Source organism: Leptodactylus fuscus, chromosome 7 (assembly GCF_031893055.1).
Source record: "Leptodactylus fuscus isolate aLepFus1 chromosome 7, aLepFus1.hap2, whole genome shotgun sequence".
NCBI lineage: Eukaryota > Metazoa > Chordata > Amphibia > Anura > Leptodactylidae > Leptodactylus > Leptodactylus fuscus.
The window spans coordinates 16320380-16392468 of NC_134271.1; the positions used below are offsets into that span (position 1 = coordinate 16320380).

The 72089-nt window shown below is 45.4% G+C and overlaps 2 protein-coding genes across 2 annotated transcripts; one reads left to right on the forward strand and one right to left on the reverse strand.

Moving 5' to 3' along the window:
- Positions 1–17962: 17962 nt before the first annotated feature.
- On the reverse strand, positions 17963–50833 carry TTC17 (tetratricopeptide repeat domain 17). The gene is made up of 25 exons (XM_075281136.1): positions 50594–50833; positions 43868–43957; positions 43613–43782; positions 43227–43338; positions 40641–40772; positions 40169–40278; positions 38354–38519; positions 38093–38232; positions 37840–38000; positions 36965–37077; positions 36242–36379; positions 35479–35591; positions 34567–34735; positions 34378–34455; positions 33244–33468; positions 32787–32979; positions 22771–22899; positions 21452–21696; positions 21179–21341; positions 19794–19914; positions 19556–19715; positions 19398–19481; positions 18978–19097; positions 18599–18742; positions 17963–18171 (listed from the first exon to the last, which is right to left on the reverse strand). Exons 1-25 carry the CDS (start codon positions 50831–50833, stop codon positions 18040–18042), a joined length of 3648 nt encoding a protein of 1215 aa, XP_075137237.1. The 3' UTR covers positions 17963–18039.
- A 7574-nt stretch (positions 50834–58407) lies between these two features.
- On the forward strand, positions 58408–67583 carry API5 (apoptosis inhibitor 5). Its single transcript, XM_075281137.1, has 14 exons — positions 58408–58551; positions 61291–61452; positions 62240–62333; positions 62751–62816; positions 63182–63333; positions 63862–64068; positions 64207–64311; positions 64464–64553; positions 65027–65208; positions 65294–65387; positions 65602–65658; positions 65873–65949; positions 66249–66385; positions 66940–67583. The coding sequence occupies exons 1-14, from the start codon at positions 58483–58485 to the stop codon at positions 67017–67019; spliced, it is 1572 nt and encodes a 523-aa protein (XP_075137238.1). The 5' UTR covers positions 58408–58482; the 3' UTR covers positions 67020–67583.
- The last annotated feature ends 4506 nt before the right edge of the window (positions 67584–72089 follow it).

A 72089-nucleotide genomic window follows, 5' to 3' on the forward strand; every position in this document is an offset into this window, starting at 1 on the left:
CTGATCCTGAGTTACATCCTGTATTATATACCCCAGAGCTGCGCTCACTATTCTGCTGGTACAGTCACTGTGTATATACATTACATTACTTATCCTGTACTGATCCTGAGTTACATCCTGTATTATACCCCAGAGCTGCGCTCACTATTCTGCTGGTGCAGTCACTGTGTACATACATTACATTACTTATCCTGTATTATACTCCAGAGCTGCGCTCACTATTCTGCTGGTACTGTCACTGTGTACATACATTACATTACTTATCCTGTATTATACTCCAGAGCTGCGCTCACTATTCCGCTGGTGCAGTCACTGTGTACATACATTACATTACTGATCCTGAGTTACATCCTGTATTATACTCCAGAGCTGCTCTCACTATTCCGCTGGTACAGTCACTGTGTACATACATTACATTACTTATCCTGTATTATACTCCAGAGCTGCACTCACTATTCTGCTGGTACAGTCACTGTGTACATACATTACTTATCCTGTACCGATCCTGAGTTACATCCTGTATTATACTCCAGAGCTGCGCTCACTATTCTGCTGGTGCAGTCACTGTGTACATACATTACATTACTTATCCTGTATTATACTCCAGAGCTGCGCTCACTATTCTGCTGGTGTAGTCACTGTGTACATACATTACATTACTTATCCTGTATTATACTCCAGAGCTGCGCTCACTATTCTGCTGGTACAGTCACTGTGTATATACATGACATTACTTATCTTGTACTGATCCTGAGTTACATCCTGTATTATACTCCAGAGCTGCGCTCACTATTCTGCTGGTGTAGTCACTGTGTACATACATTACATTACTTATCCTGTATTATACCCCAGAGCTGCACTCACTATTCTGCTGGTGCACTCACTGTGTACATACATTACATTACTTATCCTGTACTGATCCTGAGTTACATCCTGTGTTATACTCCAGAGCTGCGCTCACTATTCTGCTGGTACAGTCACTGTGTACATACATTACATTACTTATCCTATATTATACTCCAGAGCTGCGCTCACTATTCTGCTGGTGCAGTCACTGTGTACATACATTACATTACTTATCCTATATTATACTCCAGAGCTGTGCTCACTATTCTGCTGGTACAGTCACTGTGTACATACATTACATTACTTATCCTGTATTATACTCCAGAGCTGCGCTCACTATTCTGCTGGTACAGTCACTGTGTACATACATTACATTACTTATCCTATATTATACTCCAGAGCTGCGCTCACTATTCTTGCCTTGCAGTTCTTTACATTTATTTACCAACATGCCGCACTTAGAGGAATTATTAAACTGAGAAAAAGTAAAAGTATTTGCATGTAATGATTCATTTCTGTTATATTGGGACGATTGTCCATTAGGAATATTAATGCTGACCCCACTCTTGGGACTGGTCGTCCACCACCAGGACTGCTCTGCTTTGTTAATGGTGCCACCTACTGGCCCTTTGCAGAATAGCACTGGGTTAATATCCAACCTCAAGGGACATCTCAATGAATCCGCCTTACCTGGATGAAAAGTGTCAACAGACTAAGCTAGAAACCTATGGAAAAGGAAGAGAAAGCAGAAGAGTGATTGACGTCTTCCTGCGCCAAGAGGTTCTTGGGCAGCTGAGAATTCATAGAGTGACTAGTGCAGGGATCAGCAAACCTCACCACGCCAACTGCTCTGTAACTACAACTCCCAGCATGCTTTATTCCATTATAGGGGTTCATCGAGTGAGTATGCATGCTGGAAGTTGTAGTTTCACAACAGCTGACCCCTGCCCTAGGATATCAAATCTGTATTTATTACAAGCAGGAACAAATTGGATAGAGATGTGTTCACACGTGGCAGATTTATTGCAGAATCTTCTGTGCAGATCTCGTTCAATGGGGCTCATAGAAATCCGTGTAATTGGCTCCCAAATGCTGTGTGTGTATGCGAGACCACACGTGGCAAAAAGTGGATGATATTTTAGTAAACATCAGCCATACATTGCGGAGGGTATAAGAAAAACGGCATTTTCGAAAATTTGCGCATTTTAATTTTGCCCCCCCCCCCAAGCAGAAGCCTATACACATAAAAAGCGGTTACCTGGACTATGGACTGTAATGGGGTCCGTGTGGTGAGAGAAAAGTCCTGTAAGCAGCGCTTTTCTCTCTGCATGTTTTGTGCAGAAACCACACGGACCCCATTATAGTCTATGGGGTCCGCGGGGTTCCTTAGGCAACCAATTTTTTTTATGTGTATACGTTTCTATTCAGGGGGTCCCCAATCGGAAACCCCAACGCAGATATGAATCGGGCCTCCGTCCTCATTCTGTGCCAGCGCTGGCCAGTCCGGAAGTGAAGCGACACAAGTGGCCAATCACTGGCCTCAATGGTCACATGTTGGGCACCAGCAACATCACCAATACCAAAATGTGAGACCAGTGATTGGGCAATCCAACCCCAAAACGGAGGACTGGGAGTAGGAACCCACCCCCTTAACATTCTTCACAGCGGAGGGTTTGTTACAGTTATACCCAGTATTGAAAATCCGCAGGTATAATGAACAGGTCAGGATCCGATTATATGAGATGTCAGTCATGGCTGTGGCTGTAATGTGCTGCGTTTCAGCATCGTATCATACATTTCACCTGGACTGATACACTGTAACAAACAATCAGCAGAGGACATAGATGTGCAATTGTGTATCGAGGTGTTCATCTTACAGACACAATGTAACAATCCTCTGTGTATGTGTAAAATAACAAGGTTTCCATTCACTGACTGCAGGAAGAGATTTTGAAATTTGACACAAAGGCTTTTGTTACGTTGCAGAATTTCTTATTACACAATATTAAAGCTTTATTTATACATAGTGGTCGTTGCGTCCATCACAATAAGTAACTCTGCTTGCTGGGCAGTGTCTGATATAGGCTTGGTAGCTGCCGAGTGATACATATGGGGGAGGGGGGGAGGTATATAACGTCACCATGTCAGTGCTGCTGCAGAATAGCAGAGCTGAGGATGTCAATTAATGAACTTGTGCGAGTTTCCCGGCACCTTCAGTTCTCCTCCATGACATCATGGGACCCAGTGGACTGCTGAGTCCTGAAATTGTGCCTCATACCACAAGGTGTGACCTATATCATGACACTGGAGTCCAATTTTTTTATAACGTTGCGACCACTGAGGTCTATCACAGGCTTCAGCGGTCCTCGGGGACCATGATGTCATAGAGGAGAACAGGAGATGCACAAGGGAGCCCTGGAGACATGATGGAAGGCGAGTATCAGCGCTTATTATGTTGATCTCCAATTATTATAGGACAGACCTCCTATTTTTGGAAAATTCATATTGAGCCTGGCTTGTTACAAACCGTTTCGCTCATATCGAGACTTCATATTGATTCAGTGGGAGCTGATCTAAGGACAGGTCATTGATATCAGATCAGTAGGGGTGCCAAGTGTCAAACCCCCACCAATCTGATATTCATGACCTATGGCGGAGATAAATCATCATTTATGGCTCTGAAGTACATTTCTTCATATACCTTTCCCGCTTCCTGATACAGAATCCCAAATCTCCTGCACTGTTTAATAATTTTTTTATCTGCTAGTAGCCACCACTAGGGGGAGCTCACAACATATGATCTTATAATGGAGCTCCCTCTAATGGTGGCTGCTGGCAGACACAATGTTATCATTTACCTTGGAGCAGTGTATCAGGATAAGGTGCCCTGACCCCTGTAAGGACACATTATATAATGAATGGGCTCAGAATGATGGCGTCCATTACACTTTATATCATTGGGTGAGGCGAGTTTACACGGTAGGTAAGTCACATGACTATGTATTGCATCACACCTATAGATTATAACATACAGCCCAACTGGGAAATAGTAGTGAAAAGACCTGGACATAATATCCGACATCAATGTGTGAACACGACCTAAGGACCAGATATTAGTCACCTTGGAGCGCCATAAACTTCATACACACTACAAGATTTTAATGACCGCCAGATGGTGTGACGAGGAGAAGGAACGTCAATGTATCTTCTCATAGAGAATGGTAACAAAGTATCACTATGAGGTCACATGACCCATTATTAGGATTACTGCATCGTGAAGGGACGACCATCAGACCATACACTGTATAAGGGTAAGATACTCATATATAGAGTTATAAAGGGTATAGTTACTATATAAGGGGTGCAATTGCTACCGGGCACTGGGGGCTCTCAGAATAAGAAGACCGCAGTAAGAGATTACAAGTTACACCTCTGTGACCTGGAGTGGGATCCTGTATATTAGGGAAATGCTGTATTATATAGGTCTCTAATACTCCCATTACCACCTTCCAAGGGGTTCATTTGGGTAGAAAATCAAGGAAGGTTCAGACTATAGGGTTGTTGTGCAGTCATCACAACAGCGCCCCCTATACACAGAATGCAGGCTGCCACAAATGGTGCCTGTATTCTGCCCACTCTATTAGGAGTGAACCAAGTCTGTACATTGACACGTGATGTCTAGGAGGTTCTGTACTACATAGCCATAGGGACCTGGTATATACTGCCATATGGTGTGTCCATATACAGATTATCCTTATCACAAATGCTCCTGTGCAGAGGCTTAACTAGAAGCTCCGGGGTCCTTATACAAAATTACTTACCATGTGCGGTGTTTTATTTCATAGAGAGGCCTTTGGGCCCCCTCACACCCCAGGGCCCAATTGCAATTGTTACCGCTGCACCCTGTATAGGTTTGCTCCTGAATACCCCCATAATATGGCATCCAGAGGAGCGCGATACAATTCTGAGGCGTACAAAACAGTAGTCTATAGGAAGTGTATTACAGTGGGTGTATTGAGCCATTATATACTAGTGTGTATGGGGTCTTATCCATATCCCTCCCACTATAAGGAGCTCATTCATTAGACAATTGCTAGTAGTCCAATTCCCTTTCAGAAGGTTTAGCTATTTTGTAGTGTGACAGTATGTGTCAGTCTACATACACTCATATACAGATCCCCGGACAGATTTGACCCTATTAAGCGTTATATACTTATGGATATCTTTACCAATCCTTGCCCCATGTGTAAGCCCACAGGGAGTCATTTTCATACATCGCTCCAGACTCTGTAGCTTCATTCTGCTCCCTCTTATTCATGTGCAGCTCCCAGTCTCTTGCCCTTGGTCTCAGGACAACTACTCCATTATAGATATGTATATTTTATATGTACGCCTGGACCCTTTACCAGTCCTTGCCCCCTGTGTAAGCCCATAGGGACATGAAGAAGTCACTTTCATACATCGCTCCAGACACTGCAGCTTCATTCTGCTCCTCCTGTACATGTGCAGCCCCCTTACCCCAGGTCTCTGGACTTCTCCTCTGTGATATATATGTACCCCAAGGACCCTTTACCATTCCTTGCCCCATGTGTGACCCCATAGGGACAGAAAGAAATCACTTTCATATATTGCTTTAACCCCTGCAGCTTCATTCTGCTCCCCATGTGCCTGTAGAGCCCCCAAACCCTTGCCTTAGGTCTCAGGACATCTCCTCCATGATGTGTATGTACCCCAAGGATCCTTTACCATTCCTTGCCCCATGTGTGACCCCATAGGGACAGATATAAATCACTTCCATACATTTCTTTAACCCCTGCAGCTACATTCTGCTCCCCATGTGCCTGTACAGCCTCCAATCCCTTGCCCCAGGTCTCAGGACATCTCCTCCATGATTCATGTCTTACATCTAGTTTTGCAGAGTGTCTGCATTGAGCCCTTGTCTACTCCTCACTCCAGTCTACAGAGAGACACAGACGCCATCTAGTGGCCGTGAAGCGTCACTGCCGACAGCAAGGAAATTGCAGCCATTTCTTTTTTTTTCTGTCTAGCTCCTACCCCCTTAAAGAGAAAATCCACAGAGCACCTGTTGATAAATCACGCCTCCATTTACATTGGGCTTCCTAAAACTGAATGCTGACTATCTGTACACCGGGATGAATGGGATTTAGGATACAACAGCCCTAAAAGCAGAGGGGAGCATGCATGAGGAGTAAAGCAAGGATCCCCCCTCCTAAAGAGGAGCCCTGCTGGGGTAGGGGGACTTGTAGAGTCTGTGGATGAAGTGCAATGACTTAGTATTAACAGGGGAGGGCATCTGGGGTGATGGAGATGGTCAGGGGGGAGGGGAGTGGAACCCCCTGGTCTGGTGAAAGTGATGCAGCAAGAAGCTGGCAGCACTACAGAGAGGGGCATGGAGCCAGCCCTGCACCCCTCACATGCCAGCCAATGTCAACACAAGCACTGCATGCAATGGCAAAGTTTGCAGGACAAGGCAGGACCCCCGAGCAACCCCCCCCCCCCCCCCCCCGTGCAGCCCCCTGTGCAGCCCCCTGTGCTTACCTTGCTGCACTTTGTGCCAGTCCGTCCTTGCAGCGCCTCGGAGCCCTGAGATTTGTGGTGGTGGCAGCAGGGTGGGCTGCTGGAGAGGGGCTTTAACAGGGAGGAAGGCGGGGTTAGGGGACATCTGTGCACACGGGAGTGGAGGGAGAAATCACAGGGATAAAAGTAAAGATTGCACCGAACCTGCTGCCAGTAATGAGGGGCTGTCTGCAAGATGGGGGGGGGGGGGGGATGTGTACACATGGAGAGTTACACTAAGTCAGCCACAGCGCCCCCTAGGAGAGGATTATCAGAGAGCTATTAATAGAGCGCCGGGCACCTTATGTCACCCAAGGATCCTCTACAGCTACATATAGATGTATAGGGACCTATAGATATATACAGGACCTGCACTATGGACAGAACAAGGGAGCAAATAGAGACATGCTGGGAGTTGTAGTCAGTGCTGGCAAGAGAGAATCCTCAGAAGTCTGTCTGTCTATCTGTCTGTCAATCTATCTGTCTATCTATCTGTCTGTCTGTCAATCTGTCTGTCTGTCGATCAGGATAAGAGCATCTTGTGAGTCTGGTCAATGCTGGGAGTTGTAGTCAGTGCTGGCACTAAAGATCCTCTATAGATGTATACACATAGAAGTCTATCTAATATCTATCTATCTATCTATCTATCTATCAGGATAAGAGAAGCTTATGAGTCTGGTCGATGCTGGGAGTTGTAGTTACTAAATAATTGAAGACCCCAGATTTGATCAGACCTTCATCATTAGAGACTGCACCATAGATTAGAGCGCCCTCTGTCAATGGGCAATGTTACTGCAGTTCCCATTATACCTCTCCATCTCCTATACTTACTCATTACTGCCCCCTTGGTCTGTCATTGTTACCCCCTTACTCTACCATTTCTGCCCCTTCCCTGTAGTCTCCAGTCCCCGGGCTGTGCCCCCTTCTGCTCCAGTCTGTCTCCTACCTTGACTGTCTCCCGGCAGTGACTGCTCTGTCTCTGGTATATTTGCAACTCCTTCTTGCCCTCTGTTGCTTTTTTTTTTTTTTTTTTTTTGCCCTGTCTCTGTCTCCTTTTTCAGCAGTCTTTCTCTGTGTTGCCCTTTGACTGTCTCTTTTTCAGATCTCTTTTTTCCCTCTCTGTCGTGATTGCAGGTCTCTCCCCCTTTGACTGTCTCTTTTTCACACCTCTCTCTCTTTTTTTCTCCCTCTCTACCATGCCCGCCATGTCTGTGTTGCACTTGCAGCTATTTGCCCTCTGCTACTCCGTTTTGTCTAAGCCCTGTCTCTAGCAGTCTCTTGCCCCTTTGACTGTCTCTTTTGCACACCTCTCCCTCTCTCCCATGCCCGCCATGTCTCTGTTGCACTTGCAGCTCTCTGCTCTCTGCAGCCTTCCTTTCTGCCTGCGCCCTGTCTCTGTCTCCTTTTCCAGCAGTCTCTGGCAGTCTCTCCCCTGGCTGGGGCTGTCTCTCCTCCACCAGTGTGCTATTGACCTGCATTGACGTCATTGCGTCATTAGGTCTCCCTTAGAAACACTGACTTTCAAAAATAGTATCAAATTAATTCAGGAGGCAGAAAGAATCTGCGGAGTGGATCCTGGGCTGGAACGGAGCGCGCTCTGCAGCTGCAGCCCCTGCATCGCCTGCACCCTGCACACAGACCCCCCGGACCCCCCCAGTCTGCAGCAGCCTGACCTCCTGCTACAGGCTGCACCCCTCTTCCCTTGGGGCCTGCACCCCCTCTCCCGCTGGGCGCACCCCCTCCTCTCTCCTCCCTCCTCTCTCCCTCTCCATCTCTCCCCATCTCCTCTCCTGTTCTATAAATAACATCTACTTTAGTGGCGCTCGGATCTTTTGTGTTGCGTTTTCTGTTTTTGGGATGTATGATACATTGGAGCAAGCTCAGTAGATATTGATCAATTGATAGCTGGGGGGCAGCGTGTGCAAGCGTGGTATAGAGTGTATTGCACCAGACTAAGTGGGTTCATCTAAGGTAAAGCAGCCTATGCATTGCCCACTGCTCGTTCTAGCACCTGCAGACTATTGCACCCGGCGCCCCCTCCCCATGTCATCCTTGGCTGCACCCCCATAACGACATAGACACAAGTCATCCTAGTTTATTGCAACTTCTTCCTCCCGTTGCAGCCCCCTCCCAGGTTCATTGACAAGAAACACAAAGCTCAAGTCATTAATAATTTGCACATTCATAAATAGGGGCACGTTGCGGTGGGCCGGGGGCGATGAGCTGCCCCCTACTGCAGGGCCGGGAGACTTGTACATTCTGTGGATTATTTCTGGGAGATATGAAGTCTCAGATCTATTTATAGAAGGCAGGGCGGACCCCCAGCTTTTTTCTAAATGAATCCAGGCGGGGAGGGGGGCCGAGGGGATGAGATAAGATCGTGATATGCGGTGATACATGTGATCAGAAATCTCAATGCGCTCAGCCCGGCGTCTGTGAATTAGATTTGGAGGAGGATTTGGTGTTACCTGGATTGAGTGTATGGAGCCATTCCCAGATGGAATAGTTGTTATTGCGTTTATGTTATAGATGTAGCAGAGCTGAAGGTGTTATTTAACTCTTCGCGCCCCCGTTGTAATATATGAAGTTCACCTGCAGTCCTATGTAAATAACACATCATGATAGCGAACTAAATAGAACAGCGCAAACTCGGCTCTGCTACATCCACCACCATAGGGAGAGCGCCATATGTGCCGTATGATCAGAGGATTTCGCACGCACCTTACGTAAATTCCACCGTGAGCAAATGATCAGATCAAGTTGCTGGGACTTGTAGTTTCAACATTGTATTTGCGTATCTGCTTTGTTATCTGTTTTGTGCCCTAAAAAACTCCCCCTTCCAAGTATGATACAGACCCTCTATTGATTTTGGTGGGAGCTATGTAATTCCTCACTTACCCTGTGGGGGCACTGCAGGAAAAGTAAACAGTTGCTTCATGGTGTCTCCATAGGTTACAGCTCATCTTTGCAATGGGACACACTATGATCTGCGTACGTTCACTGGTTCTTTCTAACTTAAAGGGATTCGTCAAAGTGGGCACCCCTTTAAGGAACAAGACATTGTGTCCTGGACCCAAAGAAAGGAGTGAAGTCCTGTTATGTCTCCAGACACCAGATCAGGCTCTATAACAGGAGCTGTCCATGGTACGAAGAGGATTTCAGCACCATGGACAGCAGCTATGCAGGTTCCTGGGCCTGACAATGCTATGGACAGCACCATGTTATAGTTTCTATAGGGGCGCACTTATATATTAGAGGGAGACCTAGAATAAAGCGGCCCAGGAGTAAATGTATATTCACCAAGCAAGAATGTCTCTATAGGGCTCAACACATGGACCTGGGCTACCCAGCCAGGTAATGTATACCGTAGCCGAAATTCTATATTCCTGGGGTATAATACAGGATATAACTCAGGATAAGTAATGTAATGTATGTATACAGTGACTGTACCAGCAGAATAGTGAGCGTAGCTCTGGAGTATAATACAGGATAAGTAATGTAATGTATGTACACAGTGACTGCACCAGCAGAATAGTGAGCGCAGCTCTGGAGTATAATACAGGATGTAACTCAGGATCATTACAAGAAAAGTAATGTAATGTATGTACACAGTGACTGCACCAGCAGAATAGTGAGTGCAGCTCTGGAGTATAATACAGGATGTAACTCAGGATCATTACAAGAAAAGTAATGTAATGTATGTACACAGTGACTGCACCAGCAGAATAGAGAGCGCAGCTCTGGAGTATAATACAGGATAAGTAATGTAATGTATGTACACAGTGACTGCACCAGCAGAATAGTGAGCGCAGCTCTGGAGTATAATACAGGATAAGTAATGTAATGTATGTACACAGTGACTGTACCAGCAGAATAGTGAGCGTAGCTCTGGAGTATAATACAGGATGTAACTCAGGATCATTACAAGATAAGTAATGTAATGTATGTACACAGTGACTGTACCAGCAGAATAGTGAGCGCAGCTCTGGAGTATAATACAGGATAAGTAATGTAATGTATGTACACAGTGACTGTACCAGCAGAATAGTGAGCGCAGCTCTGGAGTATAATACAGGATAAGTAATGTAATGTATGTACACAGTGACTGCACCAGCAGAATAGTGAGCGCAGCTCTGGATATAATACAGGATAAGTAATGTATGTACACAGTGACTGCACCAGCAGAATAGTGAGCGCAGCTCTGGATATAATACAGGATGTAACTCAGGATCAGTACAGGATAAATAATGTGATGTATGTACACAGTGACTGCACTAGCAGAATAGTGAGCGCAGCTCTGGAGTATAATACAGGATGTAACTCAGGATCAGTACAGGATAAGTAATGTAATGTATGTACACAGTGACTGCACCAGCAGAATAGTGAGCGCAGCTCTGGAGTATAATACAGGATGTAACTCCGGGTCAGTACAGGATAAGTAATGTAATGTATGTACACAGTGACTGCACCAGCAGAATAGTGAGTGCAGCTCTGGAGTATAATACAGGATAAGTAATGTAATGTATGTACACAGTGACTGCACCAGCAGAATAGTGAGCGCAGCTCTGGAGTATAATACAGGATGTAACTCAGGATCAGTACAGGATAAGTAATGTAATGTATGTACACAGTGACTGCACCAGCAGAATAGTGAGCACAGCTCTGGAGTATAATACAGGATGTAACTCAGGATCAGTACAGGATAAGTAATGTAATGTATGTACACAGTGACTGTACCAGCAGAATAGTGAGCGCAGCTCTGGAGTATAATACAGGATAAGTAATGTAATGTACGTACACAGTGACTGTACCAGCAGAATAGTGAGCACAGCTCTGGAGTATAATACAGGATGTAACTCAGGATCAGTACAGGATAAGTAATGTAATGTACGTACACAGTGACTGTACCAGCAGAATAGTGAGCACAGCTCTGGAGTATAATACAGGATGTAACTCAGGATCAGTACAGGATAAGTAATGTAATGTATGTACACAGTGACTGTACCAGCAGAATAGTGAGCGCAGCTCTGGAGTATAATACAGGATGTAACTCAGGATCAGTACAGGATAAGTAATGTAATGTATGTACGGTGACTGTATCAGCAGAATAGTGAGCGCAGCTCTGGAGTATAATACAGGATATAACTCAGGATCAGTACAGGATAAGTAATGAGTGTGTAAATCCTAAATCTCATAGACCAATTACACTTATTTTCCCTCACGTGACTTGATATAGTATATATCCCACTTGCCGTATCTCCCTAGTCTAATACGACTAATAATAATAACAACCTTCTATGAATTTCATCACTGTGCCGCCATGTTATTTTGGTGTAGTACTACATATATACTGTACACACATCTATACGGTCCTGAGTTTATAGGATTTCACACACAAATGAGCTGTCACCACGGAAAATCCTTCCAGCCAGGTTTTCCACCTGCAGGTATATCCAGACACCAGGTTATTTTTAAGAAGGTTCAGTCACGTGAGGCTAAAAATAGCCTCGAGCCCGCGTTCCCATTGTCACCATTAGGAAGAGCCGGTGGAAAAACAAACATAGGAAAACTCCACCAAACATCCCTCAGTCTCATTGACTTCTGCTAAACAAGGACAAGCAATTTCCGAAGAGTTGAAAGAGCCGGGGGAGGGGCGGCCGGGAGACGTCTGGGTCAACATCCCAACAGATGATCAACACCAACTTGCCAGTAAATATTATGATCGCGGCGCTCCACGCCGAATGATACGGGAACGCGACAGCGCCAGCGACTTGGATATTCTAATCACAATTAATAACAGCGTTGGTCACCGGCGCGCTCCTCTGATGTTTTCACCCGTGATGCCGCCCTCACCCGCACGATAAGAGATGGCAGCGAGAAAACAAATATTTTTAAGGGACACGTGAATGGAGTTGGCAGAGAGGAGACGGGAGGACATCTGAGGACGCTGTTTTCATCCCATTACAATACAACCATAATAGTCGTCTTTGGGGTCAACAAAATATTGAAGGTTGGGGGGGTGGAATAATAAAATTAAAAAAATCGCCAAATTTATCCCCGGACTCAACATGGATTCTCCAATTTCAAAATGGCTGACCCTATTATAGTCTAGGGGGGGCGCAGGTAACCACTATTTTAGTGGTCCGGCTCTACTGGTGGACCCGTATGACGGCGCAGGTGTCACCAAATTTTTAATACCATTCAGATTGTAGATTTTATATTCTATTTCCTGTCCATGATCATGGGGGCGGCCATCTTGTCTGAGCTTCTCCTCAGCTCTGTTAACAGCACTTAGTGATCTGCTTTACAGCACAGTCATGGCCATAGGCGGCAATAGTCTGCAGCCAGCTCTGTGACGTCTATGGGAGAGTTTTCTGGACACGGTCTATGCAGGGAGGGGAAGGAGCTAAGCTGTGACATCATCTATTGTCAGTAGTGAGGTAATGATGGCTCAGTGGTGTTATCTATAGAGGTGTTATCTTCTATTGTGATCCTATCTGTGATGTAAATGAGGTGACTGCTGAGGAGAAAACTCTGACAGAATTGGCAAGAGTCAATTATTAGGCTTAGTGACCAGAGTGAAAATTGCAGGTACTTGGAAAATTTGAAAAAATACATAAAAATTTTACATAAAAACTTGATTTATAAGTCATTTTGTGGTGACACATTCCCTCTAAGACTGTGGTGAGACAGCAAATTTTGCACCACGTATTGCACGCCAGTTTTCCTCCATCCCACCACCTCCTAATTCTGGATTCACCCCCGACGCACGGTCTCCAGCATCTTTAGGCCCATGTGAGAGTTGTCACTAATGGAGGACACCTACTATAGTGGGGTTAACCCCTAAAACCTCAGTAATGTAGAGTATACACAATCGGGGGTCTATGGGGATGAAGGGCGCGCGTGGATCTAAATCCATGGCATGTCAACCACCCCGTCCAGTGCTGAGCACCTGGGACACAGACCCTAAAAGTCAGCCCCCTGCCTCAACCCACGTCGTGTACCACCAACCAACCACCAGACCGATCCAGAGGAGGCCCGGGACCATTATATAGGAGACTGCCCTATATACAATGTAAATCTTTGCATTCACCTAATACCACAATCCACCGTCTCGCCTATAAACAGTCTCCCTAAATCCTATAATATCACTGTACGAGGCTGTAGGGGTCGGTGCACGAACTCGGACTCCCAAGTCCCCGGGTAACCTGCGCTGGTGGCGGCCATTTCTCGTCAGCCTTTACTTAACTAGTCCGTTCACCTCACACAATGTGAAAGCTATTTATAACCACATGAAATGCAAACACGGAGAGGGTATCCCACCAGTGAGAATTACCGAGAAGCTGAAATTACCTGGGACGTGTCTGCCCCCTTCAGGACATTCAGGGGAACTGCAGCCAGTGTGGAGCAGGAAAAAAAAAAAATGGAAAAAACACCTGAAATGGCAGCAGCACGAGAACGATCACTGATCAGTCAATGGGTTTGTAGAGGTGTAAGAGTGGGGGGACGGCGTCGTGTTGGTGTATGGCCCGCTGCAAAAATATACAAAAATATGCAAGAATATAAACCCGCCTGACACCAATTGTGCAAATATTTGACTCCAGAATATCAGGGCGGAATCTTACTAGGTACCATAGCGCTCTTGTCAAAGTCAATGACCAAATTGTCCCCTTTGGAGACATCTTGCAAAGAAAGAATATGGAGGAAGGAATCTGCGGCAGATGTATGGCCAAATTTGCTATAGCCAAAGTAACATGACCTGGAGGATGTGGTCACCCAACCATCCCATCCAAAAGGGCAATACCCCCAAGCGGTGGGTACAATGGTCAAGACTGTCCATCAGACTTGGCTCCATGGTGGTAGGGTTCAACATGGAAGGCGTCCGCCATTTGATTTCCCCCAAATTGGTCAACATAAGCCAACTTGACTATCATGGACATCACCTATAGTACAGTTTGGCCGTCGGGCTGCCGGAGGGCGACCCATGACCCCGTCACATGGTGATGAAACTACGAAAAACTTGGGTTCCGTCGAACCTCAAAACTTTGATAACTAAACATTCTGATCTTTCTTGGGCTCCACTGTGACGTCTGGTCCCAATCACAGGTCTCATCGATGACCCGGAGTCCATAACTGGCTCCAGAAACAGCTCCACCCCTGTTCACAGGTTGTGTCTGGTATTGCAGCTCAACGCTAAGTGAATGGGACCTACGTATGTATTTGGGGAATGTGATCAGAGATGCTAGAAGTATTCCAGACTCGGCCCATTGAAGAACAACCCAGACTGTAATGCCTATTAACAGAGAACGCTCCCGTACACATATATACTGTGCGGCTGCAGGTGTAGTGGGCCTTGGATTACGCACACAGCAACACGCGAGGAGGATTCTTCTGTTTTGTTATTTTCATCAGTGACGCAGGAGAATATAACCTTGAGATGTGTCGGGGGTTCAGTGAGGAAGTGATCGCAGCTGGAAAAAACGCAGGTAAATGTTGGTTAAAACTGCCATTGTTCTGAGGGAGTGCGGCCACCGACAGATGAGAACTTTAGACGCACAAACCTGAGGTCTTATGAAATGACAGAGAACGTTAATACAACATACCATCATATAGTATGCATATAGAGCAATGGCGCCTCCTGCTGGAGCATGTGATCATAACCCTTAACCCAGGGATAGCCCAAAACTCTGCACCTGTATGTATGTATATAGTTTATACACCAGCAGAATAGTGAGCGCAGCTCTGGAGTATAATACAGGATGTAACTCAGGATCAGTACAGGATAAGTAATGTAATGTATGTACACAGTGACTGTACCAGCAGAATACTGAGCGCAGCTCTGGAGTATAATACAGGATAAGTAATGTAATGTATGTACACAGTGACTGTACCAGCAGAATAGTGAGCGCAGCTCTGGAGTATAATACAGGATAAGTAATGTAATGTATGTACACAGTGACTGTACCAGCAGAATAGTGAGCGCAGCTCTGGAGTATAATACAGGATAAGTAATGTAATGTATGTACACAGTGACTGTACCAGCAGAATAGTGAGCGCAGCTCTGGAGTATAATACAGGATAAGTAATGTAATTTATGTACACAGTGACTGCACCAGCAGAATAGTGAGCGCAGGTCTGGAGTATAATACAGGATGTAACTCAGGATCAGTACAGGATAAGTAATGTAATGTATGTACACAGTGACTGCACCAGCAGAATAGTGAGCGCAGCTCTGGAGTATTCACATGTCACACATTGTTATAATCACATACAAAAAGAAATCCGACTCTGTTATCATCAGAGGAATTTTATTTGGATATGTATGTGCCCTGTACAGGAATCGCTGCCAAAATCCCGATGTATTCAGCATGTGATATGGCAGTACGAGTTTTCCTCCTGTTCGGTTACAGGTTCGGCTCAGGCGGTCGGAGGGCGCCGGACACTTGATTGGAAAATTTTTAATTTATCGCTAAACAATTTTTGAATAGGTGAATATATATATATATTGAACTAAAATAGATGGAAATGTTGGGGGTCAATCACAGCCATTAACAGGGAACGGATCATCTGTCTCTCTCTGGACCTTCGGTTTGGAAAGCGTTTAATGTTTCATAAATATATGGGGTCACCTAGAGGGACCCCCCTCTAAATCTAAGATGTACCAAAGGCAATCCCATAGACTTGAATGGGGCCATAATACACACATAACAGGACCCCCCACCTCCTTGTCAGTCCCATAGAGGGAGTGTGCACTACTGCGTCATTCACAGGAGCCCTCCATGTTATCAATGGGGGTCCCGTCATCGACACCCCTGGCAACCATGGTTCTTATGGGATATCCCTTTAACGCTCTGCCTAGGTTGGCACTTGGCAGATGGAATATCCCTTTAAAGCTCTGCCTAGGTCGGCACTTGGCAGATGGAATATCCCTTTAAAGCTCTGCCTAGGTTGGCACTTGGCAGTCCATCAGTAAAAACCTCAAGCTTTGTAATATTTTATATACCTATTTTTGCCTTACTTCTATGTGGCGTAGAAAAATCTATTCAAGTTGTTGCACGGAAACAGTCAACAAGTAGGATGACTGCTGCCATGTCTTCTTATTACAGGTTTTTAATGGGTCAGCTTCTCTTATTAGCACCTAACATAATATCCCCTTAGTTCGGTCAATGGGGTTTTTATCTATAAAAAAAAAATTAAAAAAAAAAAAAAATTTAAAGGAGAAATTCATTTAATCTCCCCCTCCGTCTTCTTCGATTTAAGAAAGTCAATGGAGCATTTGGGCGAAGTGAAAAAACTTTGGCTCCTTTCTCTGTGCAAAGAGCAGACAAAGAAAGTCGTAGCCCCGCCCTTTAACAAAGCTCTACCCACTATCCACTCATGGAGAAAACACGACATAACGATAATGCTTCAACTTAACACCAAAGCGGCCAGAGGATTCTTAATGCCGTTCTACGTTCTTAGGTTTAATGCCCCTTTAATGCGACCGTGATACTCTTTACATTATGTGTGACGTGTACAATTTTAAGCTACTTTCTTATAAAAACAGCGCCACCCCTGTTTACAGTTTGTATCTGGTATTGCAACTCACCCTTACTGATGTGAATAGGGCTGAGCTGTAACACCGCACACCCTGTACACAAGCGCAGCTTTGTAGTTCTATTGTTTTAAAATTTTAGACCACCCCTTTAAGACGTCATTTAAAGGAACACTTAACCTAGAAATAGCAAATAAAAACGGAAAACCGAACAAACTGGTCTATTTATCAGTATGTCTCGGCTTCTGAAAGCTCCACAGACAGACTTGGCACATGCTGGTTTTCTCCATGTTTCGGTGTTACAAGTGGGTGGGGCTTAATTAAAGTGACAGGTCATAATTTTGATCAGTTGCCGTCAATGTTGCAAATCCTGTATATTATGTCTTGGAACAAGAAGGAGGGGGTAAATCAATGTCCCCAGTGTGTTTCTTACCATGGTTTTAGGATGACGCTGGTCTGGAGACCCTTAAAACTAGTCTCAAGTGGATATGTCATAACCTTACCTAAGATGTCAGACTGTATTAGACACCCACCCGCCGGAGTATACGATGATGGGGGAGATAAGTGGAAGCGGTAGTGTCCGGCAACCGCTTATCTCAGGGAATTGTGGAATATCCCTTTAAATGGATACATTAAATAAAACGTCCATTCTGGCACGCCCCTTTAAAGTGCAGTGCTATTGGGCGCCCTCACCCTGCATTACCCCAGAGTAACATAGGTATAGGATTTTCTACATGGTATCATTGAACTACGAGATATTACGCTGTCGCGACGCCGTTTTAGGGTTGAATTGGGAAAAAAAATGTAAAAAATAAATAAAATAAATTTAGAAATTATTCAAATCCAAATTGATGACAATAAAAAAATTAAGTATCATTATTAAGTCCACGCAAAATCTCGCCACAATGTCAGACATACTGGAGGTTTCCCGTATAGAGTCATCTGGATGCACCGCTGTCCCCGCCCCTTTATGCCCCGCCCCCGAGGAGACCCCCTCTACCCGTCAGTTTCTTCCGTCGGCCCAGATTTTTTTGATAAGATAACCATTTAGAAGAAAAAAATTATAATAGGTGAGAAGAGGATTAGGGGCTACGTCGCCCCTTCTTCATTAGCAGGTGGCATTGAATGGCGCGGATTCTGTCCTTGGCGGGGGCAAATTCTGGTTGGAGTTCCAACGTGGACTCGTACCATCGCATCGCCTTCTCGTATTCCTCCTACGGACACAGAGACATGGGGTTAGGTGATGGAGAGGGTTCTGGAAAGAAGTGTCAAAGCTTAAGGGATCGGGGGAAACATGGTGGCTCGGGGGCTAGCACTGCACCATTGCAGCGCTGGAGACCTGGGTTCGAATCCTGCCAAGGACAACATCTGCAAGGAGTTTGTATGTTCTCCCCGTGTTTGCGTGGATTTCCTCCCATACTCCAAAGACATACCGGTATTCCCCTATAGGGAGTCAGTACGTCACCCGCACCATAGACGTCCATGGTCTACATAGAAGTCAACGGCCATCTACAAAGGAATATTTTGGCCCAATGGTTGTCCTGACCCCATCCCCGAATTAGGGGACAACACAGCAAACCTCACAGCACACCAACATAGAGAAAGACCAAAGCTAACCCCGAGGTTGCGGTTTAGTCTCACCATTGCTACGTATACATTCGCCAGTGTGAAATGGTTCACCACAAAGTGTGGGGCTATTTCCACCGCCATGGTAGCCACGATGATGGCGTCGTTCCATAACTTGGCATTGTGGAAGATGTTCGCTAAACTGATGAGTGGTACATCCTGCAAAGACAAGAAGGACATTTTTAGGCAATTTTATAATGGCGTCCATTCCAGAGACCCCATAGCGATGGTTTGGGGGAATTGCAGTTCCTGTTACTTAATTCTGAGTGGTGACGCCCAAGATGGCGTCCAAGGCACAAGGGCTGGTACCTGCGTAGTTCGCTACAGAGCAATGTGGAGGTACATAGAGGGCAACGCGGCCACTTATTAATACCAAGGAGGATAAGAGACCGACCTTCATGTGATGCGGCGCGTAGTGAAGAGCCTGACGTAAGCAGTCTATGGCTTTCTTCCCTTGACCCTTAACTCTCCAGTATAAAGCCGCCATGCTGGACAATACCCACGAGGTCTGATTCTAGAACAGGAGAAAACACAAGAAACGCTTTGTATTATACGGAGACCTTCAATCATCCGTCCTGCGGCATTATTACATCACATACTGTCCTGGATTATTGTACCGTTCCTGATGGGGTTATAGTGTTGGGGTGTAATGGACCAGTCCACAAACAAGACCCTTCAACATGACGGACATTGCTCTATGGCGGACGTGGAGAGCGGTGTAAGGCCAAGCTGCAGAAACGGGTTTGTATATCTGCCGTACAATCACAGCCCTAACACGATCATCCCCGACATTGTACAATCCCCAGAGACTCACCTTCTCCAGCACCTTCATTATTCTGGTGCCCACCTGCTCCAGGGACTGTGGCGGGTACTTGTCCTTGCCAAGGTTCTGTAAAACCTGGAGAAGGACCAAGTTGTTAGTCGGAGGTCCCCGAGCCCCTGGTGAGGCAGAGGAGGACGTCCAGCACTCACCTCCTTCAGCTGGCTCTCCCCTGTATAGTGGATGGCGGCCCTGTTGGCCACGCCGTACAGGTGGTCCAGGGTGTGCATGCTGGGCGGCAGGTTGGCATTGCACTGAGGCTCTACGCCAGGTTCCTGCAGCTGTGTGGCAAAGTCCACGTGTTCTGTGATACTAAAAGGGGCAAAGCAGCGTCAGAAGATATCATTCCTAAATAATCCCTTAAAGAATTCGGCAAACCTTTGTACTTACTCGATATTTTTCGCCGACACTGCTAGCCAGGTGCTGGCCACGGTGGACAGTTCAACGCGGCGCAGTTTTAGGCACTCGTCAGGACTCGGCCACCCGAGGCTACGGTAGTCGGGTCTCCTGCCTAAAGGGTTAAAACTTAAGAGTCAAATGATGCAGAACAGAAACCCAAGACCCAATGGTCATCAAGACATACATTGGATGAGAATATGTGTGGCTCACAGAGCATTGTCTAGGCTGTATACAGTTCTATGTTGTGCTCACAGAGCATTGTCTAGGCTGCATACAGTCCTATGTTGTGCTCACAGAGCATTGTCTAGGCTGCATACAGTCCTATGTTTAGCTCACAGAGCATTGTCTAGGCTGTATACAGTTCTATGTTTAGCTCACAGAGCATTGTCTAGGCTGTATACAGTTCTATGTTGTGCTCACAGAGCATTGTCTAGGCTGTATACAGTTCTATGTTGTGCTCACAGAGCATTGTCTAGGCTGTATAAAGTTCTATGTTTAGCTCACAGAGCATTGTCTAGGCTGTATAAAGTTCTATGTTTAGCTCACAGAGCATTGTCTAGGCTGTATAAAGTTCTATGTTGTGCTCACAGAGCATTGTCTAGGCTGTATACAGTTCTATGTCTAGCTCACAGAGCATTGTCTAGGTCGCATATATATGTATCAACTTCTCAGCCAAGAGCAGGAAAAACTGCAGCATTACCGAGACTCATTAGCTCCTCCTAGTGGAGGGAACAGGACCAATTTCTTTCTATATACATTTTATGTTCCAGGTCGTCATCACTGTCAGTGAAGGCATCTTTTCGTATATCGTATTTTGTATAATCCTGCACATCCTGTTTAATGTACTCCTCAGCTGCTGCAGAACCTCCTAATATAGTCTCCACTACAGAGCATTGTGATATGTCTGCTGCAGATCATCATAACACATCTCAGCTACTGCGGAACCTCAATACACACCTCAGCTGTTATACGATTTTTATATGAATCCATCATTAAAGAACAGATGCCACCAACTGACTCTTAAAGGGATTGGGCAGGATCAAAGAAAAACACGGGTGATTTCTTCTTCAAAGGAAGTGACATCATATCAGATGGTCGCACGGCAATGCTACAACTCAGTCCATTAAAGTAACGGAGACGGAACAGCAGCAGGGCCATGTGACCAACAGACGTTAGGCGTATATTATGAAGTTCTGAAGCAGCGGTGTGTGTGTATTTTGTTCTGCATTTAATAAAATCTGCAATAAGAGGTTCTGCAGCAGCTGGTGTCACGTTAATGCATAAAGCAATCTCTCTGTATTAGAAAAGGCTTCAAGAACCCAAAACCCCAGCGCTCGGATCCCCTGAGGACAGGCTGCTCAGATGAGGCCGTTTACCTTGAGGACCCGGAGAAGGTATTTTTGGCCCGCTGATTTCGAGTGCAGCTTGATAGTCCTCATTATCACCATCAATGACGTCTTCTCCAATGGCCTCTGAAAGGTCTGTAGCACTGGAGCCATCTGCTTTTGGCTTCTTTACGCGTTTTACCTGGAAAGTAATCTACAAGATAAAAAAGACGAATAATAATAAGTAAAGATGGAGAAAAATATCAAAACGGCAGAAAAAAAGAACCGCCACCTCTCCGCTCCGCTTATGTCCCCAGTACATACCCACTCAGCCTCCTCATCATCATCACAATCTCCAAAGCAGGACCCCGACTGACCGTCCTGAGCCCCCTTCTTCAGGACCCTTATTCCCTGCAGGTCCATACGCCGACCTTTTAGCTCCAGGGCCCCCTCAAAAGCTTCAAGGGGCCATGAGTTCTCAAACTCATCCACAAGGGCCAACATTTCATCAGATATTGGAGCCTCAGGGACCGACTCCTCTGTGTTGTTGTTTTCAGCCATAATGACATCTGGATGAGGAGGAGAGAAGAAATACAAAGAAAACATCGTCACTTACCCTGAGGAGATACTGAACCTGGAAACTGCAGAGCTGCGCTCACTATTCTGCTGGTGCAGTCACTGTGTACATACATTACATTACTTATCCTGTATTATACTCCAGAGCTGCGCTCACTATTCTGCTGGTACAGTCACTGTGTACATACATTACATTACTTACCCTGTACTGATCCTGAGTTACATTCTGTATTATACTCCAGAGCTGCACTCACTATTCTGCTGGTACAGTCACTGTGTACATACATTACATTACTTATCCTGTATTATACTCCAGAGCTGTGCTCACTATTCTGCTGGTGCAGTCACTGTGTACATACATTACATTACTTATCCTGTATTATACTCCAGAGCTGCACTCACTATTCTGCTGGTGCAGTCACTGTGTACATACATTACATTACTTATCCTGTATTATACTCCAGAGCTGCTCTCACTATTCTGCTGGTACAGTCACTGTGTACATACATTACATTACTGATCCTGTATTATACTCCAGAGCTGCACTCACTATTCTGCTGGTACAGTCACTGTGTACATACATTACATTACTTATCCTGTATTATACTCCAGAGCTGCGCTCACTATTCTGCTGGTACAGTCACTGTGTACATACATTACATTACTGATCCTGTATTATACTCCAGAGCTGCGCTCACTATTCTGCAGGTACAGTCACTGTGTACATACATTACATTACTGATCCTGTATTATACTCCAGAGCTGCGCTCACTATTCTGCAGGTACAGTCACTGTGTACATACATTACATTACTTATCCTGTATTATACTCCAGAGCTGCGCTCACTATTCTGCAGGTACAGTCACTGTGTACATACATTACATTACTTATCCTGTACTGATCCTGAGTTACATTCTGTATTATACTCCAGAGCTGCGCTCACTATTCTGCAGTCACTGTGTACATAGGATGAGTACAGGATATATAATGTACTTTTGTATTAGGACTCCTCACCCTCCATACACTTATGTGTAGAGTTATAGCGCCCTCTCTAGGCATACACTTACTTTCTAGATGTAATGTAGATCCACTAGTGGGGTCTGTCCGCTCCTCCTGGGTAGTTTTGTCATCCTCTTGTGTGTACCCTTGGAAATATTTCTGTGTGTCGTGGCCTTTGCCTTCAGCATGGCAGTGCCCTGCAAGAACCAAATTACAGATGAAGGATACAGGACACTGCAGGAGTCCCCCACTATTTGGAGACTACAACCCCCAGCATGTTATGACATCAGCAGCTCAGTGCCCCTTTAAGATGACCCCCAGGACTCCTCATCCTTCACATGACTTGTACATTAGCAGAATTTTCCGCCAGCACCGACGTCTGTCAATGAGGAAAGGCACCGGGTTATTTAGTAACAAGCACCGAAAGAAAGCAGGAAAGTTCGTCAGCAGACAGTGAGGTGCTCACAGGTCTTACGGTGACGTGGCGCGTTACGTAGGCCGCCAGTCACTCAGATGACTCCTAAACGCTATGACAAGCGGCAGAAAGCCAAGAGCCAATTATGTGTCCTTACATGACTCAGTGCCGTGTGCTGCCATATACTACAAGTCATGTGACCAGAATTATCCCAATCATCCCGCACGCAGCCGTCTGGTGTGCCTGCCAGGAGACGCATCGTATCCTGCCTTCTATAGAGGAAAATCACATCAAACGGCAAAGTAAGTCATCAAAGGCAGAAAGAACATCAGGTACACTCACTGACAAAAAACATACCGCATACCGCGTGCCCTGGCCTGAACCGTCCTCAGTGTAATGTAATGATGATCTATGGAAGTGACCCCAATATTACAGTCATAAGAGAAGGTTATTGGGGAAAATGGACAATCGGGTGGTGGCTCTAGGACCCTGGGGGAACCTCTAGCCTGGATACAAGATGAGATACGGCAGGACTTGGAGGTGTACAGGTATACAGCTGGGTCTGTAGATACTGCACACTTGTAGGATGGTGATGTCCTAGATCCATGATGGCGAATCTATGGCACACGTGCAAGAGGTGGCACTCCGAGCCCTCTCTGTGGGCACCTATCTGTGGAACAGATTACACTGTGTGGGGCCAGTTTGCAGCAGATTATACTGTGTGGGGTCAGTTTGCAGCAGATTATACTGTGTGGGGCCAGTTTGCAGCAGATTATACTGTGTGGGGCCAGTTTGCAGCAGATTATACTGTGTGGGAGCAGTTTGCAGCAGATTATACTGTGTGGGGCCAGTTTGCAGCAGATTATACTGTGTGGGGCCAGTTTGCAGTAGATTATACTGCGTGAGCGACACTGTGGAGCAGATTATACTGTGTGGGGCCACCATGGAGCAGATTGTACTGTGTGGGGGACCTTCACTATTTTTATCACATAGTATCTGTTTTATAGCAGACAAGTGATATTATTACAGACCGTCCGTCACTGTCCACAATTGTGGATCCGCACAGTATTAAAGGGATTCTACCACTAAAACACTTTTTTTTTTCTAGTTACCACGTCGGAATAGCCTTTAAAAAGGCTATTCGTCTCTTACCTGTGGAAGTGCTCTCCGCCGCGCCGTTCGTTCAAAATACCGGTTTGTACTGGTATGCTAATGAGTTCTCTCGCAGCGATGGGGGCGTCCCCATCGCAGGAGCAGCGATGGGGGCGTCCCCATTGCAGCTCGAAAACTGACCGCAGCGCCGCCTCTCTGGTCTTCGGTGTCCTCCCTTTGCTTCTTCAGCGTACTGTCGGACGCCTGCGCAGTATGCTCTGTTCGACGAAGATTGCCGAACGTACTGCGCATGCGCAAAATTGCGATCCCAGCCATAGTGCGGGCACCGAACTTTCGCGCATGCGCAGTACGTTCGGCAATCTTCGCCGAACAGAGAGCATACTGCGCAGGTGTCCGACAGACGCTGAAGAGGCAAGGGGAGGATACAGAAGACCGGAGAGGCGGCGCTGCGGTCAGTTTTCGAGCTGCAATGGGGACGCCCCCATCGCTGCGAGAGAACTCATTAGCATACCGGTACAAACCAGTATTTTGAACGAACGGCGCGGCGGAGAGCACTTCTACAGGTAAGAGACGAATAGCCTTTTTAAAGGCTATTCCGACGTGGTAACTAGAAAAAAAAGTGTTTTAGTGGTAGAATCCCTTTAAGGTTTAATTTCCGTGTTGGTACTTTGTGATAAATTAGTGGGTTTTGAGTTGCAGTTTGGGCTCTCGGTCTCCAAAAGTGTTGCCATTACTGTCCCAGATAGTCCTATAAATGCTGGATTGGTGATAAATCTGGTGAATGGGAAGGCCAGGTCGTGCTGTAATATGGTGGAGACACTCCTGAGGAACCCTAGAGGATATCCCGTACCTATCACTGTTAGTGTCCTTGTATCGCTACTAGGGGTGACCGACTGTCCTTAGGTGATGGCTCCTACACAAACCAGCAGGGGGCAGTGTGCCGCTCAACAGCAAAGGCAGGATTGAAGAGCTCACCACAAGGCCTCCATACTCCAACCCGACCATCATCAGATCCCAAACAGAACCTGGATCCATTACTACATGGGATACGGTTCTAGTCTGTAACTGTCCAGGTTTTTGGCTGTCAATGCCCGGACGTGTAATGGATACCGTGACACCAGATTTCTGATCATATGATAAGTGCCTGGATATAGTGCAAGCAAAGAAAGGGAGTGTAATGAAGGCGCCCCCTGTGTCTGGATGGTGGATAACGAAATATTGGGAAACAATTTTCTCTACTAGAGGTCTGTCTGGGCCATCCATAGTCGCCATGTGTGTGCCGTCACATAACCACTGCTGCAACACCTCCAGCTAGGTCTGAAAATTCCAGATCAGCTGGAATTTGTTCACATTGAGTTTTTTGGCAGCGGATTTTGACGTGGAATCCACCTCAAAACCCGCTGTCAAAAACGGCTCCCATTGACTTCAGTTGCCCGTAGCTTCTATTTTTTGCTAGCTAGTAGCGGAAAAAAGAAGCGAGCTGCCCTATCTTGCCGCAGATTCCGCGGTTGACTCAGTTGCGGCGTGAGACATGCTCCAGTGTAGGCCCATTCGTTTGGGTCTACACAGGAGCGGTATGCCGATGCTACAACGTATTCCATCTCGGCGAACCTCGCAGAATGTTCAAACGGCGGAAGAGGTTTCCGCGACCTTTTCCTCCTTGTGAACATGACCTAAAACTACAACTCCCAGCATGCATACTTGCATTGCTGTTCTTGGCGCTCCCATGGAAGTGAATGGAGCATGTTGGGAGTTGTAGTTTCACAGCAGCTGGAGAGCCGAAGGTTGCCGACCCCTATCCTAGATGCAGGCAATTGGTTTATAAAGAGCACTATCAATCCCATGATGCGCACCCCCCTCCCCCTCCAAGTTTGTCAACTGAGCAAAACGCAGTCTCACGCAGTTACACTACCTAAAAGTAGCCTCTGAGAGTCTTTATACTGCACAACAGAAGAAGCACTTTTACGCCCTCTTGTGGAAGGACCCAGTGTCTAATCAGACCAGATCTGTAATCTCTGACAAATCTGCCTGGGACATAATTGCAGGACCAGACATTTCTATCTCGGGCAGTCAATAACTGTTACCCCCTACCAGGAACACCCCACAAGACTTGCCAAGGAACCACTCTAAACCCATCACCTAGCCGTTACAATTTAGGACACAGACACTCAGATCCACCTCTGACAGACTCCATGGTCTTCAGATAAACAATGCTATACTTTGGTTGTAATATTATGGCGGGTACTCATGAGGATCGTCTGCCAGTTTAGACCTGTTTGGTCTGTTCCCTGGGATCTCTGCAGACCCCCAAAAATAACAAAGTGGAGGTCCAGGGTAGGAGTGGACAAAATAAAATGTCTCATACTCATCTCTCCTGGGTGTCTGGTCTTCACCGGCCTCTTCGAGCATCTTCTACAAGGCTGAGGTCACCACTGAAGCCCATGTCATAGACATCCACATTGACCTGGGGTGCACCAATGCTATACAGCATTGACACAAGCCCAGGCCTTAGCAGTGTCCCTGCAGTGCCTGACATTGGAGAAGATGTCTTAAGAGAGAGCAAGGGTCGATGGGTGAAGACAGCACACCCAATACAAATGAGGAAAGGTGAGTATCGGTGTGTTTTATTTTGGACGAACCTTCCCCGGGCCTCTGCTTATTATACCATAGGAGTATAATGACTAGTCGTGAGTGGCTACTCTAAATTCCCATGAACCCTACATATATGGTCCGATATATCTTATACCAGATCCCGGATGAACCCAGATATCGGACCTGCAATGACTGCCGGATACAGTGTCTGCTCCCCCCCAAATCCTGCAACCCTATCACATACCTACCACACCCTGCATGATCCAGGACATTGACGATAAACCAAATTTTTAATTTCTACTTTAACACGTTTTTAAATTGCAGTTTTTTTTTTAACGCTGAGCCAAACGTATAATTTAGTAAATTTGCCAATTGCACGAAGTTCACTGATGAAGTCTCCGATCCGCGTTGTGATATATAATGGATTAAAGAGGCTTGTGATCCGATGCCATTAGATATTCGTCACTACCCGGGTGAGGCGGACGCAGCCTCCGCTCCCCTATTAACCACAATCAGTTTTACACTTATATGTAACAAGCAGCGACGAGGCAGAAGATGTGTAATTCATGAGAGCGGTGACGCGCTATTCCTGCTCCTGCCTTGGAGGCTAAAATTAGCCCTGGAGTTCACATCAAGGAAACGCTAATTTTTTTTCTTTTAGTGCATTGAAGCCGCTTAATGGCAATTTACGTCTCTCCTGCTCTTCATCAGACGAGACTTTACGATGGCACAGTCTGTGATGTCACTAGTCGGGCCCGTACGGCTGGAAACTGTCAATACCCCTCCCCTACATATACCGAACGGAACATTATCCTGAAGCCAACTCAGTCACTTGTAACATCAATGTCACAGAATATAATAAAAGTAATTGAAAAAAGTGGAAGATTATTAACACCCTACACTACTACACTGGATGGAGCAATGTACAAGAATATAACTGCTATAATACCGCCCCCCTATGTACAAGAATATAACTACTATAATACTGCTCCTATGTACAAGAATATAACTACTATAATACTGCTCCTATGTACAAGAATATATCTACAATAATACCGCTCCTATGTACAAGAATATAACTACTATAATACTACTCCTATGTACAAGAATATAACTACTATAATACTGCTCCTATGTACAAGAATATATCTACAATAATACCGCTCCTATGTACAAGAATATAACTACTATAATACTGCTCCTATGTACAAGAATATAACTACTATAATACTACTACTATGTACAAGAATATAACTACTATAATACTGTCCCCTATGTACAAGAATATAACTACTATAATACTGCTCCTATGTACAAGAATATAACTGCTATAATACTGCCCCCTATGTACAACTACTATAATACTTCTCCTTTGTACAAGGACCATATAACATTCCCTGTCCTCAGACGCCCCCTGGGTTTATCCTTTCTTTGCCATTTTCCCAGCTATGACATCTTTGGCTAGGTGATGACTGACTACCTATCAGACTATCCATTTCCATCACGTAGCGGTGGGTACGGGTGGGCGGTGGGTTGAGGTGGGGGGCGCTGTATATACGACTTACATCTTTCAGCACAAAGGGAGAGGAGCTATAAATAGTCTGCTCAATAATTAATGGGGTTCTGCTTATTTTCGATGCGACTCCCCTGTGCCGCTCCTTTCATATCCCCCTTCTGTCACTGGCTGCGGCTCAATTTGTGACGTGAGAACAGAAGTGACTTCCCTCCGCTCTCCGGGCCCAAACACTGAGCTAAATTTAACTCTCCAACCCCGTGTGCAGATGAGAGACTAGAAAATGTGATTACTGATGCCTCTCACACATGGCGCTCTGCTGCTACATATAGCGAGGCCGGCCGTGCCCGGAATATTAATAATGGCCTCAGATAGCGCGGCATCCAGCAGAGATCACGAGCCAGAGGAGGAGGAGGGAGGGGACGGCGAGGAAGGAGAGAACGGAGAGGACAATAGAAAAGACAACTGCAAGTCCCAGGATTCCCTTACCAGTACGCCCTGCTGAGACCTGTAGTCCCACACCGGTATGGAAGCCGGGGTGTATATTATAGGTCACCGTATACAACAAAAACATCCGTAAGAGGTCATTCATAAAAGGATTCTCCAAGGCTAGGGCTACACAATGACAGCGGCCGCCGCCAAGGACCACCAGGTCACATTGTAATCCCCCAAGGGTGCTGTGACTGCAAGTCATAGTCACGAAAAGATTGAGAACTCCTTAATGTTTAAGTGACAAGAAGTGGCATTCATGTCACACTAGGGAGTGCAACGTGACTCTATTCACTAATATTAGTCCAATCGAAGGGCAAGCCGACAATTTTGGTCACCGTATAGACCAAGCCTAAAGGGTCGCTCTAAACAGCACCACCCTGATCCATGTGGCTGTGTCTGGTATTACATCACTACCTCAGGGACTACCTTCTGTTCTAGTAAATACTTACAGTACAAATACTCTTTACTTATACAATGTACACAAATAGAACACGTGTAAGGGCTAGTTCACACGGGGTTCCGCGTGCACACATTCCGTTGTGGCATTCTGCGATGGATTAAGCCGGAGCCTCGTACCGCGGACACTAAGGCTGATTCAGCCACGGAATCTGCGGTATGATAGGGCAGCTCGCTTCTTTTTTCCCCACTACTAGCTAGCAGAAAAAAGAAGCGAGCGGCTCCCTTTGAAGTCAATGGGAGCAGCAGATTTTGAGGCGGATTCTGCGTCAAAATCCATAGCCAACTTGCCCCGCATGAACTAGCCCTTAGGGTCTGTTTACACAGAGTCTTTTGGCAGCGAATTTTGACGTGGAATACGCCGCCAAAAACGACTCCCATTGACTTCAATGGGAGCCGCTCGCTTCTTTTTTCTGCTAGCTGGTAGTGGGGGAAAAAAGAAGCGACGCCCTATCTTGCCATGGATTCCACGGCTGAATCAGCCGTGGCGTTCGTGGCTTGATACACGATGCAGTGTAGGCCCATGATGCTGCATCGGCATTCCATCGTAGCACGGAATATTCACATGGCAGAAAATGTTTCCGCCATCTTTTCCTCCGAGTGAACATACCCTTACAGTGCCTCTGTTATTCCTCCTGGAAAAGTATGGATAAATTGCTGCATTTTATCATGCTACTTGTTGGTGGCAGGGGTGTAACTATTGGAGGTGGATCAGTAGCAGGTTATACCAGGCCCCTATAGGTCCCATTTGCCATATAACATATTGCACTAGGTAAGTAGGGGTCTCATTATAGATTTTGCAGGGGTTTCATGTCATTCATCTGGTCAATGGGGACAGTATCAGACACACAACCTGTACATAGAGAACACGCACAGTTAGTCAAGGATTTCCAGGATGAGCAACAGAGGTACAGGACAATACAGAAAAGCTCCTCTAGTGGGATACATGTATTAACCAAATCAGTTTCAAGTCTTTTACATCTCATATACAACACAGCCACACGAGACACCGTGACCGGCTACCATGTCAAAAACTGGTTCTGGGGACACTTGGTCTCTGAAAGAAGAGGTGGCCGTGCAAATTCGGCTCTGTCCACTGATTTCTATGGGAGTTCCAAAGTGCAACCTCTAAGTGAACGCCCATAGAAGTGAAAGGGAAAGGATTAAGTCACCCTTAGAAAAGGCGGCCATACTCACAACATTGGAGCACCATATGTAAATCACAGCACAAAGCATTGCGGCACTATTGTTAGGGTGGGTAGAGTAAGGTCAGGGCAGTCTCATCTCAAGAACCCCTTCCTATATGCCCAGCTCTCAGCCTGACTATGTACTATACGGACACCCAATTAGGTGAGTCTCCAGCATCTAAGGGGTTATCTATACCCTTTCCAATAATAGAATATTGCAAGGAAATTTCGACTCATTGATCGATGGCGATCTGACCTATGGGACCCTCACTGATCCTAAGTAGGAAGGGGGTCACAGCATGAATTCAGCACAGCAGCCCCTTCCCTGCAGCGCCCCTGTCACCTGCTGAAGCAGCACAACTACATTTCCTTGACTATACCTGTGCGGGGAAGGACTGACATGGCCGCAGTGCTGTAACCTCTTCATTGTGTGAACTGGTGAGCTACGAGAGGTCATAGCAATATACATCAGCTTATAAGGTGGATGTGTTCTTTTAACGCCTGGGGTTTCTGCAAATATACCCCTTGTTGTCACAGCAGTCTTCTGCAGTCACCACTAGGGGGAGATTGCTTATTATTGATATATAGCATTTCCTTGCTCCTGTGTCTAGGCACTGCTGTGACATACTTAATATGGTGGGCGCCCCCTGGTGTTGTATTAGGTCACATTCAGAATGTCCCCCTGCTGCTTTTAGTGTGCCGATTTCTATTAGATATGTGCACAATAAGAGGATTGCGGAGCATGGGACACATTAGCGTAGGGGTGCTGGGGACAGGGATGCCCAATGCTGGCCCACTGTCATGAGATGCAATGCATCGATGAGGACCGGTCAGCCACCATTACAGCCCAGTGTATAAGGTGTTGAGTCTCGCTAGCTGGGGAGTGGCAAGTTCAAATTTAGGTAAGAGGCTTTTTACTAAAACTAGTTGTGACCCCTGCATTAGGAGGATGTTCAGCAGAATACCAGGCAGTGCCATAACAAGTCCACCACACCAGGGGGCAGCATAACACGTAGGTAAAGGCAATATCTACATGGAGCTGCTAAATTATTATTACACTATAAGACCAATGGAGCCTTGTTTTCCGTTTTCTGTTCACATCTCATACTTTGCAGCAGACTAAGCTTTCCTATACAGCCGGCCACTAAAACATAAAAAAAAACATAGCATGCATTTTTTCCTTATAGTGGCCAATGGCTGATATACAGTATACCTCCAACGCATGCGACGGATGTTAACACAACCTAATACTTACATCTGCGTAATATTATTGTGAAATGCACACACCATATTTTTCTCCTCTGCATGCTATAGGTTTAGTTTGCAGTTCATCCTGCCGTCCACAGTAAGTAGAGGAGAATCTCCACCATAACTGTGTCTCTCACTCTCAGAAACATCCCCAGGACCATGCAGAGAAGCACTGACCTGTACTGAAGTGAATAAAGCCCTTGGGCTCTAATAGAAACTTCCTATTTAGCAACAGCATCAGCCTAACCCTGTGTCATTTAGTTCCTGTTCCTTCCTTCCCTTATCCTATAGACAAGTGTAATAGGAGTCATGTAATCATGAGATGTTTATAGCAGAGATTTCAGAGTGAAAGTCAGTTTAGTAAGGGAGTGGAGAAATCAGAGTCTGAAAATCCCAATCCCCGGCCTTATTGGACATACGCTGTACTTGCCAACATGAACACTAAGGCCACCTAAAGGTTATGTGAAATATGTACGTGGGGTCATCACCGCAGGGGCGATTAAATTTCATGCTGTTTCCTGCCTTTAGCTATGGTTTTTTTTCTATAAACAGCAGCTTTCTGAGATTTGTTTTAAAGGCCTATCCTTTACAGCCCTAAGTAACAGATCATTGAGGGGCTGACAGCTGGCTCCTGTACGGATCAGCTGTTCAAGTCTATGTATGATGCCTGTACTATACAGTGCACACAGCCAGGATCACTTGGCTCCATACACTGTATAGCGTTCTGGTGCCGTACTGCAGCTATTCTCTTACGGATATCAATGGGAGCTGAGCTGCAGCACTAGCTCCCAGCCTCTATATAGTATACAGAGGTATCTGCTTCAGCTCTGTACACTGTATAGTATGGACATCAGATGCAGCTCCGAACAGGGGTCATCAGGCCCCACCCTATCCTTACGGGCCATGCTAAGCTAAGCAAAGGCAAAAACTAGCAAATCCTATGAAGTCATGAACAAGAAGGAATTTGTTTTTGAAGTATTTATTGTATTCACCAGAGGTGGGAGTAGAGGTGACACGTTCTAGGTTACATGACAGTTTCTGTGAGCAGAGGCAAGACTGTATGCTTACCGCTGCACACGGAGGACGGCGATGTGACGTTGTACAGGAGCGGGTAGAGCTGCAGGCACCGGATCAATTGCAGGCTGTCTCTACACTGCGGGCATCCTCTGTTCAGATCCAAAGCAGCACGGAAGACTTTTAGGGCACCGGACAGGTTCTTGAGTGACAGGTAAGCGTTACCCAGGCTCAGTAGTGTCAAGGGCTGAACATAAAACATACAGCATTAGTGACATGTAGACATATATATGCGGTGTATCTATAGTCTGCAAATGCGCGAGATACTCTCATGTATACGTACAGCAAATACAATGATGAGGCAATTCTAGAAAAATCCATAGCTAGCTAGATAAATATGGGATAGATAGATAGATAGATAGATAGATAGATAGATAGATAGATAGATAGATAGATAGATAGATAGAATATCTGTGCATGCCATAGTGCTGACGTGATCGTGGGCACTCACCTCAGAGCGATCCAAGCTCATCGCCTGTACCAATAATCTACTGGCATCCAGATGAAGCCCGTGGTGCATTAGTAAGTTTGCCAGATTCACCAGCGGGATATATTGGTGCTGAGTTGGAGCCGTGTTCACCGCTCTACGCAGGCAGGCTATGGCTTGTGTGCAGTTTCCTATGGCCCACCAATAAAGAGCTGCCTCATTCAGGATGGACCACACCGGCCCGGCTGGCTGAAAGATAACCAATAAAGCGACATTAAACATATAGCATATTCATATCTCATAGTATGCTCATCTCTAAGTGGTGGCATATAGATGGGGCATGTCATCACTTCATAGTCGGGAAAGGGGGGGGTTCTGACCTCTAGAACCTGCAAGTGATCAGGAAAATGGAGAACTATTGTGCTCAGACACTTTGTTCAGATGGTGTGGCTATAAGTATTTAAACCAACCCAGAAATCTGAGGTCCAGGGAAGATTAATTTTAAGGAGATATCCCCTTTAAAGGGACCCATTACTGTCAAAATCGGTGGAGGTCTATCCCCTAAAACAGTCACAGGTCAGCAAAATGAAGTTTCGTCGTCTACCGGAGCACCGTATTCCAGTTTTCTCCCATTCCGAAAACATGCCGATCCATTTGCTTCCAATGAATTGGCTATAGGGTATCAAAGAAAGGGAACATAGACGGAGCCCCACTACGTACTAATATGAATGGTGACAATTTTTGTAACAAACACCCAGCACAGTGTAATCCATACAAGTAAACAGCACTGCCATTGTCCCTTTGATCTGCTCATTGGTGGGTTTTAAAAGGTCAAAGATTCAGCCGCAGACATCCGCCTCGCGACACCTCCCTCCCGACTAGCCCCATTCATTTGGGCCTAATCCGAGAGCGCAATGCCGCGACTGCATGTCGGTGCACTGCACCAGGCGCAGCTAGCCGTGTTTTTGGTACAGAATCTGAGGCGGCCTCCGCATCAAATTCCGGACCAAAAAACCCCATCTAAACCCAGCCTTCTAGTCTGCACAAGCCAGGTATCCATGTTGCAGCAACTAGCGCCATCTCTTACTTCAGCAGTTTTTGCAATTTTCCCAATGTATCCACTCTGTAAAACTTGCAGGACATTACAGTTATACAGACCTGGGCAAAAGCGTGATAGAAAGAAAGCTTCATTTCATCCTCTGAAATGCTGAGGTTATTGATGAGAGATTGCAGGGCCTGGGGAGACACATGGCGAAGAAGTTATACTGCTGCGATAGGAGCGGCCTTGTGTATAGCCGAGAATACAACGTATATACCTGTATACAGCACAGAATACAGTGTATATACCTGCTGGGCATGACTGTCTGGCTTCAGCTGCTGCATGTCCAGCCTCCCTTCCACCTCCATAAGAAGCCTATGAAGAGTTTCATTCTTGCGCATTTCGGGAACGGATGTGCAGTCCGGGGTGTGCAGGTCACTTCCGGTATCTATCTGCTTCAAGACAGCCGGGCTGACACTGGAAGAAGGGAAGACAAAGACAAATCAATCAGGAATGCCCAGATCCAGGACAGATTTTACATCTGTATCACCAGAACCCAACATATCAACCTAGCTAGCGTATACATAGTATCTGCTACCAGCACCAAGCTCTCCATAAGGTTCCCCAGTCCGTCACCTTCCTCTTTAAACCTGCCTTGGATATCGAGCTTACCGATGTGTCCTATTAGGGCCAAATTATGTCATACAAGTAGGTTCCCCTGCTTCCGAGCCCACCTCCATCACAGCCACTTATTACATGGTCACCTACTGGCGTCAATGGGTGCTGTGTAATTCCATATATCACCTGCAGAGTTAGAGATCGTGTGTGCACCATTTGTACTTAGACTTTGGTACCCGGAGTTGCCCCTTTATATTTTGCTGTAATAGTCCTTATACTAGAATCACATTTACCCCTATACGGCTCCATGCACACAAACGTATGCTTTGTCAGTGTGATAGCTGTGTTTTTGACACTGACCCATGATTTTCCATGACCCCTTATACATGGCAGGGGCAAAACTGAAAACAGGTCCTACACCCGTCCACTTTGTCTGGAGCCCTGGCCCATTACATGAAATTAATGGGTGTTTGGAGATCCATGTGCTGTCCATGGAGTTTTCCTACTGACCCATACACACACACATTATATATACACATACAAGTAGCCTAAGCCAAAGATGGCGGCTCAGTATGATGAAATAATGTGTTATCTGGACTCACCTCAGACCAGGTTGGCCAGGAGGTAGGTAGTATTTTGGAAGCTCTTCAGGTAGAGGCACCGTTGGAAACCTTTTGGCACAATCTGCCTTCTTGGGCCAGAGATGGTCCACCTCCTAATTTATAAAAAAAAAAAAAAGTTTGCGACAATACTACGATTTTTATCTACAGTTTAGATAAAAACATAATGCTCGGTCCATCCTGGGATTCAATTTTATAGGCCTCGAGCAGAGTAGACTGCGCATGCCTGGGCCACAAGAAAACGGCCGCTTACACAGTAAGCCGGTGTAAGCAGTCATTTTCTTGTGGCCCGGGCATGCGCAGTCGGCTCTGCCCGAGGCCTAGAAGATTGAAACCCAAGACGGAAGAAGACGCAGGGAGAGGTTGTTCCAGGTGAAGATGGAGGCGGCGCTGGAGATTTCTCTTGCAGCATTGGGGACGCCCCCAGTGCTGTTTGAACACTGAGGGCCGCCTCCAGTGCTGTGAGAGAACTCATTTGCATACTGAAGAAAACCCGGATTTCTACTGTCCCTTTGAAGAGAATGGGCTGAGCAGCGATACCAAACACAGCCACTATACAATGTACTGTAACGGAACTATACTGGCTAAATAATGAAGAGGCCGCTACGTTCGCCCGAATGCCGCTGCCTCCTTGAATAGCTGATCAGACAGGGAACTGGGTGTCAGAACCCTGCCAATCCAATCAATCATAAAGCCTAGAAAAGCCCTTTACTATAACTAACAGAACAGCTGTGATGCAACTCACGTGAAACGAGGCGCCATCCAAACCCCAAACTTTTATTGCAGAACGTGACACTGGGGGGCGCTGGAGCAGAATACTCTGATTTGCCTGGAGGTCTAAATTGACGGATGTCATCTGTGCCGAGGAAGTGTCATCACCAAACTGAAGAAGAAAAGAGAAAGCAAATTACTAACGTTACACTCTCCCGACTGACCTGAACTTTATAACTCATACAGTACCGGTCAATATACAAAGAATTTAGCATTATATGGGTTTTCCAAGAGTTAACTCTTCTGATCGGTGGGATTGTGACACCCACAGACCAGCTACTTGAAGCGGCAGCGCTACTCAGGCGAGTTACGTCACATTTATTTGTCACGTGGACTATTTGTAGCTCAGTCCCATTCAAGTGAATGGGGCTGAGCTGCAATACAAAGTACATCCCCTATACAATGTATGATGCTAAGCTTAGCGCCCTCTTGACCGCTGATTGGTGTGGGGTCCTGGGTGTTGAACTCCCATCAATCTAATATTGAAGTCCTATCCTAAATAGTAATAACAAGCCTCGGCACACGCTCTCTATTACTGTAATATATACAGATTGGAGAATCCTCCCACTATAACCATGGAGTTGCTAACACTTCTTTTCCATAAAGTCTATTCTAAAGCTAGGTTATCAATAGGACAATCCCCAAAAAGTCCTTACAATGTATGTAATTTTTTTCGTTCTTCACCCCCACGACTTACCAACACGTGCTCCACATTTTCAAAGATGTCTCCTCGGTGGTAGCGAACCGGTAAGTCCCATGGACAGTGCAGACTGTGCTTACGGCTGCTGATTTGACAAATCTGATGATTTCCTAAGGCAAAGATATACAGAATTTAATATGTAATAATGAACATCAATACAGCAAGTCTATCTTGTAGTCGTTATCTGCACATCAGAGGAGATAATTGCACCCCTTTTACCCCCTCACTTGATCTGTTGGGGTAATTACAAAACTGAAGGGGTAAAGACCTTGTTTAGTGTTGTGTCCCTATGACACGTGCATAGTAACCCCTACAGATTTGGCAGAGAGGCCTCATTCAAGTGAATGGAGATGGCTGAAACCCCTGAACAGCAGGGTGCACGGCTGTGCAGGGAAAAACGAAAGGGGGTGCAATGCTATACCACCCCTCAATCATCATACGATGGTATATCCAATAGATAAACCATCACTTTAGGAGATGCAAAAGTGTCTGACTAGTGGGATTGCAACCAGCCACGAGTGTTATGGTTAGAGTTTCAATAGGGTGGAGGGCAAGCATGAGTTGAGTGCGGCACTGGTTATCTTTGCAAGTACCATAGAGTTTAATGGACCAAGAGCATCCAAGCTCAAGTGCAACTCAATTTAAACTGGGGACATAGGACCCCTGCTCTTGCAAATGGTAGGGATCCCAAATGACATAAGTCACCTATCCAAGGTTTAATCTTTGGTTATCCCATTAAAATGTCTAATGTCCCTTCTGCCCTCCATAACAGCCAAGTATCATCCTTTTCCTCCTGCAGGACAACCAAATCCTAGGATTCCTTCCTTCTCTATGTACGTTTTCATGTAGAACTTCTATGTTTCCAGCCTTACCTAGCTGCGCCTCCTTGGCCATTTGTGTCTCATGGATGATGTTCCTGAGGATCTGCTCCTCCTGGATCAGCTTATGCTTCTCCAGGACCTCCTGCTGTCTCAGGTAATGGTCGTGCTGCTTCTGATATTCCTTCAGCTCATTCAGAGTCCTCTGGAGGGACCTGGTAACACAAGTAGAAGAAGAAGAGGTAATGTAACACCTTCACGTCTTCATCCAGATGTCCATTAGCTGTACAATGGGGCAGACGCTTACCTGTGTTGTGCCTCCAACTTCTGCTCCAGTTTTTGCTGGCATAAGACGGCTTTCTTCTTCTTATCAGCTTCATAGAAGAAAGGCCGGGCCTCCAAGACTCGGTCATAGCACAATACAGAGTGATTATACTCCCCCAACATCTACAAAGATGGAGAAATTATCCATCAGCTTGTGAAAGGTAAAGTAACATTTCCTTAATCCAGATGATGGATTAAAGGATTTTAATCATAAATTTATTTCAAACAGCCCTAAAATACTCACTGCATATATATTCCCCAGGGTGTAGTGGCTAACCAAGGCGTCTGTGGACACATCCATCCCTGGAGACACGTCAAGTGCAGCATGAACCAGAATAGCAGCATCGGCTGAGAAGTGCGCTCGGTGCAAGACATTCGCCATGTTCAGAAGTGCAATACCTTTGTCATACCTGTAGGGTAGGGACAGGCGAGATACATAAAGTGCGCAGCATACATTGCCCAGAACAGCATTTATAGGAGAACTTCGAGACCTTGTGTCTGGCTGGGATTTTTGTGTCAGTTTTTAATATAGAATTTGCCATGCTAATGCTTTTATATTTCGGAATTACACCACCACTAGGGGAAATAAGTTCACAGGATGGGGGGGTCAGTTTATGTGTGAACACAGACTTATCTTTCCTAGTCCCTCTGCTAAATACTAAAGGCGGTGGAGTAGTAGTAGTAGTAGTAGTCCCACTCTGATTACTATAAAGGACCCTACTGAAGTAGCTTGTGGCTTGCAGTGATCCAGGGGCACCTTGGTATTTTTAAAGGGATCCTATCATTAGAACTCAATTTTTTCTCCCTAACATATAGGAATAGCCTTAAGGGAGGCTATTTTTCTCCTACCTTTAAATGTCTTCTCCGAGCCGACGTTCGGTATATAACCCGGTATTCGTCGGTATGCAAATGAGTTCTCTCGCAGCACTGGGGGTGGGCTCAATACTGCAAGAGAACTCTCCATCACCGCCTCCATCTTCTTCAGGAACGGCCTCTCTTCCGGCGGTGGCTTCAAACTTCTAGGCCTCAGGTAGCCGACTGTGCATGCCTGCCAGCAACAAGAAAGTGGCCACTTTCAATACTATGTAAGCGGCCATTTTCTTGTGGCTGGCGGGCACACGCAGTCGACTTTGCCCTGAAGTTTGAAGCCAGCGCCAGAAGACGACGCGAAGAGAGGCCGTTCCTGGACGGCGCTGGAGAGTTCTCTCACAGCATTAGGGACGCCCCGAGTGCTGCAAGAGAACTCATTTGCATACAGACAAAAACCGGATTATATACAGAACGGCGGTCCGGAGAGAGACATCTAAAGGTAGGAGAAGAATAGCCTTCCTTAAGGCTATTCCTAAGTGTTGGGGACAAAAAATTGAGTTTTAATGATAGGATCCCTTGAAGTTTTGGACAGTGTTGGGGGTATTTTCCATTGTGTAACAATATATCACTAGGATATAACATAAGTTGATGACCTCGCTGCAACCCCTACACTCTCAGGGTCTGTGGGGGTCACAGAGATCAGATACCCACTGATCATAAGGTTAGGTTCAGAAGATGGAATAAGGAATCAATCGCCCCAGATTCCTCTCCCAATTCTGGCCCTGTGATCCCCTTGCTGAAGCGCAGCCACAATTATAGGGGTTTATCATCCTATCTATGAAGGTTTTCAACAATACTATCCCCCTTACCCCCAGTAACTCCTTTAAGCAATGGTAAATCCTAGCAATATGCCTTGACTATAAGATGGGAATAACCATTTAAGTCTTCCATATTTTCCCATTTTCAGACATTGGCCAACATCCTAAGTATAAGAGCTTACTAGCCAGAGCTCATCTGAACAAGCCCACGCAGAATGCAATACAAGCAAGATGTCAAAAACTTGGGTCTTTATTGTTATTTTTTTTCACCCCTTTCCTTGCAAATGTAAAGCTCTTCATGGCACAGGGGATGACTATATCCAACTACTCTTATTTTTCAATTGCACAAGTCAGCATTAGACCAATTGTGCATGAACTTGATAAAACATCTCCTAGTACTTCAATGTCAAGCAATATGAAATGTGCATTACCTTGAAGAAAAGTGCAGCGCCCTCATGGCACACTCCACCATGTGGTATGGCTCATTCTTTATCCTCCAGTAGAAAGACGCCATGTTATACAGGACCCAGGAGGTTTTATTCTGCAAAACACAAAGTAAAGTGTTTAAAGTTCACAAAAGCCACTTCTTGAACCATCCACAGGAAACAACAAACCGTGCGGTGTCTGGGTGTTGGACCCCCATGGATTACATCCCGTGGATAGGTCAACAGTATGAAAAGTTCATTTTAGGCCAGAAAACACCTTTACAATTGTCCCATCCATACAGATTTGTTAAGCAATTACGCATTGACAAGGATGTATGGGAGCATTTCCCAATCTGTGGTCCCCCAGCCGTTGTAAAACTACACTTCTGACATGCCCTGACAGCAGCAGAGGGAGTCGCAGCGACTGTAAAGCCACAGGCTCGAGACAGAGACTTCCAGTATGAACAAGGTCACACACCTTCATAAGGGCCTCATGTATTCTATGACCAATGTCGTCAAAATTCTTCCCCAGCCTCTGAGACAGGGAGCTGAATATGGGATCTTCTTTAGGTAGCAGCGGAGCAGAAAGGTTCTTCCTTTCCTGAATACCCTACAGAGAAAAAAAAAACAAAAACAAATTGTTACTGCAACCAGGATCACCAGAAACTGTTGAGAGGTTGTCGGTCACATCCAGCTTTCTAATTCCTCTAGCATTCCTTAATTCACCATTTAATATCAACTTGTTTTAGGTACAATATTCTGCATTCAATAAGTTAAGGCTGAGGCCGCACGTTGCAGAAACGCAGCTTTTTTTGTTGCAGATTTTGTTGCGTTTTTTTGAGCCAAAGCCAAGAATGGCTACAAGTTCTCATACTTCTCCTTTCTGCTCAATCCACCCCTGGCTTTGGCTCAAAATACCGCAACAGAATCTGCAACAAAAAAAGCTGCGTTTCTGCAGATTGAATTCCATTGTTCTGACACAGAAGAGAGCAAGAGGGGAGGGAAAAAAGCAAGAGGGAAGGCGAAGAGAGCGAGAGGGGAAGGAAGAGAGCTGGAAGGAAGAAACCGAGAGGAGAGGGAAGAGAGCAGAGGGAAGAGAGCAGAGGGAAGAGAGCAGAGGGAAGAGAGCAGAGGGAAGAGAGCAGAGGGAAGAGAGCAGAGGGAAGAGAGCAGAGGGAAGAGAGCGAGAGGGAAGGGAAGAGAGCGAGAGGGAAGGGAAGAGAGCGAGAGGGAAGGGAAGAGAGCGAGAGGGAAGGGAAGAGAGCGAGAGGGAAGGGAAGAGAGCGAGAGGGAAGGGAAGAGAGCAAGAGGAGGAAAGGGAAAGAGACGGAGAGGGAAGGGAAGAGAGCGAGAGACGGAAAGGGAAAGAGAGCGAGAGGGAAGGGAAAGAGAGCGAGAGGGAAGGGAAGAGAGCGAGAGGGAAGGGAAGAGAGCGAGAGGGAAGGGAAGAGAGCGAGAGGGAAGGGAAGGGAAGAGAGCGAGAGGGAAGGGAAAGAGAGCGAGAGGGAAGGGAAAGAGAGCGAGAGGGAAGGGAAGAGAGCGAGAGGGAAGGGAAGAGAGCGAGAGGGAAGGGAAGGGAAGAGAGCGAGAGGGAAGGGAAGGGAAGAGAGCGAGAGGGAAGGGAAAGCGAGCGAGAGGGAAGGGAAGAGAGCGAGAGGGGGAAAGGGAAAGAGCGAGAGGGAAGGGAAGAGAGCGAGAGGGAAGGGAAGAGAGCGAGAGGGAAGGGAAGAGAGCGAGAGGGAAGGGAAGAGGGCGAGAGGGAAGGGAAGAGGGCGAGAGGGGGAAAGGGAAAGAGAGCGAGAGGGGGAAAGGGAAAGAGAGCGAGATGGGGAAAGAGAGCGAGATGGGGAAAGAGAGCGAGATGGGGAAAGAGAGCGAGATGGGGAAAGAGAGCGAGATGGGGAAAGAGCGAGAGGGAAGGGAAGAGAGCGAGAGGGAAGGGAAGAGAGCGAGAGGGAAGGGAAGAGAGCGAGAGGGAAGGGAAGAGAGCGAGAAGGAAGGGAAGAGAGCAAGAGGAGGAAAGGGAAAGACGGAGAGGGAAGGGAAGAGAGCGAGAGACGGAAAGAGAAAGAGAGCGAGAGGAAAGGGAAAGAGCGAGAGGGAAGGGAAGAGAGCGAGAGGGAAGGGAAAGAGAGCGAGAGGGAAGGGAAAGAGAGCGAGAGGGAAGGGAAAGAGCGAGAGGGAAGGGAAGAGAGCGAGAGGGAAGGGAAGAGAGCGAGAGGGAAGGGAAGAGAGCGAGAGGGGGAAAGGGAAAGAGACGGAGAGGGAAGGGAAGAGAGCGAGAGACGGAAAGGGAAAGAGAGCGAGAGGGAAGGGAAAGAGAGCGAGAGGGAAGGGAAAGAGAGCGAGAGGGAAGGGAAAGAGAGCGAGAGGGAAGGGAAAGAGAGCGAGAGGGAAGGGAAAGAGAGCGAGAGGGAAGGGAAAGAGAGCGAGAGGGAAGGGAAAGAAAGCGAGAGGGAAGGGAAAGAGAGCGAGAGGGAAGGGAAAGAGAGCGAGAGGGAAGGGAAAGAGAGCGAGAGGGAAGGGAAAGAGCGAGAGGGAAGGGAAAGAGCGAGAGGGAAGGGAAAGAGCGAGAGGGAAGGGAAGAGAGCGAGAGGGGGAAAGGGAAAGAGCGAGAGGGAAGCGAAAGAGAGGGAAGGGAAGAAGGTGAGAGGGGGAAAGGGAAAGAGAGCGAGATGGGGAAAGAGAGTGAGAGGGGGGAAAGGGAAAGAAAGAAAGAAAAGAAAGAAAAGAAAGAAAAGAAAGAAAGAAAGAAAGAAAGAAAGAAAGAAAGAAAGAAAGAAAGAAAGAAAGAAAGAAAGAAAGAAAGAAAGATTGATTCTGAAAGTAACCTAAGAGATCACTAACAGCGGCAGAGCTCCTGAGACTTCATCTACATTTCATCTATTACAGCCGCTGAGCTTTCCATTATACAGTGAATAAACGTTATTTCTTGGAATCTCCTCACAATCACCTACATGTGTAAGACTATAGGCAGCGTTATGTGACCCTATGGCGTTCTAGGCCGCCGCTCCCCTTTAGGTCATCTCTACTTTATGACGCTAATGTCAGAATATTAATGTACCCGGAGATGCTGAAAGGCATGAATGCTATATGGAAGCTCTATGATGCGGGTGCAGTCGGGCTGCTTCAGATCCGGAGGTAGCGAGCTATGGACATCCACATAATCTTCTGCACTGTAAATGGAAACACAACAAAAACACGTCAGAGATAGAGGAGCAAAGGTTTACTATAAAAAGCACCGTACATGTCCATGGTTGTGTCGGGTATTGCAGTTTGGTGAACCGAGCAGTAACACCAGATACAACCAAGTGGGTCATGTTTCTGCAAAGAAAATCAGCCATTCTCGGGATCAGTTGGGGTCCCAGAAGCCGGATAGGTGGGATACTGGTTTACTGCACAACGCCTCAACACTACAAAAGAATGATACGGCAGAGATAGATAAATTACTTAATAAATTTCTCCTCCAGTGACATGTACGTCCCGTCATACAGGTCCATGTCGCCCAGGGGCACTTTGGCCAGGACACAGTCGGGATCATCCTTGTAGTGCCGCTGCTCCAACCCTGTGTCCCGATCTTCATTCTCTTCAATGTGAATTTTCTGAGCCACAAGATGTTTCTATAGAGATAAGATGATGACAGGAGAGATGAGAGACAAGGCGGCAAAAATCTAATAAACTACAGGCAGTGGAGAGAAGACTCACCTCTAGTTCCTTAAGGTACCCGACAGTGGTCTCCTGTCTCATAAGGATCACTAAATCATGAGGGTGCTTCAAGTTCATGGGCGAGTCCACCTGGTAGAGACGAAAGATATGAGATACATGGAGAACGCAGGGACTGAGAGGTACAAACAGTGCGTATTATAGTATGTTCTTGTACATAGAGGGAGTATTATAGTAGTTATATTCTTGTACATAGGGAGCACTATTATAGTAGTTATATTCTTGTACATAGGGAGCACTATTATAGTAGTTATATTCTTGTACATAGGGGGCAGTATTATAGTAGTTATATTCTTGTACATAGGAGGTAGTATTATAGTAGTTATATTCTTGTACATAGGGAGCAGTATTATAGTAGTTATATTCTTGTACATAGGGAGCACTATTATAGTAGTTATATTCTTGTACATAGGAGTAGTATTATAGTAGTTATATTCTTGTATATAGGAGTAGTATTATAGTAGTTATATTCTTGTACATAGGAGCAGTATTATAGTAGTTATATTCTTGTATATAGGAGCAGTATTATAGTAGTTATATTCTTGTACATAGGAGTAGTAGTATTATAGTAGTTATATTCTTGTACATAGGAGTAGTAGTATTATAGTAGTTATATTCTTGTACATAGGAGTAGTAGTATTATAGTAGTTATATTCTTGTACATAGGAGTAGTATTATAGTAGTTATATTCTTGTATATAGGAGGTAGTATTATAGTAGTTATATTCTTGTACATAGGAGGTAGTATTATAGTAGTTATATTCTTGTACATAGGGGGCAGTATTATAGTAGTTATATTCTTGTACATAGGAGTAGTATTATAGTAGTTATATTCTTGTACATAGGAGGTAGTATTATAGTAGTTATATTCTTGTACATAGGGAGCACTATTATAGTAGTTATATTCTTGTACATAGGAGTAGTATTATAGTAGTTATATTCTTGTACATAGGAGGTAGTATTATAGTAGTTATATTCTTGTACATAGGAGGTAGTATTATAGTAGTTATATTCTTGTACATAGGGGGCAGTATTATAGTAGTTATATTCTTGTACATAGGAGTAGTATTATAGTAGTTATATTCTTGTACATAGGAGTAGTATTATAGTAGTTATATTCTTGTACATGGGAGCAGTATTATAGTAGTTATATCCTTGTACATAGGAGTAGTATTATAGTAGTTATATTCTTGTACATAGGAGCAGTATTATAGTACTTATATTCTTGTACATAGGAGCAGTATTATAGTAGTTATATTCTTGTACATAGGTGTCAGTATTATAGTAGTTATATTCTTGTACATAGGAGTAGTATTATAGTAGTTATATTCTTGTACATAGGAGTAGTATTATAGTAGTTATATTCTTGTACATAGGAGTAGTATTATAGTAGTTATAGTCTTGTACATAGGAGTAGTATTATAGTAGTTATAGTCTTGTACATAGAAGCAGTATTATAGTAGTTATATTCTTGTACATAGGAGGTAGTATTATAGTAGTTATATTCTTGTACATAGGAGCAGTATTACAGTAGTTATATTCTTGCACATAGGAGCAGTATTATAGTAGTTATATTCTTGTACATAGGATTAGTATTATAGTAGTTATATTCTTGTACATAGGAGTAGTATTATAGTAGTTATAGTCTTGTACATAGGAGCAGTATTATAGTAGTTATATTCTTGTATATAGGAGGTAGTATTATAGTAGTTATAGTCTTGTACATAGGAGCAGTATTATAGTAGTTATATTCTTGTATATAGGAGGTAGTATTATAGTAGTTATATTCTTGTACATAGAAGTAGTATTATAGTAGTTATATTCTTGTACATAGGAGTAGTATTATAGTAGTTATATTCTTGTACATAGGAGTAGTATTATAGTAGTTATAGTCTTGTACATAGGAGCAGTATTATAGTAGTTATATTCTTGTATATAGGAGCAGTATTATAGTAGTTATATTCTTGGAAGTATAATCTTGTCAAACCAAAGGTTCGATATAAGGGTCCGCGACTCACAGCTTGTAAAAACCTTCTTTTATTTCATCCTTTTAAAATTTCTGTTTGCCACCTTAGGCTGGAGTATACATTTAGACACAAAAGAACATAGTGTAGACAAAATAGACACTAGACATAGTGAGTTAAAAAACGCTAGAAAACTCTTGTACATAGGAGCAGTATTATAGTAGTTATATTCTTGTACATAGGAGGTAGTATTATAGTAGTTATATTCTTGTACATAGGGGCAGTATTATAGTAGTTATATTCTTGTACATAGGAGTAGTATTATTGTAGTTATATTCTTGTACATAGGGGGCAGTATTATAGTAGTTATATTCTTGTACATAGGAGTAGTATTATTGTAGTTATATTCTTGTACATAGGGGGCAGTATTATAGTAGTTATATTCTTGTACATAGGAGTAGTATTATAGTAGTTATATTCTTGTACATAGGAGCAGTATTATAGTAGTTATATTCTTGTACATAGGAGTAGTATTATTGTAGTTATATTCTTGTACATAGGGGGCAGTATTATAGTAGTTATATTCTTGTACATAGGTGTAGTATTATTAGTAATGATTACATCCCGGGAAATGCCTGCTGTGGGGTTTACATCCATATATCCTATTTCCTTTAAGCGCACATCCCGGAAAGAGCTGATTCACTGCAATATATCAGAGAATCTGCGCAGCACAGAGTCACAGAACATTACTATAAGTCCCGCTCCCTCAGGCATTACACACTGTGCTGGTTTTTCTTGGAGCATCCTTCTAACTAGACGTCCTGTTTTGCTTTCCTTGATCACAATGCTCCTGACACAATGTCTGACCGGTATAGCAGAGCACAAACATTTGCAAGGAGCCAGGTAACCAGTACAAGTACACACATAGCACCTCTTGGTTGTCTTCTATTAAGGTTCTTGTTTTGGGGCCACTTAGAATATGACGTTGGGTCTGTTAATGTGTTTACGCTGGATATAGTACAATACAGCAACATTACTGTACAAGAGAGGCGGGCTGATCATACAGTAACCTTTATCTCTATAGTGGTCGTGGCTCAGTTTTTCTTACACGAAGCTCCATAGAGGGCAGCATAACAGAGGCACTGTCTCCCTGTTTACATCTTGGGAGACAGATTTGCATATTCTTCCCATGCTAACATTGTAGCAGAGATCCCGAAAACTACAAGTATGTCTGAGCAATGGACGCACAGGAGTAGACTATGACAAGGGTTCCAACTGGGCACTAGTCATATATGGAGCTAGGGTCTATAAGCCCCTGGGTAGGTGTAGCCAAGTGATAAAGTACTCTGGACTCTAGTATAGTGTATACGACCTTGTACTTTACCTCTTGGCTATATACCCTGCTCTGTACATTTACCCCACTCAGGGGATTATTGATGTCTACGTTGTCATAGAAGATGCCAGGTGTCTGCACACATCTATAAGAGGATGTTCAAATTGCATTTTTGGAGCAGGTTTTGAGGCATTTTCCGCTTTAATATCAGCTCCAAAAGAAATCTCCAGGAACCCCTACCCACCCCCCAGAAGAAGGCTAGCACCGAAACACGCGTAGGGGATCCTGGAGACTCGGCCCTGCTAAGTACCTTTCTTGTACACTACCATCACCATGGGTATGTTCTTTGCACTGGATTAGAGATTTATTATCCTTGTCTCTCTACCATTGCAGCAGGTTTACATATACATTGCAGTATTTACTTGGCTGTATACATGACATTAACCACATGGTCTGACGTCTTCTGTCTCCTTATTACAGCTTATATACCACTTCTTACTACTCTTACCATCTTACTTGCTGCATTAGGTTTTTCTATAAACGTTACCTCTATCCAGTACTTTTACAGTAGACATATGATTGTAACATTTGCTTGTAGATTTTCCATAGTTTTATGGTTATTTTCTATGTTATATATTATGTATTTCTTTCTTTGATATATTTACCCCAGTGCATATTTACATACTTACCTTAGCTGCTTCTCCAGTCTGATGGCACTGTCGTCCTGCCCTGTGTACTTTTTAATATTGTGGTTTAATAAAAGTTTTTGTATTTGATTGTATCCTTTGTGCCCCAGTCACCTCTTTTTGGTTTTCTTATTATATCCTCATAGTGACTTTTGGGGCCCCTCCTTTATTTTGGACCTACAATTTGGGAACATACATTCGGTAACTATGTTGTGATGTTTGTTTCATATGCGCCCTCTTTACTATGTACACCTCCGAATATATCTGTAACTGCAGGGGTCACACTACAGGGACAAAAATACTTCTCAAAATAGATAAGTGCAGTAATGTGATTGTGCCAATGTAGTGCGAGCTCAGGGTGCCCTGTGCCTCCCCTTCTCCCTCCTGTCAGTGCCCTGTGCCTCCCCTTCTCCCTCCTGTCAGTGCCCTGTGCCTCCCCTTCTCCCTCCTGTCAGTGCCCTGTGCCTCCTCTTCTCCCTCCTGTCAGTGCCCTGTGCCTCCCTTCTCCCTCCTGTCAGTGCCCTGTGCCTCCCCTTCTCCCTTCTGTCAGTGCCCTGTGCCTCCCCTTCTCCCTTCTGTCAGTGCCCTGTGCCTCCCCTTCTCCCTCCTGTCAGTGCCCTGTGCCTCCCTTCTCCCTCCTGTCAGTGCCCTGTGCCTCCCTTCTCCCTCCTGTCAGTGCCCTGTGTCTCCCTTCTCCCTCCTGTCAGTGCCCTGTGCCTCCCTTCTTCCTCCTGTCAGTGCCCTGTGCCTCCCCTTCTCCCTCCTGTCAGTGCCCTTTGCCTCCTCTTGTCCCTCCTGTCAGTGCCCTGTGCCTCCTCTTCTCCCTCCTGTCAGTGCCCTGTGCCTCCTCTTCTCCCTCCTGTCAGTGCCCTGTGCCTCCCCTTCTCCCTCCTGTCAGTGCCCTGTGCCTCCCCTTCTCCCTCCTGTCAGTGCCCTGTGCCTCCTCTTCTCCCTCCTGTCAGTGCCCTGTGCCTCTTCTCCCTCCTGTCAGTGCCCTGTGCCTCCCCTTCTCCCTCCTGTCAGTGCCCTGTGCCTCCCCTTCTCCCTCCTGTCAGTGTCCTGTGCCTCCCCTTCTCCCTCCTGTCAGTGCCCTGTGCCTCCCCTTCTCCCTCCTGTCAGTGCCCTGTGCCTCCCCTTCTCCCTCCTGTCAGTGCCCTGTGCCTCCCCTTCTCCCTCCTGTCAGTGCCCTGTGCCTCCCCTTCTCCCTCCTGTCAGTGCCCTGTGCCTCCCTTCTCCCTCTTGTCAGTGCCCTGTGCCTCCTCTTGTCCCTCCTGTCAGTGCCCTGTGCCTCCCCTTCTCCCTCCTGTCAGTGCCCTGTGCCTCCCTTTCTTCCTCCTGTCAGTGCCCTGTGCCTCCCCTCTTCCTCCTGTCAGTGCCCTGTGCCTCCCCTTCTCCCTCCTGTCAGTGCCCTGTGCCTCCCTTCTCCCTCCTGTCAGTGCCCTGTGCCTCCCCTTCTCCCTCCTGTCAGTGCCCTGTGCCTCCCCTTCTCCCTCCTGTCAGTGCCCTGTGCCTCCCCTTCTCCCTCCTGTCAGTGCCCTGTGCCTCCCCTTCTCCCTCCTGTCAGTGCCCTGTGCCTCCCTTCTCCCTCTTGTCAGTGCCCTGTGCCTCCTCTTGTCCCTCCTGTCAGTGCCCTGTGCCTCCCCTTCTCCCTCCTGTCAGTGCCCTGTGCCTCCCTTTCTTCCTCCTGTCAGTGCCCTGTGCCTCCCCTCTTCCTCCTGTCAGTGCCCTGTGCCTCCCCTTCTCCCTCCTGTCAGTGCCCTGTGCCTCCCTTCTCCCTCCTGTCAGTGCCCTGTGCCTCCTCTTGTCCCTCCTGTCAGTGCCCTGTGCCTCCTCTTGTCCCTCCTGTCAGTGCCCTGTGCCTCCCTTTCTTCCTCCTGTCAGTGCCCTGTGCCTCCTCTTGTCCCTCCTGTCAGTGCCCTGTGCCTCCTCTTGTCCCTCCTGTCAGTGCCCTGTGCCTCCTCTTCTCCCTCCTGTCAGTGCCCTGTGCCTCCCCTTCTCCCTCCTGTCAGTGCCCTGTGCCTCCCCTTCTCCCTCCTGTCAGTGCCCTGTGCCTCCCCTTCTCCCTCCTGTCAGTGCCCTGTGCCTCCCCTTCTCCCTCCTGTCAGTGCCCTGTGCCTCCCCTTCTCCCTCCTGTCAGTGCCCTGTGCCTCCCCTTCTCCCTCCTGTCAGTGCCCTGTGCCTCCTCTTGTCCCTCCTGTCAGTGTCCTGTGCCTCCCCTTCTCCCTCCTGTCAGTGCCCTGTGCCTCCCCTTCTCCCTCCTGTCAGTGCCCTGTGCCTCCCCTTCTCCCTCCTGTCAGTGCCCTGTGCCTCCCCTTCTCCCTCCTGTCAGTGCCCTGTGCCTCCTCTTCTCCCTCCCTGTCAGTGCCCTGTGCCTCCCTTCTCCCTCCTGTCAGTGCCCTGTGCCTCCTCTTGTCCCTCCTGTCAGTGCCCTGTGCCTCCCTTTCTTCCTCCTGTCAGTGCCCTGTGCCTCCTCTTGTCCCTCCTGTCAGTGCCCTGTGCCTCCTCTTGTCCCTCCTGTCAGTGCCCTGTGCCTCCCTTTCTTCCTCCTGTCAGTGCCCTGTGCCTCCTCTTGTCCCTCCTGTCAGTGCCCTGTGCCTCCTCTTGTCCCTCCTGTCAGTGTCCTGTGCCTCCTCTTGTCCCTCCTGTCAGTGCCCTGTGCCTCCTCTTGTCCCTCCTGTCAGTGCCCTGTGCACCTCCTCGCCCCTCCCTGTCAGGTGTCCTCTTACCTGTTGCTGGATCTTGCCGTCCTCTGTTACCACCCAGTGTGTTGTGGCCCCCGAGGGCCCCACAGTCCAGAGTAGAGAGAAGAGCCCGAGCAGACAGGCCCATCCCTGAGGGGCCCGCACAGCGCCCACCTGCGCTCTAGTCTCGGGGGGGCACTGCGGCCCGCTTCTGCTCTCCGCCATCTTTCTCGCTGACATCACTTCCGCCACACGAATAGGAAAGGGAAGCGCCTCTGCCGCCATCTTGGTAGAGGCAAACTGTACAAGAAACGTCCATAAAGTATAATGAAGGTGAAGGTACCACAAGTCCCAGCAGTGACAGCTCCAGGTTGTCAGACCCTGCACAGACAGAACTGCTAGATAGTAACGGCCAACAGCACAAAGGGACGCCATGCTTATAGTATATCAGTGTGTACAGTGACATACAGTCAGGTTAGAGATTAGACGGGGTCAGGACCTTCTGACGTCATAGGGTCACATGACATGCTGCCTGGTGAGGAGGTTCTAACCTCTGGAGTAGTGGGACACATCTAGGGCATAACAAGTAACCCTGGGCCCCAAAACTTATAAAACTTGTATCGGGGCCCCTCTCCACCATGACCATCATAAAGGGCTTATATGAGACCCCTGGATGAGGGACAATTGGGTAACTTGAAGCTTCTGGACCTCAGGACAAAATCTGTAATACAATGGGACTTGGCAATTCACCTTAAAATTACCAAAAACAAAAGCCGGCTTCTTTAATCGATGTGAACGTGCTCGTATCAAAATCCGGTCCAAATATCCCCGTGTGAACTTACCCTCAGTGTCCCAGATTGCCTTGACAGGTTCCATTTTAGGGTAGTAGGAAAAGAAGCTAACAAGCGGAGAAAGAAGCATTTTTCTGATAAGATACATTAAGGCCGAGGCCCACGTGCCGGAAACGCCGCGATTTGTCCGCAGCGGAGACGCCATGGGAAAAATCGCGGCGTTATACAGTATCTGCAAAGTGGGAATGGGATTCCACTTTGTGGAAGAAATCGCAGCGCGGACATGCTGCGATTTCCAAAACCATTGCGGTTTTGGAAATCGCAGCATGTCAATTATATCTACGGAAACGCCGGCGGCTATCCCATAGATATAATGATAAGAGAAAGTCCGCAGAGGAAAACTCCGTGAACTTTCTCTTCAAAGCGCTGCGGAAAGAACCGCAATGCGTTTACGGCCCGTGGGGCCTTAGCGTTAAAGTGCCTTATATTCGCCTGTACTATTTATATATGGAAAAAAATTGGAACAATGATTTAAGATCCCGTTTTGGAAACTGGAAGAACGAGGACTAACAAATATGGCCGATCTCTAGTGTAACAGCATTTTCTAACATTATGATTGTAGTGATTCAACCACATTTAGTGTACAGAGAGCTCAGGCACAAGACATTACAATTTAAACAGTTTTATTTCGGAATATATTAACGTTTCTACCACCATTACATCATAAGTCAATCACAATCAAGGTCCAACTCTTTTGACTCAGACCAAACATTGTACAGCACTGTACAGATTGTCATCACTGACACCAGTCCCTGTCCCCATTAGGGCTCACCATCTAAACTAAACTCATAGGGGCCCATTCTAATAAAGGCAATGAGCCTCATACATCCCAAAATATTGAGGGCAGATGGTTCACTTCATCCTGTCGTCACTATTAACCCCCATACGTGGATGTGGTCTTCATCATGTGGATACTACCAAATCTCTACCTCTTGTAGTGGCCCCAGTGTAGGTGACCACAGACCAGACAGACTCTGGTGCAAAGACAGGAAAAGGAAAGTCGAGTACAGGTAGAAGGTCAGTGGCTGGCAGTCATTGGAGTCCATAGACTGAGCAAACCGCCACAGGCAGCAGATCGTGGACCCACTGGGCCAGTTAAGCGGTTTGGCAAAGGTGCCACTTCCAAAGGTCTTATCTAAGTAGTTTCACCGGTCTTTGCCATTTATACAAGGTGTGGTCTTCACCATGGGGAGACTACCAAGTAGCTACCTCTTGTAGTGGCCCTGGTGTAGGTGACCACGGACCAGACAGACACAGGTGCAAAAATAGGAGTATAGTACAGAATAGTGGAGTACAGGCCGAAGTCAATAAATGGAGAGTGAAGTGTCTCGGTTGACAGAGGCTAACTAAAATGATGACAGATTGCAAGCTTTCGAGACTTCTTAGGTCCCTTCGTCAGTCATAGTTTCATAGATAAGGGAACTATGCCTGAAGAAGGGACCTAAGTAGTCTCGAAAGCTTGCAATTAGAGATGAGCGAGTACTGTTCGGATCAGCCGATCCGAACAGCACGCACGCATTGAAACGAATGGAAGCACCTGGTACTTCCACTTTGACGCCGGCCGGCCACATAACCCCCCGCGTGCCGGCTACGTCCATTCATTTCAATGCGTGCGTGCTGTTCGGATTGGCTGATCCGAACAGTACTCGCTCATCTCTACTTGCAATCTGTCATCACTTTAGTTAGCCATTAAAAAAAGGTATCAACTACTGAAGACTCGATTTTTTTTATATTTCATATCCACTGGCTAACACGGGACAAAGATATTTTTGTGTTGACAGAGTAACCCAAAGAACAGATGTTAAATGGACAGAGAAAGAGAGAGAATTTCTCAAGATGTGACGTCCTCACATGTATACATTAGTAAAAATGTGTCACAGGAAATACATCATTCTATTACGCATACTATATACTACGCAGGTCTACAGGATAATAAAGTGGGGATCTCACCATAGCTATAAACCAAAGATATCGTCACAGAAGGAATACAGCGTGATGGCGGACACCATAAATAAAACCGTTATCTATGTCCAAGGCCATTCTAAAAGGCCACAGTTCTAAGCATAGATAGGAAAGCCCAGAATATAACAATATACCAGATAACAAAGACAGTATACGGATCACACTGTAATATAGATCATAAAATATCAGGGTGTAACTAGGAGCGCAAACATGAACATTACAGGACAAAACAATCCTACTATAGTAACAATACTGTCAGATCTGTCTGCTGGAAATATCTGGCAGGAAACAAGTCCATCAGCAACACAGCAACAATGGAGGTTGTATATAATAGGGTTTTCCAGGGCCCCAAAGTATAATGAGCGGAGGCCCAGGGGAGGTGCGTCAGCATACAGATGGAGAAGGGGTAACCGAACTTCTGCAATGGGTTAAACTGATGAAGACAACAAAAAAACAATGAAAAATGTTGGTCCAATGGCTTCTGTGCTAAAATATCTCACTGCAGCAGTTTAACCCATTGTAGATGTTTGGGTTCACTCTGCTACATCTGTACATATGTGCCTTATATAGCAAACTTTAACTTGACACTTATTTTAAATATCGTCTGAACGTAGCCTTATAGATCTGTCATGTGCAAAGGCCCTTAGACTCTATTCAGACGACCAACGGGCAGAACGTTCACAAAACAGGGACATTTTACTCAACCATTTTGTATCTGATGGACCCCGTTTCTGTGGACCATGCAAAGATTTGAGTCTGTCGATGGGGTAAAAATAGGACATGGCCAATTTTTGGACGGTCTCTGAATGTAAGCTTACAGTACACTAGACTTAGCCACACTGCTTTGGCGCATCATAAATTCTTGCACAAAACAATGACAGAAAATTGTTTATTGGATTTGGTAAATATGTCCCCATGTGTCGCCCCCTACCCACTAAATAGTCTGGCATTGCAGTGAGTCAATAGCAGGTGTGGCCACCACCAATAATACAGAGCTGGGCCTGGCACACAAAGACCCTGGGCCTGGCACACAAAGACCCTGGGCCTGGCACACAAATACCCTAGGCCTGGCACACAAAGACCCTGGGCCTGGCACACAAAGACCCTGGGCCTGGCACACAAAGACCCTGGGCCTGGCACACACAGACCCTGGGCCTGGCACACACAGACCCTGGGCCTGGCACACAAAGACCCTGGGCCTGGCACACAAAGACCCTGGGCCTGGCACACAAAGACCCTGGGCCTGTGGCACTTTCACACACTGTAAACAAAGCTGAACAAAGGCCTAAAAAACCCCAAAGCCGCAGGGGACAGTGGAGTACACAGAATGCGAATGCACATTGGGTGCAGCTACTGCAAAAATCGTATGCGCTATTCAGATGCCAATGTATACAGAACACTATAAAATCCTATTAATATTATAAAGTGAAAGTTTGTGGGTTTGTGTGTTTGGATGTTTGTTCCTCAATCACGCAAAACCCGCTCGACCAATTTGGCTGAAAGTTTCCATAAACATAGTTAATACACCCGATTGCGCAATAGGCTACTTTTCGTCACAATAGCGCACATACGTTTGTGCCAGGACCCCCACAAAACCCAAACTCACACCACCATCTCTGCAATCTCACTCACTTTGGACCATAGCAAGCCACAAAATTCATATTGCCCTCTACAGCCTCGCCCCTAACCCCACACAATCTCATATACATAATATTTATATGTAATTGTGTGGGGTTAGGGGCGAGGCTGTAGAGGGCAATATGAATTTTGTGGCTTGCTATGGTCCAAAGTGAGTGAGATTGCAGAGATGGTGGTGTGAGTTTGGGTTTACCACACTTTACCACTTTGCCCCTCACCTTAACGATACTCCAGGAGGCTCTCTTTAACGCTCCGGAGCAGCCATGTTTGCTGACCCCCACCGCTCTGACAATCCGCGACACCGCCCACCCATGTCAATACCCCTAGGCAGTCTAATAAATGCAAAAACAAAACAAAAAAATAAAATAAAAGGTATTACAAATTCAAATCCCCCCCCTTTCCCTAGAACACATATAAAAGTAGCTAAATACTGTGAAACACATACATGTTAGGTATCCCTGTGTCCGAAATCGCCCGCTCTACAAAGCTAGACAAATATTTTGCCTGGACGCTTAACGCCGTAGTGGCAAACATACTGAAAAGTCCAAAACCGCCGTTTTTTCACTATTTTCATTATCATACAAATATCAATCAAAAGTGATCAAACCAATAGCATTTCCCGAAAATGCAACAACTAAAAACTACACCCGGCCCCGCAAAAAAAGACATCCCCTGACACAGACAAATAAAAAAGTGACTGCTGTCAGAATATGGCGACTTTTACAAACAAAAAAATGTCAACACACTACTGGCAGAAAATAACTAAGCATACAATGTTGTATATCGAGGTATATTCACTTGTAATCCCTCCGTCCCAAAGACACTATGTAAAGTTTCTCACAACACCGTATAGCAGCTCAAATACAAATTAACTTCAACACAAAAGTCTCATGTGCTCTCAGAATTACAGCAACAACAAGATACAAAGTTACATTTCATATCCCATCCCTTATACACAGTACGAAAACCTTACCCGCACCTGTATATACCCACTTCTACAATCACCGCAGACGAGGTCGCGGGTAACAGCTAGTGTCATAATAACAGCCAGTGAGAGTCTCAATGGGAAGATGACAAGGGATTCGGCCCCGAAACCAATCTGACCTTAAAGGGGCTCTATCACTGGGAAAAGTCATTTTTATCTAAACACATGCTTGCATAGGCTTTAGAAAGGCTATTCCACACTTACCTGTAGTATGTAGATTGCCTCAGTGGTGTCTGAATAAGTCCGTTTTTATTCATATGCTAATGAGCCTCCAGCCAGCTCAGGAAGTTACCAGCAGCCTCCTCTCTCCCATTATCTTCTATGTGTGAGAGGCAAACAGTAAGCTGAGTCATCAGCAGCAGCAGCAGTCTCCCATAGAAAACAATAGGAGAGGTGTGCACCATCTATCGTGCACCAGTCTAATTAGCATATGAATAAAAACGGACTTATTCAGAAACCACTGAGGCAATCTACATACTATAGGTAGGTGTGAAATAGACTTTCTAAAGCCTATGCAAAGGTGTGATTAGTTAAAAATGACTTTTCCTAGTGATAGAGCCCCTTTAATGGCATTTCTAAAGCCCTATTGGCACGTGCGATGGTAACACCCAGCACACAACTGATGGAAATTCAATACAGGTCTAATTTTGCAATTTTAGGTGAAGTTCCTTCCTCCAAATCTGTACAGGGGTCTGAGATATTATATCACGTGGGTTAGATTGAGGGGGATATTATATTGCAGGGCCATATTAAGGGGTATATTATAGGGGCTATATTAAGGGGAACATTGAGGTGGACATTACACTGTTGGGCTATATTAATGGGTACATTATACCGTGAGAGTCCTATTACAGGGAATATTATATTGGGGGGGGGCTTATTAAGGGATATTATATTGTGAGGCCATAATGAGGGAGATATTATATCATGGGGCCATATTAAGGGGATGTTATATTGTGAGGCCATATTAAGGGGTACATAATGCCATGAGGGCCATATTAAAGGAAATTGAGGTGAACATTACACTGTGGGGACTATAGTAAGGGGGATATTATACTGTAGAGGCTGTATGAAGGGGTTATTATATTGTGGGGGATATTATACCATGGGGGCCATAATAAGGGGAATGTTATATTGTGAGGTCTATATTAAGTGGAATATATTGTGGGGGCCACAGTACAGAGGTGTCTAGTATAGGGCTATGGGATATTATATGAGAGGGATATTATAACATGAGGGCCATATTAAAGGAAATATAGAGGTGGATATTACACCGTATGGCTATATTAATGGTACATTATACTGCGAGGGTCATATTAGGGGGGGGGGATATATATATTTTTTTTTAGGGGGGGCTTATTAAGGGGGTAGTATACCATGGGGGCTATATTAAGGGGGTTGTTATACCATGGGGACGATATCAAGGGAAATGTTATATTGTGAGGGTCATATTAAAGGGGATATTATACCATGGGCCATAGGGGCCATATTAAGAGGGATATTATATTGTGGGGGGGTATAGTACAGGGGTCCCTAGTTTAGAGGTCTGAGATATTATACCACGAGGTTAGACTGAAGAGGATATTATATTGTGGGACCATATTAAGTGATACATAATACCATGAGGGTTATATTAAAGGAAATATTAAGGTGGACATTACATCATAGGGCTAAATTGTTGGGTATATTATACAGGGAGGGTCATAGTACAGGGGAATATTATATTGTGGGGGCCATATTAAGGGGGTATTATACCGTGGGGACTATATTAAAGGGGATATTATACACTGAGGCCATATTAAGGGGGATAATATATAGTGGGGTCTTATTAAGGGGGATATTGTACCATGGGGCCATATTAAAGGGGATGTTATATTGTGAGGGCCATATTAAGGGGGTATAGTATAACATGGGAACCATATAAAGGGGGATACAGTGTGGTGCCATATTAAGATAGATATTAAAAGGGGGTATTATACTGTGGGGGCATATTGAGGGTGACATTACACATTGAGAGTCATATTATACTGTGGGAAGACGACAAGGTGCAGGATACCATGTAAGGTCACTAAGGGGTCATTATGCTCTGTGGGGGTTGGGAATAGGCGGAGCCAAAGTGTATATGGGTGGGGTTTATGATAGATAAATAGGGGCTCTTCGTTCAGTGCTGTGAAGTGCTCTCATTCTCCTCTATTACCAATAGCAAAGAAGAAGACCCTTTGACAGACTATGTAATGGACCCAAAGCCTCGCAAATCTTGCTCCTAATCACTGATCGCCCGACTTCCACCGGCGCAGTCGGCAGATCGTCCCCTGTCTGCTCTCCGGGTCACGTGCTGCCTGCTTTCACGAGGTGTAGTCCCGGCAGGAGCCGCTGGGCGCCGCTGTGGTTTCGCAGCGTCATCTCGTCTTTCCCGCGTTGCCTGCTGTACAGTTGGTCTCTGCGAGCTCACATTGAGGAGATCTTCGCCGTCGCTTAGGACATCGCCAGAGACCGACATGCCGACCGTGGAGGAATTGTATAGGAACTACGGCATCCTGGCCGACGCCAAGGACGACGTGAGCCAGGTGAGACCCCGGGCCAGGCTTTCATAGTAGGCCTCACCGGCCCCGCTGTCTGTTTCCTAGGCCTTTCCCCGTGCCCGGTCCTACCGTTGCCTCTCTTCCTCCTCCTCCTCCCCCCTCAGCCTGGCCATAGCTACCTAGATGATTGGGCGATGGGATCGTCTGCGCAGTTAGGACCGATCAGTTTTGATCACGGACGATCGGCACGTCAGGGCAGTTATCTGTCCTCAGGGGGGCGCTGTGTTCACCACCCAGTGCAACCCCTTATAGGATTATTGGAGTACATGTTTAGACTTCTGCTCCTTTTACCCTCCATACCTGATTTTGGCTTCAAAAACTGCACCTGTAAATCTGAATGTGTGAACACGTCTGTAAACATTGCATGTTGGGGTTGGCTAATCGCAAGGGTGTGTTCACATGGTGCAGTTTCTCTATATGTGATACATTTATATATTGTTTATTGTTAATATTGTGATTTGTGTTTTTCCTGTTACTTGCATTATTGATCTGCACTGTGTGAACGCCTCCCTGTGCGTCCTGACCCTCCCCATACACATGCAGCCATTGTTCAGCAGAGCATGCAAGTGTTTTTACATGGAGAGAGGGTGTGAACATCTATGTCCAGGTCGTCCACTTGGGAACCCCCACCGAGCAGAAACCTATATGTATTAAAAAGCGGTTAGCTAAGGGGCCGTTCACACTATGTCCGTGGCTATTGTCTGTTCAAGATTTTAGCAATGGCCGCTTGCTGGTCCGTTACAATTTCCATTCATTTCAATGGGATTTTATCTGTTGTCCTTAACTGTCTGTTTACAACCATGTCCGTTTTTTTCAAGCGCAGCACTTTTCTGTCCGTTTAAAAAAACTGACAGCAAGTGTCCGGTTTTTTTTGGGTTTTTTTCCCAACATTGAGGTCTATGGGCAACGGACAGTAAGTGATAGCCATCAGTTACTGTCCATTTGTGTCTATTATGATAGGGGTCCGTTTTTTTTTTTCTTAAAACGGTCTCCTTCTGTGCAGACGCCAACGGTAGTGTGAACCCTACCTAAGAAACAAGACGGACCCCATAGACCAGTGATGGTGAACCTTTTAGAGACCGAGTGCCCAAATTGCAACCCAAAACCCACTAATTTATCACAAAAGTGCCAACGTGGTGATTTAACCTTAATACTGTGCAGATCCACAATTGCAGGCAATGGGGCTTTTCCGAGATTTCAATTATACAAACAATTTTGTACTGCAGTTACATCGCACAGATATGTTTTATAGAGACTGTGCAATGTTATTATGACCTGTAATAATATCATGTCTGCTATAAAACAGATACTATGTGACATAAATAGTGATCAGCCTCCACACAATACAATCTGCATCACAGTGGTCCCCACACAGTACAATCTGCTCCAGAGTGCACCCCACATAATCCAATCTGCTTCACAGTAGCCCCCACACAGTACAATCTGCACCACAGTGGCCCCCACACAGTACAATCTGCACCACAGTGGCCCCCACACAGTACAATCTGCACCACAGTGGCCCCCACACAGTACAATCTGCACCACAGTGGCCCCCACACAGTACAATCTGCACCACAGTGGCCCCCACACAGTACAATCTGCACCACAGTGGCCCCCACACAGTACAATCTGCTGCACAGTGACCCCCACACAGTATAATCTGATCCACAGATGGGTGCCCATAGAGATAGCTCAGAGTGCCACCTCTGGCACCCATCATGGCCATAGACTATAATGGGGTCCGTGTGGATTCCGCACAGATCATGCAGAGAGAAAAGTTCTGTTTGCAGGACATTTCTCTGTGCGTGTCTCGTGGAGAAACCGAATGGAAACCTCAGGGACCCCATTATAGTTTATAGGGGTCATGTGGTTTCTTAGCTAACTGCTTTTTAATGTATATAGGTTTCCATTCAGGATCTCCAAGTGGACTCCCCAAACAGAATACCGAATGCAGATGTGAAGCAGGGGTCAGATTGAAACTTACCTCCTCTGAAAACAGAAGGACCAGGCATAGCGAAATCCAGCAGCCTGATCCTTATCTCCCCTGATATTTGCGGTTTGGGGATAGATATAGGGTTAAGGACACCCAGGACGTTCGTTTTGTTGCAATGTTTTTGTTTGTTTTTTAACCTTTATTCTTTACATGTTCACCGTACAATTGAGTTTCCCCTGTGAAACTGCAAAGGAAAAAAAAAAATCACTGCCAGTATTCTTGCTGACGTTTTCTTGCACCCTGTGGTTTATGCAAAAATTGCAGAATTTCCATAGGCGTAATTATTAATAATTTTACAACTTTTTTGATCCTATTCCAAGTAGTTTATATCGTGTTGTGTTTTAAAGGGCCAGTGCAAAAGAGCTTGGAGTGACCTGTGATATGTGTCCGGTGCTCCACCAAGGTTGGCAAAAAAAAAAAAAAAAAAACCCTCTGTCCCGTGACAGTCTCTTTTTCCCTGGCCTTGTTTTGCTGGGCACAGGCATCATATGTCATTGTGTTCATCCAGTTGACATGTGTTGCAGGCGGCAGCTGCTTCTGTTGCTTCTCCCGGCCGTGGTGTCCTCTGAAAAGGCATAATGATCGGCCGCAGTTCTCTTTTTGCAGCTGTTACCTGTATTGGTTTTATCCTTCACATAGTTTATCTTTTAACTCTTTCTTCTGTTCTGTGAAGTGTGTGTATATATATAATTAATTTTTTTCTGGTTTTTTTTTTTTTTTCTTCTCTCCAGCACAAAGCTGCATATCAAGTTATCCTAGATGGAGTCAAAGGAGGCGCAAAAGAGAAGAGACTGGCGGCTCAGTTTATCCCCAAGTTCTTCAAACATTTTCCAGAACTTTCTGACGCCGCCCTCAATGCCCAGCTGGACCTGTGTGAGGATGAGGATGTTTCGGTATGAAATCTTTTTATTGTGGTATTTGTACTAAAGTCCTTTACATCCGTAGGTTCGCTAGAGACAGCGCTGATACACTGTAACGAGCTGTGTAGCAGTACAGCCCGGTTCACATCTGCATTCGGGTTTCTGTTCAGGGAGTCCGCTTGGGGACCCCCCAAATGGAAACCTCTACGTATGAAAAAGTGGTTACCTAAGACTTTTCTCTCTGCATGTTTTGTGCAGACCCTGAGCAGAAACCACACTGATTTCATTATGTTTTGTGGGGTCCGCAGGTTTCCCAGGTAACTGCTTTTTAATACGCACAGGTTTCCGTTTGGGGGGGGGGGATCCCCAAATGGACTTCCCGAACGGATAGATGACCTATCCCTAGAATAGGTCATGAATATGTGATAGGTGGGTGTCTGATACCCTGGACCCGCTGATCAACTGTTTGACGTCACATGGAACAGCTGCATGTCAGTCCCATTCAAGTGAAAGGATGTGAGTTGAAAAACCAAGCTCCACTCCTGTACAGTGTATGGGGCTGTACGGTATTCAGTGAAAATACAGCAGCCCCCACCTGAATGCTATGGCCCTTTTATTTAGCTGATCTGCGGGGGTCCTCGGTGTCAAGCCCACACCGATCATATATGTAATTCTATACCGATCTGTGTGTTATACCTGTGTCTGTGTGCACAGTTGTTTTTTTGCCTAGTGAACAGTAAGTTCTGGGTTTGTACTAGTCGCCACAATAATATACTACAGTTGTTAAACCCATCTTCTTTCCTTCTTATGTCTTTATTAGATCCGCCGCCAAGCTATTAAAGAACTGTCGCAGTTTGCCACTGGAGAGAACCTTCCCCGTGTAGCCGACATTCTTACCCAGCTTCTGCAGTCAGGTATGGTAACATAACAAGGGCTCTATGGTGAAGTGTCGGTCTAAAGCACAATGATGTCACTGGAAAACACATCTAGAAACCCCACAAGGATATGTTCTCATTAGAGATTATTTGCCTTTGATATAGTCTGTTGCTGTCAAGCACAACACTTAGGGGAGAGGTTTTGTCTGTGGTGGTGTATGTAGTATATGTATGCTGCTCCATAGCAGTGGATTGACTACTTTTAGCAATGTGACTTGCACCCTTTTTCATAGGTTTCACCTATCCATGGGTTCCCATCTGTGTAGAGAGCGGTGCCGCTGCTCTTTACACCTCCCAGGGCATCGGATAGTGAGAACTTGTGTAAGGGATAGAAAATGGAAATAACAAGTTTAGCTCCCATGTGACTTACAGGAATCTTGTAATTTTCTTTTTCAGATGACTCTGCTGAGTTCAATTTGGTGAACAACGCATTGCTGAGCATATTCAAGATGGATGCTAAAGGTAAAGTCCTATTTTATGTTGCTTTAAATTGCATTGTAGAGTAGTTGTCTGCAAACTGGAAAGTTGTTGTAGCGTTGGCCACTGGACCCGTCAGATTTTTGATCATTAATGCCAGTTTGCTAAACGGTATCTATAAAGGATGCTCTAAAATCTAAGCCAGTTACGAGCTGGGCAGATTTCAGTGCAAGTGTATTGCTCCCCTGGATGTCCCTGATATATTAGAAGGCTTCCATCTTGTCACAAAGGTGCATTCTCCAGTTACTCAGGGATTTTCAAGTTCTCTACGAACAGTATAGTGTTGTTATGCTTCAGTCATGTAATTCAGTAGCTGAATACATATTAATGTGTTTCTTCTGTCCTATTAGGCACATTGGGAGGCTTATTCAGCCAAATACTTCAAGGAGAAGATATAGTCCGTGAGCGAGCAATTAAATTCCTCTCCTCAAAGCTGAAAACCCTTCCTGAAGATGTTATGACAAAGGAGGTGGAGGATTTCATCTTCTCCGAATCGAAGAAGGTAACTACATACTCCATATAATTATATTAGATTGACAACCCGCTAATATAGGGGTTGTCTAATGATAGACCCCAATATATATATATATATATATATATAATATATATCTGAATTAATATGGGTAATGGTGGCCAATCCCAATGATAGACCCCAATGTATATACCAGATAGACCCCAATATATATATATATACCTGAATTAATATGGGTAATGGTGGCCAATCCCAATGATAGACCCCAATGTATATATACCTGATATATACCAGATAGGCCCCAATATATATATATATACCTGAATTAATATGGGTAACGGTGGCCAATCCCAATGATAGACCCCAATATATATATACCTGATATATACCAGATAGGCCCCAATATATATATACCGGAATTAATATGGGTAACGGTGGACGATCCCATGCTAGTGGAACATTGACAAGAACCTAAACTGTACAGCCATTTTTGCTTTGTGACTTGGTTATTTACAGAAATCACAATTTAATTGATTTTAATTTTTCCCCCCCTCTTAGGTTCTGTATGACGTTACAGGAGAAGAATTTGTTCTGTTCATGAAAATCCTTTCTTCACTGAAAAACCTCCAGACCGTGAGCGGCAGGCAGCAGCTGGTGGATTTGGTGTCTGAGCAAGCAGGACTGCACCAGACCCTCAACCCAGCGGATCCTGACTCTGTGGATCGCCTGCTGCAATGTATGCGCCAGGCAGTGCCGCTGTTTTCAGTAAGTGTCCAATGGAGGTGTCTCTTACTGTAGAGAAATAACACGATGGCCTACAAGCCACTGATGAATATTTCTACCCTAACCACAGCATTCAGGAAACTGACTTTTTTTGTTTTGTTTTTATTTCCCCACTTGTAGAAAAATGTCCACTCAACCAAGTTTGTGACCTATTTCTGTGAGAGTGTTCTTCCCATCCTGAGTACCCTGACCAGCCCAGCTGAGGGCATCGATGTCCAGTTGGAGGTAAGTAGTAGCGCTAAGGATGAGTTTAGGTTATGGGCGAAAATCCATCCGTTTTAGTAGGAATCTGTTCTCTAGCTTATGCGGTACGGGTTTGCACATTTGGCCTTGCATATACTATTTGCTCCTTGTAATTCTGGATTTCTTTCCTTCAGGTATTGAAGCTGTTGGCTGAGATGAGCGCCTTCTGCGGTGACATGGACAAACTAGAATCGAACTTAAACAAGCTTTTTGAGAAGCTGCTGGTGTGTAGTTATCTATCTATCTATAATATATCTATCTATATATACATGGTCTCTTCCATCGTTTCCTATAGAAATATATCTTTATTCCACTTTTCTTGCACCTCAAATATACCATTGGGGAGATATCAGTAGGTTACTTATCCTATTGATCATCGCTGTGGTCTTAGTCTGGCTTTTGCTGCAGGACTAATATATCTATGTGGGTGTCTGGGCTAGCGCAGCTGATTCTCCCAGGTCTTGGCTGTGGTTTTCCCATGAAGCAATCGCCACTAAGGTGAATGGATGTCCTAGTAATATAAGGATGACCTTAATTTAGAACAGGGAAAGGTATCGGAGGCCCCCCCCCCCCCCCCCCCCTCTATGATGTTCTAGGGTCATCTTCATGAAACAAGCCTTTTAACAAGAGAGGCAACGTGAATGTATCTGTATCACACCCTCATTGATCTTTCCACCCTTTCATTATTTACCAACAGGAATACATGCCGCTTCCACCCGAAGAAGTAGAAAATGGGGAAAACTCTGCAAACGAGGAGCCGAAACTCCAGTTCAGTTACGTGGAGTGTTTACTCTTCAGCTTCCACCAGCTGGGAAGGAAAATGCCCGACTTTCTGATCGGCAAAGTCAACGCAGAGAAACTGAAAGACTTCAAAATCCGGTAAGTGGTCAATAACGAGGTGTCGGCATGTATAGGGTTATATGTGTAATTTCGCTTGGCTTACATCTTGATGTTTGCTCTCTAGGCTGCAGTACTTCGCCAGAGGTCTCCAGGTCTACATTAGACAGCTGCGCTTGGCTCTGCAGGGAAAGACCGGGGATTCACTGAAAACAGAAGAGGTAAGAAACCTACAAACTCTCCCTGTATAAAAGGTGGCCTAGCACAGCCACGATACAGTTTTATGGCTGCTGAAATGCAATGTGGCCAACATTGTGCTGATTATTAAATCTCATTAACTAGTTAAATACATAATTCTCAAGTTATAGAGATCTCTGAGGCTTTTGCATTTTCTGATTCCACCTATAATCTTATCTCATGTTTCTCTTCTTGCAGAACAAAATCAAAGTGGTCGCCCTGAAGATAACAAATAATATTAACGTGTTGATCAAGGTAAGAATTTCTTATAGGGAGTGATTTATTTTTTTTCTCCTTTGTTTACATGGAACCCCACTGTTACGTTACCATGCACATTAACACAGGTCATGTGGGCCAAACTGACCATCTAATGCAGTCCATATACAGCTACTTAATGTGTTAGTTCATGTAGTATGTCACGGTTTGATCTTGGTCACATGTTGATAAAATTCTGTGTATTCCTTTATAGGATCTGTTCCATAACCCTCCATCCTACAAGAGCACAGTGACTCTATCTTGGAAGCCAGTCCAGAAGGCAGACGTTGGGTGAGTATGACGGTCATTGCTGTATCCTATACTGCATTGTTTCCTTTGTACCTATGTCTATAGGGTGTGCACCTTGTCTCTGGTGTCATACTACATTATATTGCATTTTGGATAATTAGATCTACTTTCATTTTACAATGTAAAGGGTTGCAGTGAAGGCTAGCAAAGCATCTGTATCTGTCTCCAAAAGGGCTCTAAACTTGTTTGAAGTCCTAAAAATTAGAGCCATGTGGATTGTCCTATCTTATATGTTGTGATATAGATGTATGATATATATAATTTTTTTATATATGTTTCAGACAAAAGAGGCCGAATGAAGACACTTCATCTAGTTCCCCTCCCAAAAAAGCTATTGCAGGACCAAAGAGGGATTCCAGACAGATATATAACCCTCCTAGTGGAAAATACAGCGGAGGCTTGGGAAATTTCTCTTATGGTGAGCATCATTGGCGAACGTATAAGGGCTAGTTCACACGGGGACATGGAGGAGGATTTTGACAGCAGAATCCACGTCATAATCCTCCTCCATACAATGCAAGTCTGTATAGACTGCTAGCAGAGAAAAAGAAGCGACATGACCTTTCTTCAGGCATTTTCCGCCTGAACAAAGCAATAGAAGTGAATGGGAAGTGTGTTCTTTTTTTTTTACAAAAAAAACGCACGGTAAAAAACGCAACACGGTTTTTGCAGCCCGTTGTCTTAAAGTATGGGCAAACCGCCTGGAAGCGTGTTTTTTTTTTTTTTTTTTTCTGGTGCCAAAATAAGCCACACATTATTTACGTGTGAACGAAGACTAACTTCAACAACATGAGATAGATGGACTTTGGACACCTAGCATCCCCTCCCATCAGCTGCTGTGACCCCCGAATCTCCACAGTGTACAGAGCTGGATGTAGATAGTGAGGTTCTGTTGTGACGCGCCCTAAGACATAACACCGCTGTCTTCTAACATGGCTCTTCCCCACCTTTATCACATTTGTCTTCCTACAGAACAGAGAGGAGGATTCCGCGGAGGTCGGGGCAGAGGTTGGGGCGGACGTGGCAATCGTAGCCGAGGCAGAGTTTACTGACGCGGCCCCACAAGCGGAAGAACTTGAAGACCTGCAGCATTCACTGTAGTGAGGCTGGACTGATCACCTGCCAATGGCAACAGACTTTTTGACATAAAAAGCGTTCTTTCTACCTTTGTATGTACCTACCGTTTTTTGTATTCAGACGTTGCTGCAGCTTCATCCGCAAGTCAGACGCTGCACACCCGGGATCCCGAACTGCTTCCACGTAGGACTGTGTGCAGAGTATACCGTATACCTTCTGGCTCTAACGCTTTCACAGTGACTTTCCAGTCGGTGTCGACATCCATAGTCCATGAATACCCAGCGGTGCAGAAATCCTTCGAAGCCAAGGCACAGCAGTGGTTTTCAATTTCTGAGCCCATAGTTTAACATTTTTATTTGGTTCATTGCCAAAGTATGCCTTCATGACCAGGACCTCTGCATGTCTGTGAGTGCATAAGGTACAGCTCGATGCCTCTCTCCATCTCGCTCTTTTTAGTTTGGTCCAATTGACTTTTTTTTTTTCTTTTTTTTTTAATCTGTTAATTTATTCTTTCACAGTAAAGCTGCGACATTACAGTAGTTTTTTGTGGGCTTTTTTTCTTATTCCCCCCCCCTCCCCTCAGACAGCTGTTTTATTCTATATACTGTACTCGCCATGGCTGCGCATTCAAGAACTCCGAAATATTTCATTTCTTTCCTATTTGTCATTTCGCCATGGACATTTAGTGTATCTGCCGTGTGCTGTTTTTTTTTTTTTTTTTTTTTTTGTCCTAAGTGGGGAAATTATAATTTTGGGGTTTGACATCAGCAGTGTATGACTTTTAATGGAAAATCTAAACATTCCCATATTGCTTTGTCTCCATAAGATATCGCACCGTTGTACAGTAAATGTTTTTACCGTAGCGGATTTCCTGGGAGGAGCGTGATCGATGGCGGTCTGATCTACCTATAATAAGTGGATCACACCGCCATCCAGAGGTGGTGTACGTCTGACCGATAACAAAGTACAGCACCCAATCCGTCTCGTAGAAGCGAACGGGCCGGAGGTCATGCAGGCGGACACAGTGGACTCTATAGGGATCCCATTGATCACACTTCTCTCCTACGCTATGAATAGTAGATAAGTGTTTTGGGGGAGGAAACCCTTTAAGGACCAGGACAAATTGAGTGAGTTGAATTACTATAGCCAAGTAGCGGGCGGGATAGAAACAAATCCCAAGCATTTGCTGCAGAAATCCTACAGTGAAAAATATTCCGATTTTTGGGCATGAAGCATGTCCATTATTCGACCATGGCTCCAAGGACTGGGCACTCACTTATAACAGAGTAAAATTCATAGCTGTCAGCGCTTTCTAGCAAAATGTTTTTTCACATTATTGTGTCTGGGTGATAGGAAAAAACTGAAAACCCTAAAATAGAGTTCTCTTTGTGATGCTACCGATCTGGGTAAGGTCTATTTCTGTGAATAGGAATACATATGGAAGCAGTCACAGTGGCAGACCACCATGACTGCTATACCATGACTTCTCAGAGCTGTTAGATTGTACCAGTGACATCGTCCAGAGCTAACATAGGACTTGACAATGTCAAAATCCAGTCCAGATTCTCCCTCGCGTCTCATTTTCAGGGCTAACATTTCAGGTATTGGTTACATTTTTAGCTATATCTTAATAGCACTTGAAGGCCCCCTGGTATACTAATGCAGAACTCCACATTAGCTGTGTATAGACAGCCAGGGATGAAGGTAGGTACATAACGTGTCCCTTCTCCAAAAGGATAAGGTTATTGACCATTACACCCTCTAGGTAAGGTCATTAGGGTCTCTAATATGTACAAAAATTAGCAATGTTTACTTACATTTTAGGTTTCTTGGCCCAGTCAAAGTAGATTATTTTAATTTTGTCCCTTTCCAAGTACTTATGATGACTGGACACGTTCTATTAATTCCAAACAATCCGAAGAACCCCCATAGACCGACTGGTTGTAGGAGCTGCAGTATTTGGGTGAACTTTGCCACCTGTTTGTTGAATACTGCCCATTGTATAGTGGCTGTGCTTGGTATCATCTGAATGGGGCATGAGACTGATGAATGTGACCTCATTGTCAGGGTCCATGTTGTCAGACCCTCACTGGTGTAAGGATGGGTCCTCAATATAGAAGACCCGTAAAGATTACCGTATATACTCGAGTATAAGCCGACCCCCCTAATTTTACCACAAAAAACTTGGAAAACTTATTGACTCGAGTATAAGCCGAGGGGGGGGGGGGGAAATGCAGCAGCTACTGGAAAATTTCAAAAATTAAAATGGTCTGAGTTTTTGGGTGCAGTAGATGCTGGGAAAGGGGAGGGGGTGTTTTGGTTGTCTGTCTGCCCCTTCCATGAGCTTGAGGACTGGGGGGTTTTCTTCCCCCCCCACTTGGAATTCAGTCTGGCTGAATATAGGGGATCTGCAGTGCTCCTATTCCTAACCCCTTCCCGATGGAACAGGAGCACTGTAGATCCCCTATATTCAGTAGACCGGGCACTGTCAGATACAGGGAGTCCTAATGTGTTTGTGTGTCACAGTCATTTTCTACTTTTATATGTATTCTAGGGAAAGGAGGGATTTACAACTTTTATGTTTTAATTTTTTTTAAATCCTCTTTTTTTTTCTTTTGCACTATTTTATGGGAGATGCTATACATTAATATTGTGGCTGGTCATAGACCCCCCCTCCAAAAAAAAAAAAAAAAAATTTTTTTTTTTTTTTTTTTTGCTGACTCGAGTATAAGCCGAGGGGGGCTTTTTCAGCACAAAAACTGGGCTGAAAAATTCGGCTTATACTCGAGTATATACGGTAAATAAACTGGCTTACCCAAATAGAAGCAGTCATCCTTGGTCACATGGTCAGGTTTTCTGATGCCTATTTATTCCTTTCTGGACAAAAAAAAAAAACCACGGAAAATGCAAAAATCCCCGTGTGATCACATGATGGCTCCATTCAAGGCAATGACTCTTCACCTGTACATATGGTCGTGGTCAATCTAGTTACGGCTTCTGATGTGGAGTTTGGGTATAGTCAGGGAGGATATGGGGGGACATGACTGGCAGTGTCTAGTGCTCCAGCATTGATGGCTTCCATCTTGGCTCACATTGGCCTCTTGGGTTACACGCACCACACGAAAAAATAGGTTTTCTGCCCCTAAGGGAAAATGTACGGGAACTGAATATGGGTTAAAATAACATGAAACCTTGTCCTCACCTTTAAAAGGGTTTATGGCCCTACACTGGTTTGTCATACCAATGACCTATCCAGGCGTTGGATCCTCACAGATCATATACCGATGGCCGACCTTGTCCTCAGTATAAAAAATGAAGTTCAGGAAGAGCAGCCCCTTAACTCCCCCCACCCCCTTCCTTTTCCCTTGGTTTACAATGCTTCAGTGATGACCTCTTGACATGTGACCACGTCGGCCAATCACTGGCCAAATTCCTGACACATTGCCCTCGAGGATGTAGAAGTTGTTTTTTTTTTTTTTTTTTTTTTTGTTATTTTCACCCATATTCAGTTTGTTCTAAAGTTTTGGTTTCTGACCAGGTCTCTCCTGTCCTCCTCTTATCACCACCTGTTTGGGTTTTTTTTGTCGTTTCTGCCTAAGTTATAGGAAATGTTATGACGTCACGCTGCAGTTTTCTGTTTTTTATTCTACAGAATCGGAATGTTTTTTTTTTCTTTTTGATGTGTAACAAGTTCCGTGTGCTGGAATAAATAGTTTTATAAAGTGTAAGCGCCTCTTCGTGTGAGTCTTGTGTCATTGTCATCCTGGTCGTGCGTGAATTTACATTCAGGTTATGCTGGGAGTTGTAGTATCGCCTACAGCGACCTGCTATAACTTGGTTCTATCATTATTAGTAAGGTCATGTTCTGACTCAAACTCCTCTTCCGTTTCCGTCGTGTGAACAAATCCAAACACGTGAAACTCCTGAGCGCGTTGCGTGGCCGCCTTTGTGGCGAGAGATCCGCTGCAATGTCTGGTCATGTGATATTTATAGTAATACGTTGGTTCTTAAAATCGCCGCACAATCTATTTGGGATCATTGTGACTGTTTGACCTGAAAAATTTAAGGAACGTCATTTTTCAAGGCTCCACGGGATAACAGAAGACGACGGTGAGCGGGTAAGTGTAATGTGTTTTTCATGTCTGGTCTGGGGGTCTGTAGTTGTACTGGGTCATGTGTTTTAGGATCTAGTGTTAGTTTTGGGGATCAGAGGTCTACATTTACTCTGACGCCTATATACATTTAGGGTTCTGCTCTGAATGTCTCCCGACTTGGGCCTGAATTTATGTTTGGCTATCTGGAGTCTGCATTCATGCTGGGGTACAATGAAAAGGATCACATACAGGGGACGCCCCATGGATACCTGCTTGCCCCAACCCATCACCTGCCTCCTCTCCATTGTGACAGTGAATCTTTGGTCCAGGCCACGACCACATAAGAGAAGTCATTGGCATGTGATGTGTGACTGTGACACATCGCCCTTCCTAAAATCCTGCACTGTAGATATCACCGACAGCTCTAATAATAGGAACACCTGGATGGCCGCGGATATTTACTCAAACCAAGGTCTTCCAAAAAGCGTCGTGAACACTTTGTCATGAATCCCATCGCCCTTATCAATGAGGAACCCTGGCAGCTGGTGGGTGAGCCCAGTACATATAGCAGGGCCGAACAGGAGGCAGCTGGTTTTACTTCTCAGGTATGAGAGACTCAGTCCATGGTCAGCGGTAGATGAGACAGAACATGCTCGGCCGTGTCCTCATCTGGCTTTTGCTTCTAGCACTTGCTGATGCTCTCCCGGTGAGTACAGGACCCGGCAGCAATAGGACAATGGATTTGTAGGATAAACTATAAATGCATGGTAGGGGGCAGCTGCAACTTTTTCGGATATACCATTGCAATGTGATCAGGGAGTGGTCCGACCTCTGTAACCCCCATGGGATCAGTGATGGTGTAGTCTTTCCATAGAGAGTTGGGTGGCTTCAGCACTCAGGGGTCCCAGATGTTGGACCCCACCGATTATGATGTGATGGCATATCCTGGCG

Bases quoted from the DNA above. Each gene is read 5' to 3' on its own strand.
- TTC17 (XM_075281136.1), bottom strand. From the start codon at position 50,833: ATGGCGGCAGAGGCGCTTCCCTTTCCTATTCGTGTGGCGGAAGTGATG. The intron at 35,592-36,241 runs GTGAGTTGCATC...TTTATAAATTAG, and splicing joins TGGATGGCGCCTCGTTTCAC to GAGGTGGACCATCTCTGGCC. The intron at 21,342-21,451 runs GTATGTACTGGG...TTTATCTTGTAG, and splicing joins ATGATGAGGAGGCTGAGTGG to ATTACTTTCCAGGTAAAACG.
- API5 (XM_075281137.1), top strand. From the start codon at position 58,483: ATGCCGACCGTGGAGGAATTGTATAGGAACTACGGCATCCTGGCCGAC. The intron at 64,554-65,026 runs GTGTGTAGTTAT...ATTTACCAACAG, and splicing joins AGCTTTTTGAGAAGCTGCTG to GAATACATGCCGCTTCCACC. The intron at 65,388-65,601 runs GTAAGAAACCTA...CTCTTCTTGCAG, and splicing joins ATTCACTGAAAACAGAAGAG to AACAAAATCAAAGTGGTCGC.